The sequence below is a fragment of the Gymnodraco acuticeps genome, unplaced genomic scaffold, assembly GCF_902827175.1.
Source record: "Gymnodraco acuticeps unplaced genomic scaffold, fGymAcu1.1, whole genome shotgun sequence".
Taxonomy (NCBI): domain Eukaryota; kingdom Metazoa; phylum Chordata; class Actinopteri; order Perciformes; family Bathydraconidae; genus Gymnodraco; species Gymnodraco acuticeps.
This window is the reverse complement of record NW_022989867.1, coordinates 3,320,958-3,393,046: the sequence shown is the minus strand read 5'-3', so window position 1 is coordinate 3,393,046 and position 72,089 is coordinate 3,320,958. Positions and strand designations below refer to the sequence as shown.

Here is a 72,089-nt window from a genome sequence, read left to right as displayed (position 1 = left end):
TTGTTTGTCATAACCCCGCTGTTCTTTTACACACTGAGCATGTTCAGTTGTTTGCACTGAGCATTTCACATAGCATAAACCATTCGGCATGAGTACGTATGTAATTCATTTAGATTTAAAAGGATAGAACAAAAAAATGATATCAACCATAAGGGTGAGTAAGGGAAATGAAGACAGGAGAGAGGGGCCATCACTGAATCAGTTTCCTCTGTTTCTGTGGAGCTGATGTTTGTTGACCCCTCTCCTTCTCCTTTATCACTCCACACTGCCTCCATCCCTCCTCCCAGCAGGATTAACATCTCCCTCATTGATTCTCTTTTCATTTGTAGGAGCTAACAAGTGAGGAACTTCTTTTGCAGGGAACATGTTTTAAATTAAACATAACGCCACATCCAGGCCCACAGGGAATGAAGTGAAGGAAGAGAGGCAACAGCTGCATTTAAAGCGTGTTCCTCCTCTCCTTCTCTGCTGTGAATCTGTCCTCCGATAAAAGCATCCACTAATTTACTGAGACTGAGGCGCGATGGCTAATTCGCCTCCTTTTAAATGCTAATGCTCACAGTGCTGATATCTATCTAACATCCTCAGGACTATGTATGGAGTGCAGTGTGTGTTCTGGCTTATGTGAAGGAAAGTCTACGGAGTGTGTGTGTCTAAGTAAATGAGTGTGTGTGTGTGTGTGTGTGTCTAAGTAAATGAGTGTGTGTGTGTATGTGAGAAAGTGTGAGTGTAAATGTGTGTGTGTGTGTGTGTGTGAATGACTTAGAGCTGCGCCACAAGGGGGAGATGAGACGTGATGATGTGAACACACACATCCAAGAAAAAGACAGAGGAGGGGACAAGAGAAGGGGGAGAGGAGGTGGAAGGTGGAGGACGAATTGGTGAGTGAGTGTGAAAGGGGGGGAGCATCAAGAGAATTTTCATGTGTTCAGTTTTTTTGTGAAAGCACTTGTTTTATAAATAATGTTTTTATTATAATATTTATTATTATAATTTGTATTAGGGAGGGGTGTGGTGCAGTGGATTGTGTGTTGGTGTTGGGATCAGGGGAGCACAGGTTCAAACCCCACTGCAGTCAGCATGTCGTTGTGTCCCTGAGACTCTTCACCCCAAACTGCTCCTGTGGGGATTGTCCACAGTACTGAGTATGTAAGTCGCTTTGGATAAAAGCGTCTAACAAGTAACATGTAATGTACTTGTTAATAATAATAATAATTATTATTATATGAAATGCTGATCTATAGGCCAAAATATATTTTTTTAACACATTAGGAAAGCCTTGCATACTGAGGGTTATTCAGCACCAAAGGCCAAGTGGATGAAAACTCATTCCACATAAACAGGATGTGGTTCTTGTTGTACTCCTTACACCTCTCTCCCTCTCGCTGTAGTTCTTACATCTTGGCCTTATGGTCCATTAATCATCTCTAACACCCAGAGAAATGTCCCATTTGATAATGTGTTCTCTCTCAAGTAGTCTAAAGACAGCTCAATGCAACATTGGCACCTTGCAGCTAATTATATCTTCAGTCCACAGCTCTGGTTTTAGCACTTAGCTTTAGCACTATAGAAGGCCTATCACCCCCCCACCCCCTCAGGACACTCTGTCGCTCCCCGCCGCTATCACCCCCCATCACAGAGGATTAGGTGCTAACTAACCCTCCTTTAATTAACTCGTGATTAGGTATTAATATCTGGCGCAGGTTCCAAGCTCGCAGTTATTGCCTTAATAAGTGGATTAGCGTTAGCCTCTCGCTGCTCCTCTCCCTCTCTCCACTCTCTCACCCTCCTCTCACATCCATCCCCCTCGGCTTTCTCTGGCAACTGTTCAAAAGCTGACTTTCCTGCTAACAAGTGTGGTCAGATTGGATGTGATGTTGTTATTGACACAATTATGCACACACAATTTCATTGATGAATTGATTTAGATATAATCTCATTTTATTTCAAACCTTTATTTAACCAGGTAGGTCTCATTGAGATCATTGATCTCTTTTTCAAGGGAGACCTACAGAAATACAATCTGGATAACATCACCCCAAAGAGAAGGTCCTGTGTTAGAGTGCTTTGTTCTCCTGCTAACTAAAGTTGCATTCTACTAAACCTCCTCCTCATTGTGATGCAACCGCTAGCAAAGGATAAAAGCATGTTGAAAGTAAAGATTTAAAAAACATTTTGTAAAGAAAAAAAATGCATAGTGACATGTTGTTTCAGAATTATTTGTTCAGTGTGCTTGGATAATTAAGAGGTGAAATTGAAGTTCACGTCTTTCAGACTATGAAACACAGGAGTTGCACAGGTGGTTGGTACATGTTCTGCGGAGCAAAAAGGAACATCTGTTCTGTAATAATGACCTTGAGGGCAATATTTCTGTTTCAAAGCATCACAAAAAGAGATAACATTTTCAGCAGCTCACTGCTGGGCTTCTTTAGACCGTTTAAAGACAGAGGCGGGCAAATGTCTTTAAAGAAAGAAACGTGTAATATTTAGCAGGTGTTAGAAAGGATTTACAGGAGGAAATTAAAAATATTTCCAGCTGCATCACTTAGCAAGTCCAAGGAGCAGCTTTCAGAGAGCACACTCCACTTTAATGAGAAGCACACAATGCAGAAGCATTAGAGACCACAACAGTGTGTGTGTTTATTTAAGCATTTACAGCTGGCCTGCAGCGGATAACAAAGATCTTTATACAGTATGTGACCTGATGGCATCACATGGAAGTAATGCGGTGGGAATACGTTAGAGTGATCGCAGCATATGAGACTGTTATTAATTGTTGTGTTTTTTATGATTAGATGGTTGTCATTAAAGTTGGTTATGATTGTTTCACATTTTGAGTAAAACATTGATTCAAAGCATTTAGAAAATGGTGTCCCTGTGAGCCAATCCAGCTGACACATCAGATAACAAAGAATGCCAGAGTCACTGACAACACGTTTTTAAATAATGTTATCATCCAAATTAAATATATTTATTTATTCTAACAGGCTAAACATTAAGATTCAACCACTGCTGAGTCTTTGGTGTCAAATATTGAATGAGTCTGCCGCCGGCTCTCAGCTGTGGGACGACAGGACATGTCCAGTCTGCAGCACACAACATGTCTGTCAAAGCTTAGATATGAAGGGATGTCTGTGTGTGGAGTGAACGAATCAGACTGTATGTTTATGATCCTGTCTGGTTAGTTCTAAACTAAATCCTTACTAAAGGGTCACTTACATTGGATAGTAACCTCTTCTTCCAGACTGAGATATCAATAGAAAGTAAGGATTGTCGTGTTGAATTTGAACAGATTGAGTCCGAAATTTCCGAAATCTTTACCCTGGCTTTATTTTGTCTGTTAGATGTCCGATTGAGATCATGTTTAATCTACTCCTTCTCTGGGGCAAGCGAGTGTGTGTGTGTTTAAAACGTTTTAATAACAGATGGTGAAAAACCAAAAGAAAACAAACTTTCATATGCCAAAACAAAAGTTACGGACAATGTCCGGACCTGATTTCCTAAAATGAACTCCCATGATGTTTCCACGTCCATGTTTACGTTTCAATAAGAATTTATAATATCTGTAGAACTAACTTTGCATCATCTATAAGTTAGCACAGTGGTTCTCAAACGTTTTTCAATAATGTACCACCTTTGAAAAAACAATTCAGCAAAGTACCCCCTGATCAGCGCAAACACAATGGTTAGGGAAAAAATGCCTATATAAAGAGGTACGGTACAGCGCTGCACCATCAGTGTCTGATTTATCAAAACAACAACCTTGTAACTGAGAAACACTTAAATCCTACATTTCAAATGTTTACAATCCATCACTAAATTCATGGCAAACCAATTTTAACATCATGCAATAACACTGAGACGACATTAGTTGCATTGAACTGATCTTTTTAATAAGTTGTACTTACAATGTAGTGAAACATGGGCTTGTGCTTCACTGAGGATCTTTGTCATTCTGACAGGGAGGCAAACTGCAGTTATTACACTTCACGTTTTGAAATATGTGTAACTCTGTTAATATAAAACCCACACTGCTCAAACTTCCTTACTTTCCCTAAAATTGGTATATTTATTTATTTATTTTGGGGCGTGGGGAATGAAGAGAAAACACTATATGAGCATTTTATGAGCATGGGATTTTGACCCCTCATATAAACATATGCATAATGCTGCTATACTTTGCGGCCACACGCCATTGCCAAGCAACGCTTATTGTTTAGGTCCTTTGAAAAGCAGGCAGTCACATAATTAACTAGAACTAGCTAGATCTGATAATCTGACATAAACGTGAGTGAAGTCTATCCGGACGCGCGAGAGAGATCCGATCAGCTGCTGCTGACGGAGAACACGCAGCTCTGCATGATCACAGCTCCGCCGCTGTGACGGACCGTTGAGCCGAGCAAAATACACTGAGAGTTAGACCTAACACACTTAGCTAGTTTATCTACCCTGGAACTAGCTAAACTAGTTATAAACATATGTATTCTTTACTGTCGGGTCACTTATTACAGGTTCAGCGAGCTGCACGAGCCTGACGGGCTGTCAGGAGAGGGAGAGGAAAAGAGAGCACCCCGTTTATTGTTCCCATTTTATTATCCAGAGTTTCTGTAAACCTTTGAATAAAGTAGTACATCTACTATTAGTAGTTTGTTTAAATGCATTAATGGTTTTTTTTCATTAACATAAAATAAATCTCACGTACCCCTTGCAGTACTCCAACATACCCCTAGGGGTCCGCGTACCCCCATTTGAGCTAAAATGGTTAACATGGTATACTTTACGTATATCTGTTAACGTCATGAAGATCACTTTGTCAGAGCCATGACATTACCTTTTATCCAGTCTTTTTTTTGTGGAAAATATTTTGTATACTGTTTGTTGAGCAGCCTTTTCATTTGTGTGCCAACACATTAATGAACCACTGAGGTGTCAAAGATATGCATGAGCATGCATGCTCCGTAGCAAAGAAGAAGAAAACCCCCTCTACCCTGCTCTTAATTAGGCTGTTCTATCTTCAACACTAAATCTATATTTTCACCTCCACACAACTCCTCACTCAAATGTCTTTATATCACTCCTTTTTTATTTTTATTTCAGTCCCTCTCTGTCTCTCTTGTCTTGAATAAATGCCAGCTCCCCTACCTGAAAGCCTTTTGCTCTGATTTACGAGGGAGTTGGAGCGTTCAGATTATAAATCTCTCTCCCCTGTGACACTGCTGCTGGTATTCATCCCCCATTTTTTATTTTGTCTATTTTTTTGTATACAGAGGGCTTTGGACCGGGGCCAAGGAAAGGCACTCTGGGATTATCACGAGGTTTAACAGGAATGAAGTGTGAATTACTGCCGGGCCAACCTCCGCCATGTCATTTTGTTTTCTATTCGGACCTGTCGGGCCACTTATCACATAATAAAGGTGTTAAAAGTACCATCAGAAAACCTTAAAGTCAGTCAGTATGAGTGAGTCAAGACTCACCTCTCAGATAGAGAGAACAAATAATATTGTGTTAGCAGTTGAACTTTGAAGTGTGGTTAAACACGAGTAAGTTATTTTTCCACGTTTCTGTTGCCGTTTACAAATACTATGTAATCTATGGTGATATATGATATTTTCTATATATGTCCGGCAGTGGCTCAGCCGGCACTCGGCAGGGGCTTGGACGGGGAGCCGTAGGGTAGCTGGTTCAAGTCCCCGAACAGACTTAAAATATTGTACTTGAAGAGGTAGTTCACCTTCTGGGTCCACATGAGCAAGGCACATGTTTTTATTATTGCATTATAGAACATTTGAATGGAGTTTAATTTTTTACTTTGGTTGTCCCGAAAGATGCGTGGAACATTGCACATGCATCACCAAGCGAGCTTCCTCTTGACATTTTGGGATATACAGTAGACTTAATTTAGGTTCTAGAGAGCACATAAAGCATGTTTAATTTCCTTATGCAATGTTAGTCGCATCAGATGGAGTTTTTTGTATCATCAGGATTGGAATACCTACGGAGCCCCTAAAGGGAGATGAAAAAAAAAAAAAAAAAAAGAGAGAGAAAAGAAAGTCGGGAAAACGGGTTAGTTTCTCGTGTGAAACTAACTAAACCCTAACCCGACTATTTTTTGGAGAAAGTTACCGCTGCGCCAAGGAGGAAGTGAAGCACACAGGAGGAGACAAGTCAGACAACCATTTCATTGCAGACTGTTATGTTTACGTGGGGAAATGACAGTGCATATTTGAGGGGGGGGGGGGGTGCAAGTGAATCGTCAACGGGGGGGGGGTGTCCACCCCACACACACCTCTACACACACACACACACACCTCACAGACAGTCACAGACATTAATTCATAGATCTAAAATAATGTATACGCTGTCATTTCCCCACGTAAACATAACAGTCTGCAATGAAATGGTTGTCTGACTTGTCTCCTCCTGTGTGCTCCACTTCCTCCTTGGCGTGAGCACGAGGAACTAACCCGTTATCCCGACTTGTTTTTTTCTCGTCCCTATAGGGGCTCCGTAAATACCTGAATATTTAAGAGTAGACGGTTAGTGTTCTAGACCTTGACCCATCAAACTTGAATAATTTCTCATAAATACTTTTGTCTTGTTTATGTCGTTCTTTCTTTCTCCTCAATGTTCCGGGCACAGCTCAGGTCAGAGTTCTCTCTTTGAGAATTCCTTAAACCCAGGTGGATTTGGTCATGGTTGCTGTGACAACAACACAGTGAGCTCAGATCAGTAGAAGGTCTTCAGGTTTAGACCTTCTACATCTCAAAAATCTAAATGTATTACTGGGGACGCAGACATATGCAGGACACACCCTTTAAACTGAGTTGTTTCTCCCAAGTTAACCATAATGCCACGCAGTTAGATGTGTTTATCATTGTCTATCACTTGTATCACTTTAACAATCTTGACAAGACATGTTGTATTATTGTAATTCAAAACTTAAATAAATAATGCCTTTACTAAAAGGAGGGGAGGCAACTATTTTAAATAACTTTAGGCCAATCTCTAAATTGTCAGTTCTGGCAAAGGTGCTCGAACTCCGTGAGTGAACAGGTAAAGGAGTTTTTATGTACAAATGATATTCTGTCTAAACATCAGTCAGGCTTCAGAAAGCAACACAGCACCATCACTGCCATAATGAAAGTGGTGAATGACATTACGAGTATTTTAGACAATAAGCAGAGTTGTGCAGCTCTATTTATTGACCTATCTAAAGCTTTTGATACCGTCGATCATCGCATCTTAAAGCAGAGGCTACTCAGTATCGGCATATCCAGCCATGCAGTGGGGTGGTTTGTGAACTACCTCTCTGAAAGGTCCCAATGTGTTCACTTTGATGGGCTGTCTTCTGAGTGGTTAAACATTACTAATGGTGTTCCTCAAGGTTCTGTTTTAGGTCCACTTTTATTCTCCATATATATCAACAGTTTAGGTGAAAATGTGAATGAAGCTACTTTACATTTTTATGCGGATGATACCGTGATGTACTGTGCAGGTCCCTCCATTAAGGAGGCTGGTGTTAAATTACAGGCTGTTTTTAACATTATTCAGACTCAGCTCTCTGAGCTTAAGCTTCTTTTAAATGTTGATAAAACCAAGGTAATGCTATTTTCAAAAGCTAAAAAGACAGAGCCAGAGCCTGTTTTGGATATTGTAACTGCGCAAGGAATAATACTCAAAGTGGTTGCCTGTTACAAATACCTAGGTATCTGGCTTGATGACTGTCTCACTTTTAAACTTCATGTCAATAACCTGCTTAAAAAGCTGAGGGTTAGGCTAGGTTTCTTTTTCAGAAACAAGTCCTGTTTCTCTTTTGAAGTCAGGAAAAGGCTAGTCACTGTGACCTTTTTACCTGTGCTGGACTATGGTGATCTGGTCTATATGCAGGGCTGCACATAACTGGTGCGCAGGTGCGCATGTGCACCTCCGCCAATAAATGAGCACCGGGTGGGTGCTGCACTGGTAGCTCTGGGAGGGAAAAAAACATTTTTGACCGTTGGGGCTCATCCTAATTTTCGGCCTTGATGTAACAATATTCATAATTAAGTAACTGTAACACCCTTTTCATCCCGGTTACACGTTTCATTTGCCCTGTACGATGGGCGCTGTAAGTGATGAAAATGGGGGATGTTGGCTTATCTGGCACCCGCAGCTCACAGCCAAAGTGCGAGGGAGAGAGGGAGGGTGCACCGGTACCGGCGCTGTTGTTATTAGAATCTGGTGCTAGCTAAGAAGAAGATGTTTCTACAATGATGTGGAGGGAGAGTCCTCTCCAGTCAGACTGAGAGGCTGATAAGTTAACTACAGCTCAGTGAGGTAAAGGACTCTCAGTGTTTAGATAGTTCACTCTAGTCTAAGTTCAAACGGTTTGGTCACAATTTATGTAAACACATATTTCCAAGGCACTCCTTTATAATTATTGGGATAAACAGGTTTGAAATCATTTCAATGTATACTATGGGACAGTAACCACAAATATCCTTTAAAACTGGAGAGAAAAATGCATAAATAAATAAATGTTAAGGTAAAATATGAATGAACAACAACAATAAAATAAGTTACATTCATTTGTTATTGGCTATGGTAGGTTATTGGTTATGTTCACATACTTATTTGAATACATCCACTTGTCTAAGATGACAACAGAGACTTTCGACCCAAAACCAGCTGTTGACTTCTGGATGCAAGCATCTAATCGCAGACTCAACCAGAGAGAAAGAAGTAGGCCTACATCATCAGCTAATGTCACGATCTGTCTGTGTTGTGTTTTGTCTTGTCTTTTCTGTCTTTGGTTTCATGTTTTATTTTGAAAAGTCTTCACCTCCTGTCTTGCCTGTTGCTTTCTGTCTGTTTTCCCTCCTACCTGATTACCCGATTGTGTTCACCTGGTGCCCCTGTGTTTTCTCCTCCCTCCTCACCTGTGTCTTGTTTGTGTGATTAGTCTTGTGTGTATTTAAGTTCTGGTTTTTCTGTCTGTCATTGTTAGTTCAATGTTTGTCTGTGACTGTGTTCACGGGGTAGTGTTCTGTTTGTCCGTGTTAACCTTGAAATAAAGGTATATTCAGTGCAATCTGCATTTGGGTCCTGCCTGCTTCGCTCAGCCCTTAACAGCTACCATGTCTGACAGAGAGGAAGACAGTGAGGAGAACAGTCAGGAGGGAAGTGATGACAGCTTGTAGGATTACTGGTAGTGCTAATGTTGTCTTGTGTTCACCTCTGTGTGTGTGTTCTGTGCTCACCTCTGCATGTGTGCTCAGTGCAAATAAAGTCAAGACCCCCTCAAAAGTTACGGTTTATTTCATTTTAACGATGAGCACCAAGCATCTCCAGGTGCTCCTTTGAGAACCAGGGGAAAAAAGTGATGTGCACCCCTGAGTATATGAATGCACCTGCCCATTGCCTGAACAAGTTAGATGCCACCTATCACAGCGCACTGAGATTTGTCACTAACTGTAAGCACTTACTCATCACTGTACCCTGTATGCCAAGGCAGGTCTGCCATCGCTTACTGTAAAGAGGCTCAGTCATTGGTACACGTTTATTTATAAAGCTTTGTTGGGTAAACTCCCGTATTATATCTGCTCTCTGATAACACAGAGAGTTGCAAGCAGCTATTGTCTGAGATCGCATGATGTAGTATTGTTAGATGTGCCAATAGCAAGGACTGTCTCAGGTAAGACAGCTTTTATGTGCGCAGCGCCATTTGCTTGGAACAATCTTCAGCAAGAATTTAAACTGAGCAATCTCATTCCTCTGCATGTTTTTAAAGCTAGGCTAAATGAAATGCTCTTTGATACTATGGGTATTTGTAAATGTTGATAAGTATGTAAATGTAGCTTGTAAATATGTTGTATGATATCCTCTATTGTTTTATGTTGTTTCATGTGGAACCTATTGCTGCAGGTCTCCCTTGAAAAAGAGATCTATGATCTCAAGGGACAATCTGGATAAATAAAGGTTTGAAATGAAATGAAATAATTGCAAGTTGTGTATGGACTAGTGTTCAATTTGTGAATGTTGCTGTATTTCAGTTAGCTTTTTACTAAGAAGAGTAGGACTGTATTTAATTGCTGATATGATGGCAACCTAGTTATTAAAAAATGTTTGAACAACCAGTGTGAAGTAGGCCATGCAATAGTTCGACCCTGCCTTGAGTTTGATTGATTATCTCTTAGAAAAGATGGATTTTATGGGCAGGTTGACTCCAGGTTTCAATACAGGAAACATTTCCTGGTCAGTGTACATGCATAGAGTCACAGTCGGATGTCATGTGGTGTCATCCACACAGAGGCATATTTACTTTCCTTAGATTAATTTTCCACAGTGGACATGGTCGACATGCCATGTTCTACTTGACAAACACTGGTTTAATGGGCTGAGAGGCCCTGCTGGGGGGTCACTATTCTACTTGAATGGAAACATGAAACTATAGAACAAATGTGTTGATAATGCATATGTTATTATATAAAGGCCTTTCATAAGTATTTTTATCTTTTAGTTTGAGAAATAAGCGTACAAGTACATTTTAGCTAAATGTCAACATCAGTGAGTGAAAGTGATCCAACCTCACGTGAAAACTTCAGAGGAATCCCTGCATATCCCATATCCCTGCAAATTAATGCTTATTAACACATTATTCTGGTAATTAAATGTATTAGGTCTGCCTCCCCACAGACGACGTATTGACAATAACCAGAGGTGGGAGAAGTACTTAGATCTTGTACTTGAGTGAAAGTAGAAGTACCAGAGTGTAGGAATACTCTGTTACAGTAAAAGTCCTGCATTCAAAATGTTACTCAAGTAAAAGTAGAAAAGTATTATCATCAAAATATAGTTAAAGTACCAAAAGTAAAAGTAATGTCCGGTAATAATTAGGGATGCTCCGATCGATTGGCTGCCGGTCATTATCGGCCGATATTCACTCTTAATAGTTTGATCGGTGCTCTCTATAAAGGCCGATCAGGAGAGCTGGATCTGATCGATATGGACATAAACGCGAGTGAAGTGTAACCGGACGCCAGAGAGAGATCAGAGATCAGATCAGCTGCTGAGTCTGACGGAGACACGCAGCTCTGCATAATCACCTGAAGCCCCGCCCACTGTTTAGCGAGCTGCAGGAGCTGCATGAGAAACTGACGGGCTGTCAGGAGAGAGAGAGAGGGAGAGGGGAAAAGAGAGCATCCGTTTCTCCCGTGTTATTATTCAAAGTTAATGTAAACTTTTGAATAATGTACTTTATCTACTATACATAGTTTGTTTGAATGTAATAATAATGTTGTTTGTGGAAGCGCATCATTTATTGTAAAATGAATCTGAACTTTCGATCTGTTACGATTATAAACTGAAGCAATATCAAAATGACTCCCATTAACTGTTGAGTTTGAAACATCAGCATATCCGGTCATAATCCGGTAATCACCTGCTAACGGAAACTCTGTTACACAATTCTTCTTATTATTCACACACACACACACACACACCCACACACACACACACACACACACGTGTTTTTGGATGTCAACACAGACTCTACACATACTGTTCCAAGTAGCTAGAGAAGGAATAGAGAACGGAAAATAAAAGACACCAAAGATAAGGAGGGCAAGAACGAAATAGGGGACAGGGAAAAAGAAAAGGGAGACAGGAAATGAGAGTAGGGAAGTGTAAGTTGGAGAAGAAAAGAAAAATAAAACAAATGTGAAAAGTAAAGAAAGTAATAGAAAATAATGAGAAAAGGAAAAGCAGAGAGGAACTGACGAGTAAGAAAAGGTGAGAATATAAGGAGAGGAGAGGTGCAGAGATAAAGGGACAGGGTAATAAGGGAGAGAGAAAAACAACAAAACATGAAGAAAGAAGGGTTGATTATGAAAATTAAACAAGGGGAAAACAACTGGAGCATGGCTGTCACAGAGGGGGAAAGTATACTTGAGTCAAAGGGGGAATAAGGGAAGGAAAGGCAGAGGTAAGTGGGTGGATGTTAATATAATGTATTAACCAATGAACTTTTCAAAACATTAAAAGCAATTTATAATACAATGAGCTCAGTCTAAAAGATGTTTGCAGGCACAAACCTGGAACATTGCACATGCCGAGCCCCTGAATAACGGGGAAAAGGTCCTGGAAACACCATGCAGCACTGAGAGGAAGAGCTCGTACCATCAGGAGAATGGGATCCTTAATGAGGATCTTAACAGTATATTTATATCAATGGCGTATTCTTCTTAAATGAGGCACTTGATATGGCTTCAAGAAACACGTAATTATCTCAGTTGGTCCGCTTTCACAGTTTGGATTGTTAACCGCCTCTTATTTGTGTCATGATTCAAAATTATAAAATTCCATACTCTTACCTTTTCATTTTGATAGAAGGATGTGTGAACATGTACACTTTGCCCTGATATCCTCTCAAGTGTGTCTGTGGACTGTGTGTGTGTGTGTGGGGGGGGGGCATTTATCAACCCTCTCAGTGGCTGTAGGAAAAGCAATGCTCGCTGGGAGTCGAGCTGACAGCAGTTTTCCTCGGATCGATCTGCAGCGCTGCTCCAGTTTATGACAAAAGAGTTCACGACACGGCAGTCACAAAGTCAATAGCGTGATAAATACTCCCTCCACTCGCTGCTGCCCGCCACTTTACCAGGCATTTGGCCTGACAGTTATTACTGCCGCGGTAAATCCACTGACCAGAGGGGAAGGAGGCTGGATTTATGGACCCAGGTAAACCAAGTTTACTTAATTTAAAGTATATATAAACTTGGAGAGTTGCCCTATTGCAGAAACCACGGCTGTAGTTTTTCCCCTGGGAAACTTGAAAAAGAAAACAGTTTAATGAACATATGCTCCAAAATACTGAGCTATGCATTCATGTATTTATACAAATAAAGGAATTATGAAGACAGCTATTAATACACCCAAATAGATTTGTAATATATCCTCCTTTTTCTTCTGTGGCAATCTAATCAGAATAACGATTAGTGAATTAAAATCAGGGATTAAAATACACGCTGTCACACACACGTGTTTGTTGTTGCCTGGACCGACTTACCCCAAACTTTCCATCACATGCTTGTCGCATTAACATGAAAAGATCCCTCTGGTTCAATTTCCCACAAATGAGAAAATATTAGGAAATGTTTTGTACTTAGCCATATATCCTTGCTTTAGTGCTAATCCAACATGTAAATCCCTTTACAGTTAAAAGTAGCCTTATCCTCGTATATGGATGGGATCACAGTAATCAACACAGCCGATTATGCGGATTACATTTACACTGGTACATATGAATATTTTCAATTATTCTGGTCCAAATAATACGAGATTCATATTTGTTTCAATAATGACTTACAAACAGGACATCTATTGCATGTTGAGTGGCAAGTCATGGTGTTTCAGCATGACTGGTAATCCTGTTAGAGATTGGGAAACACATGAAAAGATCTCATTAAAGATTTTACTTATTGCGGGATCATCAATAAAACGTTGGCATGGACACCCCGGCACTTTGCATCCCATCACGCAAAGTGTTCTCTCTCTCTTGCAGGCTGTGACCCACATTGGTACTAACCTAGCACAGTTAAACTCAATTTAAATACTGATGCTTAGCCAACCAAGATGGATATACAGCAATATCTCTCCCATCTTTTTAAAGCAGCCAGGTGGAAATAAACAAATGACTGGGATTGTTCTTCCCAAACTATATAAATGTTTTAATTATGTACAAACAGATATGTTCAGGTGAACAATCAATGATCTACACACTGATAAATACTATCTACCAAATAGTTGCCAACCTATAGAGCTAATTTCTAGGTCCCATAGCAAGTACTGGCAAGTACTCTCATCAACCCAAATAAATAAAGCAATATGTATGCATTCTTTTAGTTATAGCAAGCAAATTTACTTTTAAAGTACTTTTTTTTTGTCTCACATCAAATCAGATGAAAATGCACATCTGCTATATTCCATGCATCAAGGGGTAATATTTTTTACATCCACTTTCTTGACTTCTGCAACAAACCAGTATCACCCCCCAAACAAAGTTATAAAACTGGCAAGATACTTTTTGCTCCTAATCATATTGAAGGACATCTCATTTCTCTAAATGCACACCGAGCATCGAGCATCGAGGAGGCTCTCTGGAGGAGCTCTAACCCAGGAGACACTGATGGGTCCTCCACGGCTCCTCCGCGGATGCATTTCCGGGAACAGTGATGTTTCAAAGAGTCGTGACCATAGAAGTCGTGACGCACGTCCGGACTTATCTCAGCCAATGACAGCTCTGCATGCATCCCCTGGATATTATTTTAGTAACTGCTTGAACGGCAACGCGATGTTTCCAGAGAGAACAGCTGAGAGGTCCGTGCAGAAAGCAGAGCAGTGTGTATAATATATATATCACTCAGTTTAACAGGCCTACTCTCTTTATTTGCTTTAGTTTAGTAGATATCAAACAAAGAGTCCATATTTTTCTAAGACCATTTAGTGCTTCACAAAATAAAATACACAACGGCTGCAGCCTGATTATGCTTTAGGAGCTGTAGGTGCGTGTGGTACAGTGTGTAGGTGTGTGTGTGGTACAGTGTGTGTGTGTGTGTGTGTGTGTGTGTGTGTGTGTGTGTGTGTGTGTGTGTGTGTGTGTGTGTGTGTGTGTGGGTGGTACAGTGTGTAGGTGTGTGTGTGGTACAGTGTGTGTGTGTGTGTGTGTGTGTGTGTGTGTGTGGTACAGTGTGTAGGTGTGTGTGTGGTACAGTGTGTGTGTGTGTGTGTGTGTGTGTGTGTGTGTGTGTGTGTGTGTGTGTGTGTGTGTGTGTGTGTGTGCGTAGATGCGACGGACAGACAGGTGTCAGTTGGTTTGGTGTCCTATGCTTACTTTTAATATTTAAATTTCAATTCCCCATTTCAGCGACCAGAGGGGGGGGGGGGATATATCCAGTCTCTGATTGTGTTACGTTATTGTGAGAGTGCTCTGTTTGATTCTGAAATTGTATATATTTATATAAATATATATGTGTGTGTGTGTCCGCATCTGTATCCTGTTATTGTCTCATTATACCGCACTGTGAATGAATCAAAGTAAATATAGAAGTGGTCATGAACACATCTGTCCATCAGACAGAGGGCTGCTGTGCCTCCTGTCATCATTAATGGACGTCTCTTTAAAATGACCGCTCAGAGGAGAGGAGTTCTCATTTCTCTAACCGCCTGCTGCTTCCCCTCCTCTCTCCTCGGTTCCCCTCCTCGACTCCTCCGCTCGCATCTCCTGTGGGCGGGACTAAGACGTGAGGATAGGAGTCAAGGAGGGGAATTAGAGAAATGAGAAACCTTCATGGTGAAGTTCAAACAGAGCATCAGAATGGCGAAGAAAGGTGATTTCAGTGACTTTGAACGTGACATGGTGGTGCCAGACGGGCTGGTCTGAGTATTTCACAAACTGCTGATCTTCTGGGGTTTTCACGCACAACCATCTATATTGTTTACAGGGAATGGTCCGAAAGGGAGAAAATGCCTTGTCAGAGGAGAATGGCCAGACTGGTTCAAGATGATAGAAAGGGAACAGTATCTAAAACAACCACTGGTTACAACTAAGGTATGCAGAAAACCCTCTCTGAACACACAACACGTGGAACCCTGAAGCAGACGGGCTACAGCAGCAGAAGACCCCACCCGGTGCCCCTCCTGTCAGATAAGAACAGGAAACTGAGGCTACTATTCGCACAGGCTCACTAAAACTGGACAATAGAAGATTGTAAAAATGTTGCCTGGTCTGATGAGTCTCGATTTCTGCTGCGACATTCGGACGGTAAGCATGGATCCATCCTGCCTTGTACCAACGGCTGGGGGTGGGGTTGTAATTACATTGCATTACATGTCACTTGTTAGACGCTTTTATCCAAAGCGACTTACATACTCAATACTGTAGGCAATCTCCACAGGAGCAATTTGGGGTGAAGAGTCTCAGGGACACAACGACATGCTGACTGCAGTGGGGTTTGAACCTGTGCTCCCCTGACCCCAACACCAACGCACAACCCACTGCACCACACGCCTCCCTCGGTAATGGTGTGAGGGATATTTTATTTGCATACTCTGAGCCCCTCAGTACTAATTGAGCATGGTTTAAAGACCACAGCCTTCCTGAGTTTTGTTGCTGACCATGTCCATCCCTTTATGACCACAGTGTTCACATCTTCTGATTCTCCTTCCAGCAGGATAACGTGTCTCAAAGCTCAAATCATCTCCAACTGGTTTCTTGAACATGACGATGAGTTCACTGAACTCAAATGGCCTCCACCGTCACCACATCTCCTATAGAGCACCTTTGGGATGTGGTGGAACCAGAGATTCACATCATGGATGTGCAGCTGACAAACCTGCAGCAGCTGTGTGAACAGGGCTCTGTTCTTGGTCCCCTCCTCTTCTCCCTGTACACAAACTCGCTCGGATCAGTCATTAGCCCGCATGGTTTTTCTTACCACTGCTACGCTGACGACACCCAATTAATTCTGTCCTTTCCCCGCTCAGAGACCCAGGTCGTCGCACGCATCTCTGCTTGTCTAGCTGACATCTCTGAGTGGATGTCTGCTCACCACCTCAAGCTCAACCTTGACAAGACTGAGCTGCTCTTCCTTCCGGGAAAAGATTGTCCAACTCTTGACCTGACAATCAACATCGGCACCTCAGTTGTTTCCCCGACTCAGACTGCAAGGAATCTGGGTGTGACCCTAGATAACAGCCTGTCCTTCATTGCAAACATCGCTGCTACAACCCGTTGCTGCAGATACACGCTTTACAACATCAGGAAGATACGTCCCCAGCTGACTCAGAAAGCGACTCAGGTTCTGGTCCAGGCTCTCGTCATCTCACGCCTAGACTACTGCAACTCCCTCCTGGCTGGTCTACCTGCATGTGCCATCCGACCTCTGCAGCTCATCCAGAATGCAGCGGCTCGTCTGGTCTTCAACCTTCCTAAATTCTCCCACACCACTCCGCTCCTCCGCTCCCTTCACTGGCTTCCGGTAACTGCTAGAATCCACTTCAAGACACTGGTACTTGCTTACCATGCTGCAAATGGATCTGGCCCTTCCTACATCCAGGACATGCTTAAACCGTACACCCCAGCGCGTGCACTACGCTCTGCATCAGCCAAACGACTCGTTGCGCCCTCGCTGCGAGGGGGACCCAAGTTCCCATCGGCGAAAACACGTGGGTTTGCTGTCCTGGCTCCAAGATGGTGGAATGAGCTCCCCATTGACATCAGGACGGCAGATAGCTTGCACATCTTCCGGCGCAAACTGAAAACTCATCTCTTTCGACTCCACTTCGAGCGTTAGAACTATTAACGAAGCACTTTTATACTAATAAAGGACTGGCTTACCTAAAGCCAGTTGAGTAGCACTTGAAATGTTTGGCTCTATGAAACCTGATGTACTTATATGATTCTGTTTTCTTCAAGGTTGTGTCTTCCTGGTCGAATGTACTTATTGTAAGTCGCTTTGGATAAAAGCGTCAGCTAAATGCAATGTAATGTGATGCTATCATGTCAATACGGACCAGAATCTCTCAGGAATGTTTCCAGCACCTTGTTGAGTTTATGCCACGAAGAATTGAAGCAGTTCTGAAGGCAGACGGGGGATCAAGTCTGGTACCAGCAAGGTGGGCATAATAAAGTGGCCGGTGAATGTATGTTCTCTGCCACATGTTAAACTTAGTGTTTATCTGCATTTGTGCATTTGCAAAACTATTGGTTTGGTGTTCACTAGTAAATAAAGTTGTTTCAGAGGGGATCCACAATGATCCTTTATTTAAAATAATTCACTCTCATACAGAAATGTTGAGCACACCAAAGTCATATGACTTTGTTCTCAAGGGTTTTGAGCCCAAATGGTTGAGATATACTGGATTAGCATGTTAGTCCGGCTAGTAGGAATAAAGGCAGCTAAGATGAAAATGACTAAAGAAAAAATAAGTTTGCACCACTGATGGAGAGTGAAGCAGCAGTGTCCTTATTGTCCTTATTGTCCTCTGCACTTTTTATTTTACTTTCATTTGATCTTGTTCTAATTTCATTTTTAATGAATGATATATCTACATTTGCAAAAGTATCTTCAGAATGTGAAGCTCTTATAACCTTCTGCTTATATGCTGCCTGTTAACCCTTTAACTGTCAAACCCTGAATCTCACTGTATACATGAGTTACAGTAGGTTTGTGTGTGTGTGTGCGCATTTGGGTCTCTGTGTGTGTGTATTTGTGTTTATTTATGGGGACATGCTCTTTTGTTGGCTTCCCCATGGCAATTACGACTCCTACCTCTGGATGATGGAGGGATGGGCACAGACAAACAGGGGCAGAGAAAAAAGAGGGATAAAAGACGGGAGCGCGAAGAGAAAGCAGAGAGCTGAGAGATGAAGGAAGTTTGACTGGAGGCAATACAGCAAGCTATAATTAATTACCACAGACAGGTACGTATTAAAAACAATATTCCATCTCAGTAGAGTCTTGGAGGTCTTTGCACCAATAAAAGGAGGTATTTATCAGATGAGGCCCTGTCCAAGTAAAGCTTCATGAAAGGGGACGCTGCCTTGTGTGGTTAATTTATATCAGAATCCCTGCATAAACTGGGAGGCAGTAAAAAGTCCCAATTAGCCATCTGCGATTGTCTGGAGGAGGTTTGATGTATGGGCTATCAATACAGCACAACTGCAGGCAGGGCTGTAATAACAAACTGTAATCCAGGGTGCACATGGCGAATAAGCACCCATTGACTCTGTGTGTGATTTTACAGACCGTTAGGGAGAGCTATTTCAATATAGGCACAGCCACGTAAGAGCGCTGGAGACTAAGCGACAGATGACGTAGGCACAGAGTTTATCTGCTGTAAAGTTCGACATAAATGCTTGGAGCTTTTATCGTCTGCTTGTCAACGGGTTCACTGCAAACTTTTTGAGGTTAAAGGGAGAACATCAAGCTGTGTCTGAAGAGTGTTTATTATACAGCTCTAAAAATGATCAACCATCTCCAAAAGGTGTCTTTAATGCTTTCAGTTAACTCAGAGCATCACCTCAAGAAGAGAAAATAAAACATGTATTCAAATCCAGCATGTCAGGTGTATGTCATGGAGAGGGAGGGACAGACAGAGAGGGGTGGGGGGTAGAAGACTTCTAGAAATAAGAGAAATGACAGCACTGATGGAATGAGGGGATGTGCTGGATTGGAAGAGGATAGGAGGAGGGGAAAGGGAGGAAGAACATGTTATGACAAAAGACTCTACTGAGGAAGTATGATGAGGGCCCCCAACAACCACTGTCTACCCCCACAGGTTCCTACTCTCACTTTAACTGCATTTAATCCAAAACTAATTAAATCATGGGTGGACCCGGGGCCGAGAATCCACTGTGGACCCCTGTTTACTCCCCTTTCTCTCTTTCTCTCTGTGCATTTTGTTAGGTGTTAATCAACTTGTTAAAAAATATCAACCAAGTAAGAACAGTAGTGTTTAACTCAAGATTATACATGATTAACCTTAAGGTTCATTGCAATCAACAAAATTACCTCACGTGCACCTCCAGCCTGCTTTTCTAATCTAGCCTCAACCGTTTCTAACCTCTGTCCTAAACTCCACAGCACTGGTATACTCATCTGAAAGTTGGAGTTAGGATTCCTAGTACAGTATCTTTATAAAGACATGTTCATAATGGACAGTGGACAAAAACAGTTGTAGTGTGTAACTGTGGTGATATTCTAATGGTTTGTCAATGAATCCCACAAAAGGACTTAACCTGTTAAGCCCGAGAGACCCCGGTACCGGGGCACTCCCGCAAAATTGTGTCTTAGGGCATGTTCATTTAACAAACTATGAATGTTTTATATAAAAAAAAAACATAATGCTAACGCTGAGCCTCTGAATTAGCAACGAGCGAAAAATGCTAACAGATGACTGCACCGAAACTCACTCATAAAACCTTATTATTTATCTTTGCTGCACATCTCAACCCATCGTTTCACATCGTGAGGTCACACAGAATCGAAGGGTACCCTCATCATCACTCAATGATACGAACTTATAAACGCGACTTTAGAAACAAAAACAGACATCAAAACATGTGGCGCTAGGTAGCTAAAAACGCTAACATGGCTCACCCTGGTCGTTGTCTGGTCAAAAGTGGTCTTCAATGGCATTAAAACGATAAAAACGCTGCTGAAGTTAATCCATAGGTTAATCCAATGTGTCTGTGTCCCTTTGAAATGATTTCTGATAATCCATAAGCAATAAACCTGCTTTCCCGTTTCCAGATGTCAGAGTGAGAGATACATACATCAGCTACATACATCAGCTTCACTTCTCAGCAGGAGGTCACTGCTTAAAAACTGTTGCACTGAGTGACACATCCCTTTAACAGCATGAACACACTGCCCCTTATTTCCTTTTCTACCTCACACACTGTCACGCTGCCAAATATACTCACTGGAGCACAAAATGACGATTATTACGATGGTGAAAATAGTCCCCAAGCAGAGAGTAGGACAGGAAAGTGTACTATGCTCAATGTTAACAAACTGATATCATCATTCAAATCATGAATCATCAAATAATATGTTCATACTAGTGACAAACAGCAGGCCTTTAGGCCTTCTTGTTTGCTGTCAGAGCTCCTGGACTTTGGAACAACCTGAGGGGATCAGGGCTGCAGCATCTCTCTGCTCTTTTAAGTCACTTAAAGGTCTCCTATTATCATATGTTTAGGCATATATTATGATGTATATATATATATATAAAAAACATGTCTCTGAAGTGTTTTGCTCAAAATACCGATCACACATTGTAGCATGCCTCATACCCCTCTATTTCAGCCCTGTTACTAAAGTGCTGATTCTGGGTCTGGCCCTTTAAATGTAACCGAGCTGCCACACCCCTTTGGAGCTGCTGCTGGCCACGCCCCTCTGGAGCGTCCCCATGCAAGCAGTGAGCTCTGTGAAGAGAAGGCTGTCTACCAGCAGAAACTCAGCTAAACGCTGCCGTGATTAAACGCCATATTATGTTCCAAACCACATCTAGGATTATTTCTGAAACAGTATGGAGCTCAAACGCTTTCTCTCTTGGGGGTTTACCACAAGAACAGTACCTTTTATATCCTGCTTCTTTACACATAAGAGGCTTCTCAATTCTTAAATTTCCCCTCCTCGACTCCCCTCCTCGAGACTTAGTCCCGCCCACAGGAGATGCGAGCGGAGTACAGAGGAGGGGAACCGAGGAGAGAGGAGGGGAAGCAGCAGACGTTTAAAGAAATGAGAACTCCTCTCCTCTGAGCGGTCATATTAAAGCGACGTCCGTTCATTATTACGTGGCAACAGCTGCATCAGCTGTCGAGTGTTTTGTCATAGCACTGTATTTTATAAACTCTGTTAGATCAGCTGAACATTGTTCCCCCACATATTTACTTTGAATTCATTGAGAGTGCGGTATGATGAGACAATAACAGGCTACAGATGCGGGGACACACACACAAATATATTTATATAAATATATACAATTTAAAGTATGAGAGCACTCTCATAATAACGTAACACAATCAGAGACTGGATATATCCCCCACCTCTCTCTCTCTGGTCGCTGAAATGGGGAATTGAAATTACGGGCCAAAAGTTGTATTTACAAGTAGCCTATTAAAAGTAAGCAGAGGACACCAAACCAATTGAGACCCGTCTGTCCGCCGCATCTACGCACTGTACCACACACACACACCTACACACTGTACCACACACACCTACAGCTCCTAAAGCATAATCAGGCTACAGCCGTTGTGTATTTTATTATGTGAAGCACTAAATGGTCTTAGAAAAATATGGACTCTTTGTTTGTAGATATCTACTAAACTAAAGCAAATAAAGAGAGTAGGCCTGTTATACTGAGTGATATATGTAAATGACGTAACGAAGTTGCCTTAATTAAAAGGAGTAACACGGTTAATGTCATAGTTCAATTGGATAAATGAATACTTTATTTCATGTTATTTATAATCGTTAAATATGGCATGATTTAATACAGTTTGTTTTACATCTTGGGCCGATATGCGTATGTGTTTCTTGTGCCTAGGAACTAATGTTTGTTCATGTGCTGGTACTGCGTGTTTTGCTGTTACACTGTACAACTCCATGTGGGTTGACGTCTTTTTGAAGCTCTGCTGAGGTCTGTGATAAAGTTTAGTGTGACGGGAGGTCTGTGACGAAGTTATGCAGAAAAGGAACTAAATTAATCTCCTTTCACGACAAGCGGCCAACGAGGTATTTGTTTTGTGTTTTCATTTTCTTGTTTTCATTCATATGTGTAGCACAATATGCTAATGTATTTGGCAATGTATGCGTGTCATTTCGGTGTTGTAGTTCTCACGGCGTAACGGAAGAGGGAAGACTACAGGATGAAAACTCCCAAGAAATAAACGCCCGTTTTAAAGAACCGACCTGTGTCTGTGTCGTGAAAAGAGCTACAGTGAGAACTCGCCTGCTCAGCGCGGGTGGGAAAGACAACGAGACTGGAGCGAGAGACGACGCTGCGTTCAAGGACCATCCAGCACATCAGAGAAGCAACGCCAGCGGTGCACTGTCGGCATGACGACCGCAAGCTACGGTGATTAGACTGTGTCAAAGTCGCAACATTTCAGGATAAAGCCAGGAAGTGCTCTACCACATCCTTCAAGTTAAAGGTGGTGTGAGAAGTGGTTAATCTGGAAATTGCAAATAAGGACTCAGGTCTATCATCTATGCTAAGCCTATGCTGGTGATGAAGCTAATGTGTTGGTGTTCATGAATGGTACATGTCAAAGGGTTTAAAGACGGAAATTAATCATATAAGAAAGTAAAGAAATTATAAGTTAATATTAAAGAAAGAAGATATTATTTATAAGTTCAAGTTAAAAAAGAAGAACGTTTTCACATTTTATGAAAGGTATTACACTTAAAGGACAATTTACTTGAGCTTTAAAGGGTAATTCCACTGACAAAAACATTTTCTTTGTAAAGTATAAGTGATGTAATGCCTTTCTAAGCATATTTCACTACATTTAAGGTTTATTAGTAACAAGCTAAATCTTATTCTTGTTGTTGTTATTTTGTTGTAAAGCTGAGGTCAAGTTAAACTTGTTAATGAGTGCATACATTTGATAACCTCACTGATTACTTATGTATACATTCAGAGATCCAATTCAAGCTTAGTAGTTACACATGCTCTATTACAGTCGGTTATAAGTTATTAAGTAATCTCAAAATGTCAGAAGCAGGGACTGAGACCTGCCACAAAAATGCCAAATCATCTGCTCAACTTGAAACAACAGAAACAGAGTTGGCAGAAGAAGTGGAAGAGCTACGAAGAAGTGAAAAAAATCGAACACTAACAGAAAAAGGAAAAGAACTCCAAGCTGAAAAGTTGAAAAGTGTACAACGTCACTACAGAATCGTCTATGAGAAATGGAGGTACCATGTGAGAATAGGCAAAGAAATACTGAATGATGACGCCTCCAAGGATGAATTGAGAGAGTTTATTGCAAATATAAAAAGCTCTTGCTCAGATGTAAAAGCCTTGTATGAAGAGTTACGTCTCATACATACTCCTGAACCGAACCTGCGACGCAGAGTTGATACATGCATATCACTCTCAGGATTCATTATTCGAAAGGCAGAGAGACAGCTTGAAGAGAATACAGCAGACTTAAAGGAAGAATCTTGGCCCGAAGTTGGATCTGTTCTAAACTCAACTGACTCTTCATTATCTCCACTGTCTTGTCGATCAAAGTGTAGCTATGCTCATTCTAGTCTTCTCAAAAGATTTGAAGCTGCAGCTGAAGCCGCTGCATCTCAGGAAGTCCTAGCAGTTTTAGGTGAACAAGAAAAGGAAGCAACAGAACTTCAAAGGCTGGAGACTGAAGATAAAAAACAGATGGCACAATTTGAGTTCGAAAGGCAAGCCAGACTTCAGGCAATGCAAGAAAAGCGCAGAAAGCTTGAACGCCTAGAAGAGGTTAAAAAGCTGAAAGCCGCAAGAGCTCGAGTCAAGGTGTACAATCGAATGGAAGAAAATTATGAAGCAATCGACTCACTGTATGATGTTGAACCAGCTAGAGAAACCCAAGCTCTGTACTCCACAACTCCACCATTCGTTTATCAGTCTCAGCCAGTAACAGCACAAGTCATCAATGCTTCAAGTCCTCCGTTCATACCTCAACCTCTACAACCTGCAAGTCAAGCTTATAGTCTCCACAGTCCACAGCAAGTACCACAAGCTCTACCAACCTCAATGCCCTTAGCTCAGATGCAGAATAGTGCTGACTTGGTTAAAATACTAGCAGAAGCAATAAGTGCAAATCACCTTCCAACACCAGAGCCTGCATTATTCACAGGAGATCCTTTGAAATTCAAAGACTGGCAACTATCCTTTGAAACTTTAATAGACAGGAAAAACATTCCAAAGAATGAAAAACTGTATTACCTTAGAAAGTACATAGGAGGTGCTGCAAAGAAAGCAGTAGAAGGATTCTTCCTGTTAGGCACCGAAGCAGCATATGACTCTGCCTGGCAGCTGTTAAAAAAACGTTTTGGAGACCCATTTATTATTGGGAAGTCCTTCAGAGACAAGCTACATGGATGGCCAAAGATAAGCTCTAAAGATGGCAGCGAACTAAGAGAATTTGCAGACTTCCTTAAGAGCTGTGAGGCTGCAATGCCCCACATTAAGACATTAGAAGTACTGAATGACTGCAACGAGAGTCAACAAATATTGATGAAACTGCCAGATTGGTTGGTATCCGGCTGGAACCGAAAAGCAATGGAGGCCAGACATGCAAATGGTGGTTACCCACCATTCAAAGTGTTTGTAGATTTCATATCAAAGGAAGCAGATCTCGCATGTGATCCCATATCCTCGATACAAGCTATCAGGAGTGTCGAAAGTGAAAAAACAAAGAATCCAAGAAGCCAAACTATTCAAGCAAAGACACTGTCCACAAACACAACACAAAGTAGCATCCCAACATGCATCCTTTGCAAAGGTGTAGAAAGTTTGTAGAAAAGACAGTTGAAGATCGCATCAAGTTTGTGTATGCAGAAAGGCTATGCTTTGGATGTTTGAATACTGGTCATCAGTCAAAGGCGTGCAATGACAAAAGCACATGTGAAAAGTGTCAGAGGAGACATCCAACGTGTTTGCATGACGACAAGTTCAAAGGCAAAATGTCAACTACCTTTAATGGAGACGACATCTCAAAGGACAAAACAGACACCAAAGAAATCGCTGCAACCACCAACAGAGTCATACAAGAAGGCCCAAGCACACTAACGTCCGCAATCATACCAGTCTGGGTCTCATCCACAAAACAGCCAGAACAAGAAGTTCTTGTCTACGCACTCTTGGACACACAGAGTGACACGACTTTCATTCTAGATGAAGTGGCCCAAAATCTTGACACAAACAAAGAAAATGTTCGTTTGCGGCTATCTACAATGTCAACAAAGTCAACAGTCATACCCTGTCAGAAACTGACAGAACTTCAAGTGAGGGGATACGACCTGGAAAAAATGATTCCTTTGCCACCTCTTTTCACAAGAGAGTTCATTCCAGTTGACAGGTCACACATTCCTACCTCAGAGACAGCTCTAAAATGGCCACATTTGGAACAGTTGGCAGACAAGATTCCACCACCATTGGATTGCGAAGTAGGTCTTTTAATCGGATATAACTGTCAGCAAGCCCTTCTTCCAAGAGAGATCCTATCCGGTAAAGACAATTATCCATATGCACAGCGGACGGATCTTGGCTGGAGTATCGTCGGTTGCTCGAATCCAGCAAAGGATTACTGTGACACAATAGGAACTAGTCACAGAATCGTAGTGCGACAAGTAACACCTGCTGTCCAGCCAGCAATTCAGCTGAAGAGAGAAGTACACTTTGTGTGCAAAACTCAAGTCAAAGAGATCCATCCAACAGACATACTCAAGGTTCTCGAGTCGGATTTCACTGAACACACTACAGATGATAACCAAGTGTCTCAGGAGGACCTTCTCTTCTTGTCTAAAGTGAAGGAAGGTATCCGCCAAAGAGAAGACGGCCACTATGAACTCCCTCTTCCCTTCAAATCGGATAACCCTCATCTCCCTGACAATAAACGATCTGCAGTTCACAGACTGATCTCATTGGAAAGACGACTAAGGAGAAATGAACAGTATTACAAGGATTACGTTCATTTCATGAATGACATAATAACCAGAGGCGATGCTGAGAAGGTTCCAGAGTCTGAACTCAACAACCAAATATCATGGTACATTCCGCACCACGGAGTCTACCACCCCCACAAACCCGGAAAAATCCGTGTGGTTTTTGATTGTTCAGCACGTTTCCAAGAAACCTCTCTAAACGATCATCTCTTGACTGGTCCCGACCTGACAAACACGCTCATTGGAGTGTTATGTAGATTTAGAAAGGGTCCGGTAGCCATAATGTGCGATGTTGAACGGATGTTCCACCAATTTCATGTCACAAAGGAACACCAAAACTACCTAAGGTTTCTCTGGTGGGACAAAGGCGACCTGGACTCAAAACCTTCAGTATATAGGATGAGAGTGCACCTGTTTGGAGCAGCGTCATCCCCTGGCTGCTCCAACTTTGGATTCAAACATCTGGCATCCCAGGGTCATGGGAAGTTCAGTGAAGAGTCCATCAAGTTTATACAGAGAAGCTTCTATGTGGACGATGGCCTAATAAGTGTAAGGTCACCGGCTGAAGCCATCTGTCTTGTTGAAGAGTCAAGAGCCTTGTGCAGAACAGGAAATCTTCGTCTTCACAAGTTCGTATCCAACGACAAAGAGGTGATTGCCGCAATACCACCTGAAGAACTTGCCAAAAACAAGGATCTAGACTTAACTCTTGGAGAACTTCATATTGAGCGAGCACTTGGAGTTCAGTGGTGTGTTGAAGCAGATGAATTCCAATTCAGAGTTGTGGTTAAGGAAAATCCACTGACAAGGAGGGGAGTTCTCTCAACCGTTGCCTCTGTCTTTGATCCTCTTGGATTTGTGGCCCCCTTTGTGCTCCTCGGAAAACAAATCCTTCAGACTCTATGTCGGGACAGAGTGAGCTGGGACGAAGCTCTCCCTGCTCATATCCTGCCACAATGGGAGTCATGGCTTAGAGGTTTATCTCACTTGGCAACCCTAAAAATTCCAAGATGTTATCTTCCATCAAGCTTTGGCGAGGTCAAACAATATGAACTGCACAACTTTTCAGATGCAAGTACCAACGGCTACGGTGCATGCTCTTACCTCAGAGCTATAAGCAAAACAGGTCAGATCAATTGCTCACTCATCATGGGGAAGGCAAGAGTAGCCCCTACCAAACTAACGACTATCCCAAGACTTGAGTTGTCGTCAGCTGTGACTTCAGTACGCAATGGTGATGTCATCAAACGCGAGCTGGAGATTGAAAACCTGCAAGAATATTACTGGACTGACTCAAAGGTAGTCCTTGGTTACTTGAACAACGATGCCAAGAGGTTCCACACGTTTGTTGCCAACCGTATCCAGCGCATAAGATCTAGCACCAACCCTGAACAATGGCGACATGTCAGCTCTGAAAATAACCCAGCCGACTACGCCTCAAGGGGGCTGAGCGCAGTTCAGCTCAAAGAGTCTAACTGGCTAAAAGGACCTGACTTTCTTTTCCAGCTGAACCTTCCATGTGAAGAGAAGGTGAGAGCAGTGGAAACAGACGATCCTGAACTTCGCAAAGTTCATGTTCACACAGTCAAAACTAAGGAAGAAAATTCACTGTTGAACCGCTTCTCTAAGTTTTCTGACTGGTCCAGGACAGTGAGAGCTGTCGCAAGACTCAAGAGATTTGTCAGAGAATCCAGGAGACTTCAGCCAAGAACTAATGAAGCAACTAACCTTGCAGAAAGAAGAGAAGCAGAAATCTTTATTATCAAGCTGGTGCAAGAAGAGGCCTTCACCGAAGAAATTAAAACAGTTCAGCTTCAAAAGGGAAGCACCTTGAACAAGCACAACAAGCTACACCTGTTGAATGCCTTCCTGGACAAGAACAATGTTCTTAGGGTGGGAGGACGGCTATCTCAATCAGCCTTACATCATGACATAAAACATCCTGCAATACTTCCGAAGAAAGCTCATGTGTCCGCCTTGCTCGTCAAACATCATCATGAGCGTGTACATCACCAAGGAAGAGGCATGACAATGAATGAGGTACGTGCGAATGGAATATGGATCCTGGGATGTGGAAATGTAGTTTCATCACACATCTACAAGTGTGTAAAATGTAGGAAATACAGAAGAACCACAGAGACTCAACAAATGGCCGATCTGCCAGAAGACAGAACCGAGACATCCCCTCCGTTTACTTACTGCGGTATAGATTGTTTTGGTCCCTTTATTGTGAAGGAAGGAAGAAAGGAGGTAAAACGATATGGATTGTTGTTTACCTGCCTATGCTCCAGAGCGGTGCATATAGAGACGCTAGACGATTTGACGACAGATGCCTTCATGAATGCACTTCGAACAATGGTAGCAATCAGAGGACCTGTGCGCCAATTACGATGCGACCAAGGAACAAACTTCATTGGTGCCAGGAGGGAGTTTTCTGAGTTGCTCAAAGGAATGGATCAGGAACGTCAACGAGCAATTGGTTGCGAATTTGTAATGAATGTTCCTTCAGCAAGCCATATGGGAGGAGTCTGGGAACGCCAAATCAGAACGATTCGAAGCATTCTGACAGTCATGTTAGACAAGTCTGCAAGCAGACTAGACACCACAACTCTGAGAACATTCCTTTACGAAACAATGGCAATAATTAACAGCAGGCCGTTAAGTGTTGAACACCTCCACGATCCTACTGGTCCAGAGCCTCTCACTCCCAACCACATAATAACCATGAAGTCATCAGTTATTCTGCCCCCTCCTGGAGAGTTCTGTAAAGAAGACCTCTATCTGCGCAAGAGATGGAGAAGAGTGCAGTTCTTAGCCAATGAGTTCTGGCGAAGATGGAAACGAGAATACTTGCTAAACCTCCAACAGCGGCAGAAATGGCCAAAGGCATCACAAAATTCACAAGTAGATGACATTGTCATTCTGCGAGACGACAACCTACCAAGAAATGAGTGGAAGCTCGCCAGAGTTGTAGAAACTCACCCTGGAACAGACGGCTTGGTGCGAAAGCTAAAGTTACTAGTCAGTAACACTACACTTGATAAAGGAAAACCACACACTAGACTAGTCTACCTCGAAAGACCTATTCATAAGGTAGTCACCTTACTTCAGGCCACTTAAGTCCCGTACATGAGAGTATAGTCATACACACTGAAAACACTTGACTGTTTCTTTGCATTTTGTTTGAACTAAATCCCACATTTGAGTTAATGAGTGATTTGGTGGGAGTGTAAATGACGTAACGAAGTTGCCTTAATTAAAAGGAGTAACACGGTTAATGTCATAGTTCAATTGGATAAATGAATACTTTATTTCATGTTATTTATAATCGTTAAATATGGCATGATTTAATACAGTTTGTTTTACATCTTGGGCCGATATGCGTATGTGTTTCTTGTGCCTAGGAACTAATGTTTGTTCATGTGCTGGTACTGCGTGTTTTGCTGTTACACTGTACAACTCCATGTGGGTTGACGTCTTTTTGAAGCTCTGCTGAGGTCTGTGATAAAGTTTAGTGTGACGGGAGGTCTGTGACGAAGTTATGCAGAAAAGGAACTAAATTAATCTCCTTTCACGACAAGCGGCCAACGAGGTATTTGTTTTGTGTTTTCATTTTCTTGTTTTCATTCATATGTGTAGCACAATATGCTAATGTGTTTGGCTATGTATGCGTGTCATTTCGGTGTTGTAGTTCTCACGGCGTAACGGAAGAGGGAAGACTACAGGATGAAAACTCCCAAGAAATAAACGCCCGTTTTAAAGAACCGACCTGTGTCTGTGTCGTGAAAAGAGCTACAATATATATTTTACACACTGCTCTGCTTTCGGCACGGACCTCACAGCTGTTCTCTCTGGAAACATCGCAACGCGATGAAAGCAGTTTCATTATTTTATTTTATTATAAAATAATATCCAGGGGATGCATGCAGAGCTGTCATTGGCTGAGATAAGTCCGGCCGTGCGTCACGCCTCCACCGTTCCCGGAAATGCATCCGCGGAGCAGCCGTGGAGGATGCATCAGTGTATCCTCGGTTAGAGCTCCTCCAGAGAGCTTCCACGACGCTCGATCCTCGGTGTGCATTTAGAGAAATGAGATGTCCTTCAAAATGGCGCGCTGAAATTCATTTCCGGGTCACTACCGGAGGACCAAGGAGTCGAGGAGGGGAAATTTGAGTATTGAGAAGCCTCTATACTCTCTCCAGTACAGCGTTAGCTCTGAGTGTTAGCGATGCTTGCTAATACAATTACAAATAAATATTGGGAGGGATGAAACCCTCTTTAATGGTCACACATGCAGAGCACACAGCACACAGTGACATGTGTTCTCTGCTTTAACCCATCCTAGTACTAGGAGCAGTGAGCAGCTATTGCACAGCGCCCGGGAGCATGGGAGTGAGGGGGGAAGGGGGGTGTCCGGTGCCTTGCTCAAGGGCACCACGGCAGGGCAGGAGGAGAACTGGGACCTCTCCAAGTAGCAGTCCACACTCATATACACATATTTAGGTCTGGTCGGGGACTTGAACCGGCGACCCTACGTCTCACAGTCCAAGCCCCTACTGACTGAGCCACTGCCGGAATGTAAACGCAGACCATATGTTACGTCCCGGCTCATGGAAAGTGGAAGGTAACATTTAACCAGTTGTATTTGGTAAATAAGAAGGAGTTTTAATAAAGTGAATACAATTTAAAGTTGGCCACAATCAAAACAAAAGCCACAAAGGCACTCTTTAAGTAAAAGTTGTATTACATGTTACACAAACCAAACAAACAAACAAACAAAAGAACCCTCACCTCTAGGGTGGAAGATACATGTGGCTAACAAAAAATAGATTGTTGTAAAACACAGCCTGGGAACAAATTAATTAGTTAATATTGTTCCTCAGTATAAAGCGAGTTTACACAATTAAACACACTTTAGGACAACTTGTTAACCACCGTTAACAACACTAACATAGAATGTTTCAGAGAGGATATCGAGAGACGTCTGACACAGATTCAGACCTCTCTCGACGAACACGGTGCACTAACCTGTGTATCCTTGTGACTATTATTATGTTGTTGTTTTGTTTCCCATTGTAAAGCGTCCTTGGGTCTCTTGAAAGGCGCTATAAAAATAAAAATGATTATTATTAAGAGTTCAACGTGAAGCCAGCCCACTTGTTAGTAATGTCATCATGACGCAGCAAATCTGGATCAGCTCCGTTGTTCCCCCGTTTTTAGAGATGTGGGTAAGGAGGAAAAGAGAAAGGGTTGTATTTTCTGACACTTTATGAGTCTCCTGACATACCGGGGGCACATATTTATATATAAAAGTCATCAAAAAGTGCCTTTTGCATAATAGGGGACCTTTAACTCTACTTTTATTCTTATTTTATTTTTCATTTATTCTCATTCTATGTATTTAAGTTGTATTATCTGCTATGTTGTTGACTTTGTTTTTTTTCACTTGCTGTCCGTTTATTTGTATGTTAAAGCGCTTTGTAAACTATGTTTTAAAAGGTGCTATATAAATAAAGTGTATTATTATTATTATTTAGGGCCAACAATGAGGATATGGAAGGGAAGAAATGGTTTGAACCTTGTAGAGATGGAAGAGGAGGACGGCAAGAGGAAAGCAGTTGGGGAGAGATACAAGAGTATTACAGGTACACTGGAGAGGGAGGAGTGAAGCAAAGAGAATAATTGGTTTAAAGTATGGAGTTTTGTTCCCATTTCTCCAGGGCCAAATGAAGGGGAGGGAGCAGCGTTCCAGAGGGAGTCAGCGGGGAAACAAAGGGGCCAGAAAACACCATCACTCGACCCACAGACACAACACACACACACACACACACACACACACACACACACACACACACACACACACACACACACACACACATACACTCATCACACACACACCGATCTGTATACATTCTGCTGCAAATGTCATGCACCCCCCCCCCCACCCACCCACTGGTACACATACTGAGTCCCAGGTTAATTTGGTGGCAGCTCATCCTCATCATCATCATCCTCATCATCATCACACAGATGGCCATGGGAGAACTTAATTCTTCCTCTATTGACTCAGTTTGCATCGCCAGTCCCTGCCGTAATGACTGATCCATCACCAAACCTCCTGCAGGCTGAGAGAGAGAGGTTCACTCTGCAGAGAGAGAGAGAGAGACAGAGGGGAGGTCCTGACTGATGCGTTTCAATGCACCTGCATCAGTTTAGGCTAGTTGTATGTGTTCCACGCCATATTTGCATATATTTATATTATATTTTTGTTCTTTTATTTTGAAATCTGAAGTAAGGACAATACTCAAAGCAACATTTCAAAGAGGTGCAGCTAAAGAAAGGAAAAACTATGTTTATACATGTAAGTTTCAAATTGTTTTCCTAATAACCATCACTTGAGTTTATTAACTAAATCCACTCAAGTGATCTAATGGTAAGGTGAGCAAGTTTAGACTTCAATTACATCCTGACTCTTGAAATGAGTTTATCATTTTAACACAAGGTTGATTTACCACTTTTTTGAGGAGCTTTCAGCAGAAGAACTCGGTATCAGTGCTCTACTTGAGAACCTGAAGAAAATTGTGACACAAAAAGCTGACGTCAGAGCCATCAGTGAGTGTCCGTCGACCAATCACTGTCCGCCCTTTCGCTCCTGCCTACTCAGCATGTCCTATCCCCATCCTTACATGTTGTAATATTAGTTTAAGTAATTATTTACTAATTATTAATAATGTATACGTTTTGGGCACAAGTTCATATTTGACTTGTGTTTATGTGCAGACAGTCACAATATGCATTTACGTGGCACGAGTTCCCCAGATAGAAATTGGCCTTTAATTTCATTATTACAGATTTGTGCATGTAAACATTGTATCCTGGTTTCAGAAATCTGGATAACCCCTTTTCCTACTTTAGAGAAACCTTAATACATAAGTCCCATTTGGGGAAGATTCATTGTTGCTGATTTAGTATTCAATTGAAGAGTTGACTGCATTTTTTTCCTATTGGGTATTATTAATTATTATTTGGTTATATTAAATGTTATCAGGGAACCAGTAGAGCCGCCCTCAAAGACCCCTGGACTCATTGAAGAACCCTTTGAGGGGCACATGTTGAGCAGCAGGAAGCAGAGGAGGTAACCTGCTGCCAGAGAAGCCTGCTCTCTGCTTAACTCTGTGAACTCCGACAAGTCCGGACTGCTCCAGCCAATTCCCCCAACATAACGCTCTCTAACAGCTGGCCATATCCACTTTTCCTTGCAGACTTCCCGTGTTCACCCCTCCCTTCTTCCTCTATTCACTTCTTTTCTCCCCCTTTTTCTTAAAGATGTGTGGAAGATGAAAGGCTGCGGCCCTCGCCCTCGCCTTATCACTGTCTTTAGAGCTTGTGAAAGCTTGGCAGCACCTTAGCTTTTTAGAGAGAGAGGAGAAAGAAAGAGAGAAGAGAAATAGCGTTGGGGATTATAGTTCTGAGGACAAACCTGACTATTCACACTTGGCATTAGCAAGACAGCCCGGGTACAAGAAGGATATTTTTTATTCCCTTCAATTTAACTTTAATTACTCAAATCTCGGCGAGGGCACACAAGAAAAGCCCAGGCATTTGTGTCTGGGAGATTAGCAGACTGCCCTGCCAAGTCCTCGCCGGCGCTGCATCGTTAGATAGAATTCAAATTCAAATCCAGGCTAAAGACAGTGCAGCTGTCACCCCCCTGGCCTGAAAACCCCCTGGATCAGGAACGAGCTGTCCTCCCTCCTCCCTGCTTTCCCCAAGAGAAACATAATCCTTCCTCCCTCTCTTCCCATCTCTTGCCCCCTCTCTGATGACTGTGACAGCTAAAATAAAGCCATTAAAGCCTCCCTTAAATAATTAGTAATTAAAAATAAAAAAGTGGCTTGTTTTGTATTTCTTTGGCATCTTCTCAAGGGGCGGGAACTCCCCTGATCTTTTTTGAAGTGTAGGATTTCTGCATGGACATATCGGTTGTACAAACACTTCCATGCTCTTCCCAGCTCTCAGGGAAACTTGCTGGGCTTTCCTTTACTTCGTTAGTTTGATGACATGCGTACATTCTGCTTCTTGGTGGCAAATGACACCGTGTTCATTGGAGGCTGTTTAATCTTGTCAGCGAAGGACTCAACGGGAGAGTGTTTCACACGACGTTCAAATCCCCACTAGTTGTTCGTCTTTCACCCGCAATTGACTTTGCGAACACCTGCAATGTCTTCGATAAGTAGCTCGTCTTATCTCCTTTGGGAGAGCAGACCCCATTATCACGGGTTCGGGGGCAGATACCCCCGTCGTGCCGCGGGCTCCAAATGATAATCCATGCTGCCACACCGCTGAAATCCTGGTAAAGTGATCCTAAATTGACAAAACCCTGGGATCCTCTGGACTAGGTTAAGCCTCATCTTTTAGCGCGCAGTAGCTCGGGATAAGGGTTCGTCAGCCTTGTGCCACTCCGAGAACGCCATCACTAACGCCGTCCTTTTGGTTATCTTCGTCTTTAATCCTTGCAGACACAGCAATGTAAGAAGGGGCAAAGAGTTCATCATCCCTTTCGATTTAAAGTCTTTAGGTAATTTCTTCATAAAGTCTTGTGGTTTGGTCTGCAAAAACACTGCATCCAGCCATAATATAAGAGCAAACAGCATTAAGCTACTGCTGCAACTGGTTATTCCACTGGAGTCCATGAGCCAGTAATTGATTGGCGTGATGGAATTAAGGGGAGACATTCCGTGCTGAAGGGGGACCTGGCACGGCCGATACATTAAATATCTGGCACGGCCCAGACAGCCAGGCATCTGATTATGATTTCAAAGCACTCGGACCTGGACTTGATTAAAAACAATGTAGCCCAGCAAGGCCCCCATTGGCATCCACAGAGATGCCAGTAAGGGGAGCCACAGTGAGGAACGGCAGCCCTGGATGATGTCATAGCAGCCTATCACATGTTCATTTCTCCAAACATATAGCTTACACATAATGGATACAACATTAATACTCATATGAACATTAAGTGTCAGATCTTACCACCCTGTTAACTATGTTTTGTGTTCTATCATTTCCAATTGTTCCCATCTTTCATCAAAGATATGAACTTTGTTTCTGATTCTAATGGTTATTTTCTCCATTCCATTAATTTCATTGACTTCTTCCATTGTGAGTTAATACAATATTTTAAACAATTATTTGTAATTTCTTTGTTTAATAATTGCTATTTGTATCATGGGTAGGAATTCTGTTTTTGTATTCCCTCTGGTGTTTTCCCAAGTAATAAAGTTAGTGGTTTATGTTTAGACAAATGACAAAAATATTTGACATTTCTCTTATAGCTGTTTCTCAGAACCCACACCAAACATTACAAGACCAACATATGACTATGGTTTGCCTTATGTTCATCGCAAAAAGTCTAAACCTCATTGAGGAATTTACTTGCTGCCTTCCTTACTAAGTTCTAACCAGATGCAAGAGCCAAGTTAATAACCCCTCTCTCCCTCCCTTTCATCCTTCCCTTCCTCTTTCCCATCATCCCTCCTCACACCCCTACCTCATCATCATCTCATCCTATCTCCCAGTTGGCTTCGGCCTAAGGGTGGGGATAGCGATTAATATCTGCCTAACTTGTTACCTAATTCATTATGGAATAGCAGTTAATTTGATTTGATATTATTTTAATACAATTCTGTAATATATTAGATTGTTTCAGGCTATCAGAATCATTTTCCAATTATTACAGTTATTCAAGCAAGTCCAGCTTTTCCTCCCTTTGTGGCGAGTGACAGTTGGTCTGACTGTGAATACATTAGTGGCTACAGCTCCATCCTGCCCATTAAAGGCAGACTAAAATATATGTGAGTACATTATTACAACCATAATGTTATTAGTAACATAGATTCACACTGCCCAAATTGAGTGCAGTGGGACTGGTTCGGCAAGGTGTCTTAAATGTGTCTGTTTGAGAGCTTGTAAGGAAAGATGAGTATAATACATTTATTTCTGAGCTAACGGCCGCATACAAATGTTTCTGCTCTCTGTTAATTAGTAACACGCTTCAACAACCCTGGCCTTTCCAAGGCATCAAGGCACAGTGGGCTTTGGCTCAGACAGATCTAAGCAACCCTCCCCCACCCCACCGTACACACATGCATACCTCACTGCCTCCTGCCAGCCTTTGAAAGCTGTCGTACAACAGAGAGATACGGACTCATCGTCACATTTTAAACACCAGTCCCACAGCTACAAGGAAGGTGTTTTAAAGGGGAACATCCCCTTATAAATCAGTGTTATGGTTTTTGTTCCTCACCTGTTCCTCAGGAGCCAAACTGGCGTGACTTGAACCTGTAGACACACACGGCTGAGGCCCAGGAGTGGTCATCCACCATTCAGATTGTCAGTGGTTCCATCACCATTGATTTCCTGTAGTCACCCTAAGCTGCTCCTGATATCATGTTACTAAGTGTGTTTCAATGGGTTGATGTTGACTTGTTTAAGTGTGCATTTAGGGGTCGAATAAGCAGGAAAGGGGCGATAAAATGTAGTCCATTTACTGTTTATCTTTCCTACATATGACTCTTCATTGACAAAAAAATCTCCTCAATTATTTGGTTACCTCAATGTATGCAAACCACTCTGCTTTGAACGTTTGCTTTATCTCTCTGTGCCAATGGAGTTCACTTTTTTAACGCCCTACTTTTTATCTCTTATTGCATTCGCATAACCGCCCCCTTCTTCTTTCTCCCTGCAGTCACAGCGTTATCATGATTTATAGAAGAGTCCATTTTGTTTTCAGTTCCAAGACGCTCAAATCAAAGTACGTTTGCAGTACTTTATCTTGGTTTATTGGAAGCCACTGCATACTCCCCTCCTGGTCAGCTAAATGTATTTAAGTGTATATTTAGATAAAAAAAACCTCTGAGGCACAGATTTCATTGTTTTCTGTGTCAGTGATAAATCTCTCTTTTTTGTATTTCCTCTGAACAAGTAAGAAAACAAGGAAGCCACTTACAGTAAGAGAAAGTACTCTACCTTGCTTTCAAAGTATAACATCTGCAGCACATTCAGCATTGTGGTTTGACATTTAATTAACATGATAACAAATATTTTGGTCATTATTTCAAGTTTTCCCCCGGGGTATTTGCCCACAAGCCTGGAATGTTCCCATCAATTACCGACGCTCCCTCTCCTCCACTGTGAGGACACAGGGAGAAACACTGCAAAACTTGTCCTGCCACTGTAAAACACAACGTTCAAGGGGTATACATGCGAACTTTAAGCAAGGTGACGACAAGGCATGCTTATGTTGACTTTGCTTCCATAATAACACACAAGGTCTGCTTTTCCTCACTTGTTCACACCTATCTCATTAAAATACATTCTCCTCAATGTTCATAGCAGTCAGAGGAAAAGGAGAAAATACCAAATACACAGAAAACATGTAAAACCACCTTTTTTCTAAATCAAGTAACAATACTGTACCTTGCTGTCTGTCTGGCAGACAAGAAAGCCTTTAAGATGCACCCTGCTGTTTTTTAAGAGAAAGCATTTGTACAGGCGGATGTCGTTTTATGATTTATGCTGCGAGAACACAGTATAATAGAACAATGGCCAGAGTCCTTCCATAGAACAAAGAGGGCGGCAGGAGAGCTGCTGAATCGTGAGATGCTGTCACTTATTGCAGGTAATATGAATGGAGAGAGGCCAAATTAGATTTTCAGGTTACAATACATTTGGGAAGTGTTTGTTGGTCGTCACTGGAAAATAAACAAACCTTGATTAAAGGTAAAGTTTTCAGAGAAAATGTGTTGATATTACAACTCAACACCAAAATAACAAAGACAACTAAAGATGTACTGTCCAAATGATCTCTATGCCTTTCTCTATGCATCCATGGGCTTTCCCCTGTCCAGACAAGCCCAAATGCCCCCTGTTATTGACTGGCGCGAATAGTGTTAATTAATATATGTATTTATTTGAACAAGGACCATGCATATGAACACATTAATCTCAGAAAAGAGAAGAGATGATTTATGCCCGATTTTATAGCTAATTTCCATCTGCAGTCCTTGTGACTCTATGAACACTGGATTTTCTTTCTGCACCCACAGAGCAGACAGCTAGCAGATGGTGAGGAGATCTTTTTTCAGATTATAATCGCTGACTGTACCTTTAATGTCAATAAACGCCTCACATACAAAGGAAAGGGTCCTGTCTGAAATATTACCATCCATTTGTTTAACCAGACAGCGCGGGTGGGAAACATCACATCCTCCACCCTGATCCTCAACACCGGAGCCCCTCAGGGCTGCGTGCTCAGCCCTCTCCTCTACTCCCTGTTCACACACGACTGCGTGGCCATACATAGCTCCAACACCATCGTGAAGTTTGCTGACGACACGACCGCCATCGGCCAGATCACCGACGGCGACGAGACGGCGTACAGAGAGGAGGTCTTGGTGCCAGGCAGGGGCGGACTGGGGGGAAAAAGTGGCCCGGGGATTAATTGACAGACAGGCCCACTTAATGCGCGGCATGTATCGGCCGGCCGGCGACGAAAGTATGTAACTTAACAAAAAACCCTATGCATTTTATGTTATTTTGGACAATTATTCATATAGTAATCACATTACCTGAGCGCTTGAGTTGTCTAGAGCAAAATAGTTACGGCATATATTTAGTGATTTTAATGTTAACAGATCATTGATGCAATAACATTTTGACCCAATTTGCCTGACTTGACACATGGAATAAAACATGGGCGTAGGAAGCATCTTCAATGTGGGTGAGACAATTTAACAGGGGGTGTGGGCAGGTGGTGGACCTCACCTCCTCTAGGGGGGTCCGGGGGGAGATTTTTTTTTAAATGTTGAAGTTAAATGCATCAATCTGGTGCACTTTGAGAGCAAAATTAGGGACTAAATCTATGGCAGTCAGTAGGGGCTTGGACTGTGAGCCGTAGGGTCGCCGGTTCAAGTCCCCGACCAGACCTATTTGGAGTGTGGACTTCTACTTGGAGAGGTCCCAGTTCACCTCCTGCCGTGGTGCCCTTGAGCAAGGCACCAGACATCCCCCTTCCCCCCTCACTCCCATTGCTCCACGGGCACTGTACAATAGCTGCCCACTGCTCCTAGTACTAGTACTAGATGGGTTAAAAGCAGATAACACATTTCACTGTGTGTGCTGTGTGCTCTGCATGTGTGACCATTAAAGAGGGTTTCTTCTTCTTCTTCTTCTTCTTCTTCTTCTTCTTCTTCTTCTTCTTCTTCTTCTTCTTCTTCTTCTTCTTCTTCTTCTTCTTCTTCTTCTTCTTCTTCTTCTTCTTCACCCATATAAAACAGAACTGTAAACAGATTTACTTTTTCTTTCAACATTTATTTGAACAGCAAGTGGAGGCAAAAGTGACCGCACCCAAAACAATAAACCTGCTAGCTAACAAGCCTAAACTCAGTAACAGAATGTGGGCAACACGTTCTTCTCCACAGCCACGCGACCTCTGAGTCAGACGTCACTTCCCCCTTTTCTATCCTACGGGTACAGCCGTACAGCCGTACAGCCACTCCCCCTGAACCCTGTTGTAACAACATAATAAACTTTTTGGGGATGCAGCTTGGGATGTGAGGACATGGCTTAGAACGGGCGTGTCGCCTTCTGTCCTGCCAGTGTTGGCAGGACATGAATTAAAATGTCGAACTCGGACTTCATTTTAAGGACATTTCGGCCAGGGGTGTAGATCTATATTTGTTTAAGCACCGGATTGGCAAAACAGGAGAGTGTGTGCACCAGTCTGCTTTGATCTATGTATTCATGTCTGTGACTCTCACAGTATCTGCTGCCCACAGCTGTTTTATAGAAGGAACACCTCCTTCACTTCATGAAATCTCTGCAGCACCAGGAGGCAGCGGGAGGGTTAACTCAGCCTCTGAGAAGAGGAGCGCGCAGTGCCTTTCACACACCGCCTTCACTGTGTTTACCTTCAGAATCATTAGAAAGGCTAAAGAGCGGTGTGGCTGATGTGTTTTAACCACACACACCTCTACACACACACACGATTTAAACGCAGACTTTTGTTCCTCCATGTTACGTTGTTATTGTTTCACTGAGCGGACCTGCAAAAAAATGTCAAACGCTCCCCTTTTTGGTCCATCTGCGCGGTTTTGTGCGGTGATGATTCGGCTTTACCTTTAGTAATGAATATTAAATGTTGTGAGGAAATCTTTCCACCAATAATTCCAATAAGTAATCCAAAATGTATTCACTTCAGGTTTACGAAAGTAACTGTAATCAGATTACTCGTTTTTCAAATGTAACGCGAGCTGAATACAGTTACTTGATTTTTGTATTGTATTTTTGTACCGTTACATGTATTCCGTTACAACCCAACCCTGGCCACATCCCACTGGGCTGGGCTGGGCCGGAACACTTTCAAATGTGGGCCGGTAGGATTTAGGCAAAAAAAAAAGATTTTTTTTTTTTATAAACTTTTTTTTTTTTTTTTTGGCCCTCCGGCCCACACACAGCACCGGCCCACCGGGGAAACTCCCGGTACTCCCAATGGCCAGTCCGCCCCTGGTGCCAGGATAACAACCTCCATCTCAACGTCAGCAAAACCAAGGAGCTGATTGTGGATAACAGGAAGCAGCAGAGAGAGGGACACGCCTCCAAGGTTCAAGGTTCTTTATTTTGTCATACGAACATAGCTACAGTGTAGTTATGCCGATGAAAATCTGGCTTCTCCAACAGTGCAACACAATAACAGAGATAAACAGAAAAATATAGTGCAAGTAAATAGTAAATAGTAAATACAAAAACGGTTTAAAAAAGTGAAATAGTGCAATAAGAGTCTATATGCAAGTTATTGGAGTATGATATATTAGATAAATAGATAAATCATTTCTAAGTAGCAGCCAGATGAATATTATGGATGTTGTTTCAACAGTTTAGGGGCCTCATTTATAAAGCCTTGCGTAGGATTCACGTGGGAAGGTTGCTTACGTAGGACAAAGCAAATAAATACGCACAGACATTTTCCGATTCATAAAACACTGCGTACCGGCGTAGGACTTGCGTGCGGCACATCCTACGACGGTTTCCCTTTTTTAAATCACAATCCACTCGAATTGCGGCGCAACTTTTGCGGACTTCCCGTCACGCCCAAAGAAACGCCCATTCATTCATTCATTCTGACTGACTTTATGAAGAAGATCGCAGGAAATGACGACAGAACAGCTAAAAAAGACATCTCACACCGTGTCAGATTCTGGTTATTTTGGGGAGGTGCAGATAAATCATATTGTTTGGTGGATGCCGTTTGAACCAGAGTAGCAGCATGGAGGTCGGATCGTCACCAAAATAAATAAATAAATGGCCCGAAAAAGGTTCATGACAAAAACAATACACATAGCCTTCCTCAGGCAGTGTGTTTGTGCCGGGGACAGGAGACCCCCCCTTGATGAGAGACTGTAAGAAGTGATCGGGGAATCCCCCCGGTGTGGAGTCATGACGACTGGATCTGAATTATTTGTTTGTATTTGGTGGTTTGTGTCCCAGCTGTCATTTGGTGGTTTGTGTTCCCCCCCCAGCCCAGCAGCAACTCTATATCCATAATCCACCAGTTAATGGAAATAAAACGAATGTGTTGTGTTATATTAGCTGTACAATTGACCACATATGGTGTTCTTAGTTTCCATACCTCCTGTGTTTTACGAACGACTTATCAAGTCTTAGCAAACGGCATAAAACATGATTAAACGTGATAGTATATACAACCATGCTCGTATCTACAACCTATAGAAATGCAACACGGCGTCAGTTTAAAGGAATTCTGTCCTCCTGTTTACCGCATCATTTATGAGAATACATTTCTTAACAAGAGAACATCATCGAGGGGTGATCAATAACATTTCCGTATTTATTTATTTCTCCAAGTTGTGTTTTTGTGTGCACTGAGGAGTCTCAAACAGGCGTTTGTTAAATCATTTTAAGATTGGCTTTAATCAATGTTTGAAAATGAATTCTTCATATGATAAATGAGAGGTAACATTTTATTTATGGTATTATTTCCACATATTTCTCTCCATTATTCCTTCTGCCAACTGTGTCGCAGTTTCTCGTCTCTCCCGTTTTTGTGCTTAGTGCGTACGCATGGGTTAGAGTTTGCGTGGAGGACCGCACATTTTCCCATCAAGTTAGTATTTTATAAATCACAAACATTGCGTAGAAACTGGCGTACGCCATCTTTTGAGCGTACGCACCATTTATAAATGAGGCCCCCAGGTGTTTAACCTGCTTTTCAGGCCTCAGGCTCGAAAATGACATTCCCAGAACAAATGACTATAACTTCCCTTCTAAAAGGGGTAAATTAATAATCTTTTTTGTCAAAGCAAGGATAAACCTGTGAGTTGGATGTAGAAAAGTCAGAATCAATATAGATTTTTTTATTTTAAAGTAAATTCAGATTTAACATAGTAAAACAATGTAAATTATAGTGTCCGTCCAAAAAGAAAACATTACTTATGGTGAAAACTACGGAGCCCTGGAGGGTTCATAGAGAGAAAAATAAATAAAACGAGGCCACGTTTTGTTAATTTGTGCGCACGAGATGTAATTCGTGGCCTCAATTTAAATAAAACAAGGCCACGCTTTATTAATTCACGATATACTTTCTCGTTCACATCAGATACTTTCTTATGGTAAAACACATCGAACTGCCCGATTATTACGCCATATTATTAGTTTTATGAAGAATATGTCCGGTCGCCAGGGCGTGTGTGGGTGTGTGTGTGTGTCAGTGTTGTAGTCAAGTCACCAATTCACGAGTCCAAGTCACTCTCGAGTAGGGTTGGGTATCGTTTGAATTTCCACGATTCTGATTCCGATTCCGATTCTACTTTTCGATTCCGGTTCTTAACGGTTCTCAATTCTGATTCTTTGAGGGGCAGGGTAAAAAAATGATACATGCTTCTTCCACCAAAAAAATTACATTTACTCGAGACATTTACACAGGTTAGTTTACAGTAATAGTCACATTAATCAGTCTGTTTATATTCACTGCTATGTAACTGTAACCTGAGAACCACTGAAGCTACAACAGTGCAACAGTCCAACGTTTAAAGGAAACCCCCCCCCCCCCATTTAAAAACAGTTCTTGTTGAGAAAAACAAGCATATCTGCCTTCTCAGGCATACGGGGAAGAAATGTTTGAACATTTTAAAGTAAAATGCTTCAATCTGGTGCACTTTAAGCAGAATTACTAGAGACTAGATCTAGGGGGTACAACTCTAAACACCCATATGAAAAAGATCGGTTTACATTTTAATAATTAAATAAGTATGTGAACATAACCAATAACCTACCATAACCAATAACAAATACATGTAACTTATTTTATTTTTGTTGTTCATTCATATCTTATTTTACTATTTTATTTATGCATATTTTTGTATCTCTCCAGTTTAAAACGATATGTCTGGTTTACTGTCCTATAGTATACATTGGAATGATTTCAACATTTACATTTCGATTCCAACGGCATCATTTTGACATGTGAATTTCGGTTCCGCTTTTCGATGCCTGAGGAAATGTTTCTCGCCGCTCTCCGTAGCCTACTGTATGACTGCGGCGGGAAATGTAGCGTTGTACCTTGTACCCATAGATATATATATATATCTATGGTTGTACCTACACTTCCTACAGCGTAACCTGAGACCAGGGCCGGCCCGTCGCACTGGCGTTATAGATGTTCGCCTAGGGCGCCAGATCTGGGGAGGCACTGCGCTGACAGCTCTGGGAGGAAAAAAAAACGTTTGACCGTTGGTGCTCATCCTAATTTTCGGCCTTGATGTAACAACATTCATAATTAAGTAAATGTAACACCCTTTTCATCCCGGTTACACTTTTCATTTGCCCTGTACGATGGGCGCTGTAAGTGATGAAAATGGGGGATGTTGGCTTATCTGGCGCCCGCAGCTCACAGCCAAAGTGAGAGTGAACGTGGGAGCGAGCGAGGGAGAAAGGGATAAAGGGAGGGTACGCGCTGTTGTTATTAGCATCTGGTGCTAGCTGCTCTAACGGAAGAAGAAGATGTTTCTACAATGATGTGGAGGGAGAGTCCTCTCCAGTCAAACTGAGAGGCTGATAACTACAGCTCAGTGAGGTAAAGGACTCTGAGTGTTTAGATAGTTCACTTTAGTCTAAGTTATCTCAGTGGGTCTCAAACGGTTTGATCACAATTTATGTAAACACATATTTCCAAGGCACTCCTTTATAATTATTGGGATAAAACAGGTTTGAAATCATTCCAATGTATACTATAGGACAGTAAACCAGACATATCGTTTTAAACTGGAGAGATACAAAAATATGCATAAATAAAATAGTAAAATAAGATATGAATGAACAACAAAAATAAAATACGTTACATGTATTTGTTATTGGCTATGGTAGGTTATTGGTTATGTTCACATACTTATTTAATTATTAAAATGTAAACCGATCTTTTTCATATGGGTGTTTAGAGTTGTACCCCCTAGATCTAGTCTCTAGTCATTCTGCTTAAAGTGCACCAGATTGAAGCATTTTACTTTAAAATGTTCAAACATTTCTTCCCAGTATGCCTGAGAATATGCTTGTTTTTCTCAACAAGAACTGTTTTAAAATGGGGGGGGGTTTCCTTTAAAAGTTGGACTGTTGCACTGTTGTAGCTTCAGTGGTTCTCAGGTTACAGTTAGCAGTGAATATAAACAGACTGATTAATGTGAATATTACTGTAAACTAACCTGTGTAAAAGTTTCTCGAATAAATGTAATTTTTTTGGTGGAAGAAGCAATTTATAATTTTTTTACCCTGCCCCTCAAAGAATCGGAATTGAGAACCGTTAAGAACCGGAATCGAAAAGTAGAATCGGAATCGGAATCAGAATCGTGGAAATTTAAACGATACCCAACCCTACTCTCGAGTCACCACTCTTCGAGTCCGAGTCACCAAGGGAGAGTCGTAGTCGAGTCCGAGTCATTATTACCTGTGTTCGAGTCCGAGTCCAAGTCCGAGTCACCCAAGGAGTGTCCGAGTCGAGTCCGAGTCATCATTACCTATGTCCGAGTCCAAGTCCGAGTCACCTAAGAAGAGTCCAAGTCAAGTACGAGTCACAAGTCTTCATGTATTAATCTTCGTGGATATATGTGTTGAAATGTAGCTGCTCCTCTACATTGCTTTTATCCTGTCATGTTATACTAACCTGTCTATTGAACTGCTGTGAAGCGAGTTTGGCTACAATTCTTGTAGTAGGTGCTATACAAATATAAAGCTTATTACCAATATTAATATTATTATTGTAAATGACCTTTAATATGTCTAACTATATTTAAATGAGTTACCTTTTAGAGAAGTGATTATATTTGTATGCCAATATTTTCCTATGGTAAAGTTTTCGTTTTGCACTTTTATTTTGATAGTAATAAGATCGGGACTCTTATTTTGAAGGAACTTTTACCGGTAAAATCGATTTACTGATAAAGATTTAGCCCCAGAAAGCACATGGCTACTTAGCATGCAAAATGACATCATTCTGCATGTTAAGTAGCCATGTGCTTTCGTGTTATCAGCTGAATCTTTATTTATTGATTAGATCACGATGATAGTGTTCAAGACAGCCTATATGTCTGAACTCGATCCTTAGAGTCATGTGTTACGGAGCCTTCTCTTCAATATTGTTTCCACATAACGAGCATTTTGCGCTGCTCTTTTCCAATGTGGAAGCAGAATGTGTGAAAGCATACAGCACGATGCGGGGTGTGTCTCTAGACATCTTTAGACTGGAATAGCGGGGCCCAGTACGTGAACTCGCCTCACAGGTGAACACGCCAGGATAGAGGACATCAGACTCCAGAGAAAACTTGCTCGAGTCCAAGTCAGAGCGTCATTGTACAATTCGAGTCATCGTGGGGGGGAAAATGCACGAGTCCGAGTCCAAGTCATCGTGCGCGAGATTTCACGAGTCCAAATCCGAGTCGCGGCAATCAGTGCGCGAGTCCGAGTCGAGTCATGGAGTACTCCATCTGTGGACTACAGCACTACATCGAGATTAAGATTAAACACATTTCTTTCACTTGGGAATACACATAACTATAGAGAACCAGATGTGTGTAAATGCATGTTCATGGTAATTAAAAAAAAAAATGCCGGTGTCGGACACGGCCGAGGCTATATACAGGACCGTCCTGTACACAGCTCTCTGAAATGGCTATATACAGGACGGTCCTGTAAACAGCTCTCTGAAATGGCTATATACAGGACCGTCCTGTAAACAGCTCTCTGAAATGGCTATATACAGGACGGTCCTGTGGATAAGATATCTGAAATGGCTATATACAGGACCGTCCTGCAGCTAACGTCAAATGACTATATACAGACCGGGCTATTATAGCATGCTTAAGCAAGTTTCGCGGGTGGTAATGTAGGGATAGGATTCACAGATAAATATTCTCACGACAACATTATTTTCAATGAGTTTCCCCTCAATATAAAATTGTGGCAATTAAATCTCTTTCCATGCCAATTGCTTAGCTTTTTATGCTGATTTCAGTCTTTTTTTTGGCTTATCTTTTTATGTTGTTTCAATCATTTTCTACTTTATATTTTCCAATGCACAATGTTTTACTTGTAAAGGATATCACTGCATACTTTAAAGACTACTCGGTTTTATTAAAACTGAAGGTTTTTTTTAAAGAATACGCCGACATTTCGTTGACGTGTAGTGATTTTGCATTGAAAGCAACACAAATCATTTATCGGCTACGCCGGCATTTCTATTTTAGAAATCGGAGAAACCGTATTTTGAATTGTATGTAGTATGCTGTACATTTTTGTTATGTATCCTGCTGTAAACGTTAATTGTACACCAATTATATCCATATTTCTGTAGACTACATAAAAAGCGACTCGATTTTTCTGCCGATAAAGACGTGAAAATCCCATGAAATGTCAGGTTTCATTTCTAAAATTGGTGAAGGTCACCCTCTGGTTTCAAACTAGGGCTGCAACAAACGACTAATTTGATAATCGATTAATCTATCGATTAATGAAACGATTAATCGATTATTCGGATCGTTAAGGTTTTAACTGTACTACTACTTATATCGATACTGCTTATCGATCCGGTCCTTTTAACGATAGTATTAACGGTTCTTTTGACAAGAAATAGGGTAAACTAACTAAACAAATTGTGAACAAAACTAACATTGCTTTTTATTTTAATGAAATGCATAATATTTCACATCAAAAGAAACAACACTGTTTTAACAAATCATATTAAATAATGTGATGACAGAACTGTAAACAGAATAGCTGAAACTTTAACAAAATAAATAACTGTTTCCTCTAATCATTAACCCATGTTTGTATAATGTAGTTAACTCCGTGTGTTGCTGCTAGCATACATAACACCTGACGTGGAAACGTTACTCGTGGACGGAGCTACAGAGCTGCTAGAAAGACAGTGGAACCCGGTGCATTCCTCCGTGTGAATGTGGAGCACTTTTGATACATGTTTAGACAAATTGCTCGTGTTACCGCCCTTACATGCTAAACTGTTATTGCACTTTTGGTAACGAGCATTGTCCACATCGAGACGGGTAAAGTTTAACCACACCTCGGAGCGCGTTCTCTCCGCCATCTCCTCCGTGTGTGTGTGTTGCTGCATGTAGCAGCTGCGTGTGTGTAAACTGCCCCGCCCCCTCGCAAGCAGGCGGGGGAGAGATCTCTCGTCTGAATTGGGAAGATCGAAAATACATTATAGACGCATTTTATAGTCATATTGCATATTAGAAACGGAGTTGGTGACACTAAGACTGCGATATAATGTTTGTAGCAATAATACATATGACATATGTTTTAAATGTCTCCTGTACGGTCCTGTATATAGCCATTTCAGAGACCTTATATACAGGACCGTCCTGTATATAACCACTCCCGTCGGACACACACAAACACACCGAACACACACACAGAGCGGAGCTGTGCACAAACACACGTGTACATCATGTGAGTTTTTGCTTTACGCTGTGCGCACTCCCGCGAGGTGCAGTGGGCATGCATAACACGGCGCTCCAGTTCACGAGCGCGCCCCCCCCCCCCCCCCCCCCCCCCCCCCCCACCCCCTAATGGATTTTGACGGAAATGTGTTTGTTTGTAGCCTTTATTTAACCAGGTGAAAGCCCCTTGAGATCAAAAGATCTCTTTTTCAAGGGTGACCTGCAGGACATTAGTTACACATGTAACATAGAAATGTTAAGATCCAGCGAAAAAGTCTAGCACCAGCTGTAAACAGATGTACTTTTTCTTTATGTATCTTACTAAGTTGTTTGTTGCTCTTTCCTGGCTGCTAGTTCAGTGAGTTTTGGTCGCACAGTGTCGCTTCTGAAGTGCCGCTCCGGCAGCAATACACCCATGCATCCATCCATCCATCTTCTCCCGCTTATCCGTGGTCGGGTCGCGGGGGTAGCAGTTCCAGCAGAGAGCCCCAAACTTTATTTTCTTTTCCCCATGCATTCCAGTAGTTATTGCTCCACTGACTAGCCCTTACATAAATCTAGTGTTGTATTGTTATTTCTAATTGATATAACGTGCAGGCACTATGACTTCTTTTGATTTGGATCAAAAATGGAAATATGGCGTTTTAGAGTGCATGGCAGCAAGGCACCGTGCACGATGTAAGCCAAGAAGCTAGCTAGCTAGCCGCTAGTTGTGAAACACTTTAACATCAATTTAGCTGACTTCACGGGTCAATATTCACGGTAGGTATATGATATTACCTCATACCAACGATGTTTCATATTTGTAGACCTCGTCAATACATTAATTAATCTAGATAGAACTACTTACCACATGCATGGGGGTCGTCTCCCTCGTGTGCTGCGGTCTTCCTCCGTGGTGTGCCTCGCGATAGATTACGACGTCATGCGTCTCAAACTAGCAGGTGTCATTAAACCAATGCATTCCATTCACGTCAGGTCAAACTAAGTGAATCTTGCTAATTTAAAAGCCATGCTTTTTAGCTGGTATAATTAAATCCAATTATGTTTCACCCCTTGCATCAACGTAAACAAATCATGTTAATTTAAAATCACATAGTTATATGTTGGTTATATTAGATATAAATATGTTCAGTTCAAAACATATATATTTTTCATTAAACAAACTCAAAATAGATAGACTGGAGTAACTCAGACCTATAATAGTTTTTTTGAGTGTACAGCCAAACTTGACAGGCTCTTCTCTGTCATTGTAGACCGCAAATACCTCATTCCTTCCGTCTACTTGGATCCGAAATGCTTCTCGTTTTGCGCTGTCACCCCGTTCAAATGAAATCGCCGCCAATCATATTTCCAAGCTCGCGCCAGGGCCGGCGCAGGGGTTACAAGGCTCGCGTCTTGTGCTGCATTCACTTGCACTTGGACATTAGAGATTTTCTCTCATAAATGTCAGATGAGCCACTACTTTTATTTCAAAACAAAGCTGCCAACTGGGGTGGCAAGGCATTTTTCTGAGGTGGCAGCTGCCACCCCGTAGAACCGCCACTGGTGTAGAGGTGTGTGTGGTTAAACGTAGCAGCCTCGATCTCTATTCAGCTGTTCTAATGAAAGTGAAGTAAACAGTAAAAGGCACAGCTCTTTGCAGCTGGTGCTGCTCTTCTCAGATTATGCTGAGTTACACGTTACTGCCTCCAGTGACATGTACGACGAAGCCAGTTCAACAGACCCTGGATATATGTTTGATCTGTCTCGCAGACGACCACTGGGCTCACAGGGAGGGGGGGGGGTGGGTGGGTGCAGGAGCTCCAACAAGCCATTTAGGACAGAGAGTGAATACACATGCTATACAGAGATGCTGTATGAGAAACCAATGTGAGTTTGGAAAATTGCACAATATAAATCTATTTTAGTATACCTCAACAATGGAATTATGATCAGTAGAAATGGCCATGACATGGGACCTTTAATATGTATCGCAGTGCAGCATGGTAGAGTGGGTCAAGTTTGGCCAAAACAGTGGGACAGGCAAATCTATAAATTGTATCACCGTAGTCCAGCTGGGACAGGAATAAGCCAGAGACCAACCTTTTACGGGAAGAAGTTGAAAAACAACATTTAAGTCTGTAAAAGAAGCCAAGAGTGAATTTCAATTTCGTAGTTAGAACTTCAATGTGGTGTTTAAAGTTTAGACTTCTGTCCAACCAAAAGCCCAGATATGTGTATGTATCGACAAACTCAACGGAGACGCCATCAAGGGTGTCAATGAAGAGGCAAGAGGACGCTGACTTGGGAGCAAAAAGCATTGCTTTGGTTTTCTTACTGTTCAATAGCAGTTTCGAATCAAGAAGCGCAAAATCTGATTTTAAATTGGAAACGGCCGTATCCAGAGAAGGAGCACATGAGTATACAATAGTGCAATACAATCATCAGCATACATATGATCGGTCGAAAATTGCATCTGATTACAAATATTGTTTACATATAATAAAAAGAGCAAGGGCCCCAAAATAGAGCCCTGTGGAACTCCCTTCTCCAAGGTGACAGGGTCAGAGGCAGTACTACCCAACCTGACGCATTGAGTACGGTCGGTTAGATAACTCCGAAACTAGCAAATGGCGTTATGACCGAAACGAGACACCAACATAACATTAGACATAATGTGGTGATCTTCAGTGTCAAATGCTTTGGCTAGGTCAATAAACAATGCAACACAAACATATTTTGTATCCAAAGCAGCCTTAATATTGTCTAAGACTTTCAGACTGGCAGTCACAGTACTGTGCTTTGATCTGAATCCAGATTGCATAGGGTTAAGGATGTTGTGTGAATACAAAAAAGTTTTAGCTGAGTAGAAACTAGGGACTCAAGAATCTTTGATAACACAGAAAGATTTGAGATAGGACGATAGTTATTCAACTCAGTGGGATCTCCAGCTTTCAAGAGGGGCGATACAAGATCTTGCTTCGGTAGTGTGTAAGTGGACAGCGAGAGATTAAAAATATCAGTAACTGGTTTTGCTATAATCTGAGCTGCAATTTTTTTAAAGAAAGGGTCAGGCCCGGCAGAGTATCCTGACCTTCTACAGGTGCACCATAGAGAGTATCCTGACTGGCAGCATCACGGCCTGGTACGGCAGCTGCACAGAACATCACCAGGACGGAGCTGCTCTCCTGGCAGGCGGTACCCACCGCGGCATCAGGACTAAAACCACCAGACTCAGGGACAGTTTATCCCACAGGCCATAAGCTTTAAACACCTGAGCTTGCACAATTTTCTGACTATTTTATTCTTATAAACCTGTGACCTAAGTGTTTAATTCCTTGCATACACCATAGCTGTGTATATGATATGACAATACATATTTGAATCTTGAATTGAATTGAATCTTGAAAGGTTTTCGGTCAGTGTGTCTCACGAGAGGTTTCGCAAATCTAAGGTTACTATGAAGCACCACCAAAGGCAGAGGTTGGAGAAGCTTCTTTATGATGAACACATGAAGTAATTCTGATACCTGCGCACTCTCTGGAACTGTTTCAGGCATGACAGTAAGGCAATATAATATATAATATAAGCTCTTGATGTAAAAAGCCGGAAATGACACAACACTCACACTCACACAAGGAAGAGTAGGGGTTGTTGTTTTCAAATTCAGCACACTGCTTTGGTCATCACAACTTTTAAGTGTAAACTCTATCTGACTTCCATGGATGTCCTTTTAACTGCTTTCCACCAAGGCAACCAGGGGCACTGTGTGTGCTTCCTCGCAGTCGTGCATTAAAACCTTTCCTCTTATGTTCTGGGAGATTGAAAGTGTCCAGCGTTTTATTCAAATTACACGCTGCCTCACCAGGTGCCTCTTTTCTCTATCTCCATCCCAACGCCCCCCACTCCTTCACATTATTTTTGAAGACAACTGCAGGCTAGAGGATAAGAATCCCGGTTGCGGTGCTTGCCAGCACTTCCTCCTCGGCCCTGATTTGAATAAAGAGCTTTGAAATTAAGTGGACAGGCCCCGTCAGAAAAGCAGCGGTGCGCCTTTAAGAAAGCCACCGAGCCCGGGTAAATTATTTTGATTGACGGTAGCAGGACATTTTTTTACTAGCTGGCTGATTTAATTGCGAGTGCCAGGGGGCATCTTCAGGGGCCAGGTACCGGCACACACGTTTGATCTCCTCTAGCTGTCTCCCGATGGTACCAGCCACCCGGGCACCGAGGGCCAGAGGCCAGACGAACAAAGGCAACTCTGAGTCTGTGAGCCGCTCTCCCCTCGCCTCCTCTGAAATATATATATTAAAAAAAAGAAGCTGTGGAATGGGCAGCCAAACGTGTGAAAATGGATTTCCAAGCTCATTTGATGTTAAGTCTTTAGTGTCTAGAGTGGTATAATTATTGATAAAGAGAAGAGAGGGGTAGAGGTAGGGACAGGGTAAGGTGGAGACAGAGGGGTGGAGGAGAAAGAAGGGAGATAGAGCAAGAGAGTAAAGCAAAGAGATTGAGTGCATCATCTGACCAAAAAGCATTTTCTTTTCATTTCCGGATGGAGGAGAGGTGTGGACTGGGGTTTCAAACGGGAGGGAGGATTAGGGAGGGGGGCTTAATGAGAAAAGGATCCCTAGTCAACGGACAGGCCCTGTCAAAAGGGAGAAGCCAATACTCACTCCCAAAAGCCAAGCCGAGCCCCAGCCAGCAAACACACATACAAATGTAAACACACCTCCGGACCCAACCCTTTCCCTTAAATCCCATCAACCAAAGCCCCACCGACCCTGTATAACCTGAGCCATTATCTGCAGCAGCTGTCTGTCTCGCAGCGTTCTCAGAGCAGAGGAACCAGCTCCAGAGCCAGGTCTTATCTGTCCACTTCTCAATATGAACTTAAAGAGTATAACTGTAGCTCAGCATCAAGTCCTGGGTCCACATTCCTCTGGTCTTACACTCAATCCTGTTGTTGCTCAGTCTGTGCTGTTACTTGCCCGCTGGTGCGATTTATTGCCAAATATTACTCATTAATGAACATATAACATTACATTTTTTACATTTGCTGTAGCTATACCAACACTGAAACGCAATTACAATGAATTTAGCATAGACTGCTAGCTAAATGGTAGTGTTTAACCTCAGTCCCATCTGCTTCAAAGTACCAAATAAAGTAATAATGTTTTAATAATACAACAGTCAAAAGACTGTAAAACCTTTTAAGTGGATCCACAACTGGTTTGGCAAACAGATACAACACAATACATTATATAATAAACAACATAAACAAAAACATAATTTTTATCACAACTGATTCAAATAATTCACAAGCAGTAGGGAAACAGCTAAATGTGTTAAAGTCAATGTTATTATGTGTTCTTCAATATGTATTCATTTTGAATAAGTTAATGGACCAGCACCAGAGGCGTTCCCATACACACAGGCGTTGGAGCTGTTCTTCATGAAATCCCAGAAGGATGAAGTGCTCTGACAAACAGTGCCATCTTTGCGCAAAATGATTATACAGGAATGCAAAGTCAATAAATAAACATGTTGTTAAAAAAAAAAAAAAAAAAAGAGAGAGAGAGAGAGAGAGAGAGAGAGAGAGAGAGAGAGAGAGAGAGAGAGAGAGAGAGAGAGAGAGAGAGAGAGAGAGAGAGAGAGAGAGATAGAGAGGAGAGATATAGAGAGGAGAGAGAGCTCCTGTCCTCAGAACTCTTATTAATCCCGGTACCAGACAATTTGTTATTTGTTCTTACTCAAGAACCGAGTTTTGCTTCCCCCTACCGTGCCACTGTGCTTTGCTTTTTGCTTCGAAATTATGGAACCTACGAACCAGATTTTGGTACCCACCCTAGCTGTGAGTAACATTATTAGTAAACGTGCTGTGAGCCTGTCCTCTGCTGCTCAAGGGACGATGACAGGGATGTGACAGTTTCAGGGGATGACTAAATATTCCTTAAAACCCCATTGCTTGCTGCAGTACACACGACTCATCTCCCTCTATCATGTTTGATCTGGATCCGAAGTTCTGAACATGAGCCCGCTCAACCTTCTGACTCTGAAGTTCTGAACCAATCCATCCCTCCATCTTCTCACCGCGTATCCGTGGTCGGGGTCCGCGGGTGGGTTAGACAGTTCCTGCAGAGAGCCCCAAACTTTCTTTTCCCTGGCCACATCCAACCAGCTCTGACTGGGGGATCCCAAGGTGCTCCCAGGCCAGCGAAGAGATATAATCCCTCCACCTGGTCCTAGGTCTACCCCTTGGTCTCTTCCCAGCTGGACATGCGTGGAACACCTCCCTAGGGAGGAGCCCAGGTGACATCCTTTACTAGGTGCCTGAACCACCTCAACTGGCTCCTTTCGATGCGAAGGAGGAGCGGTTCAACTCCGAGTCCCTCCCGGATGGACTGAACTTCTCACCTTATCCCTAAGGGAGACACCAGCCACCCTGCGGAGAGAAAACCCATCTCGGCCGCTTGTATCCGCGATCTCGTTCTTTCGGTCATGACCCATCCTTCATGACCATAGATGAGGGTAGGGAACGAAAATGGCCCGGTAGACAGAGAGCTTTGCCTTTTGGCTTCAGCTCTCTTTTCGTCACAAACGGTGCGGTTAAAGCGACTGCAGTTACCGCACCGCTGCTCCGATTCTCCGGCCCATCTCACGCTCCATTGTTCCCTCACTCGAGAACAAGACCCCGAGATACTTGAACTCCTTCACTTGGGGTAAGGACTCATTCCCTACTTGGAGTGGACAGTCCATCGGTTTCCTGCTGAGAACCATGGCCAGTGAGTCCTGAAGGTCGCAGACCGATGAAGCCATTAGACCACATCATCTGCAAAAAGCAGTGGTGCAATCCTTAGTCCACCGAACTGAAGACCCCCTCCCCCACGACTACGCCCTGAAATCTGATCCATGTATATTACAAACAGGATTGGTGACAAAGCGCAGCCTTGGTGGAGGCCAACCCTCACCGGAAATGGGTCCGACTACTGCCGAGGACCCGGACACAGCTCTCGCTTTGGGAGTACAGAGATTGGATGGCCCTGAGTAGAGACCCCCTCACCCCATACTCCCGCAGCACCTCCCATAGTAACTCCCTGGGAACTCGGTCATACGCCTTCTCCAAGTCTACAAAACACATGTAGACCGGATAAGCGTACTCCCAGGCCACCTCCAGGATCCTAGCGAGAGTAAAAAGCTGATCCATCGTTCCACGACCAGGACGGAATCCGCATTGTTCCTCCTCAATCTGAGGTTCGACAATCGGCCTGACCCTCCTTTCTAGTACCTTAGAGTAAACTTTCCCGGGGAGGCTGAGTAGTGTGATGCCTCTGTAATTGGCACACACCCTCTAATCCCCTTTTGAAAAGGAGAACCACCACCCCGGACTGCCACTCCTTCGGTACTGTTTCCGACTTCCACGCAATGTTGATGAGACGTGTCAACCATGACAGTCCCTCAACACCCAGAGCCTTCAGCATTTCTGGGTGGATCTCATCCACCCCCGGGGCTTTGCCACTGTGAAGTTGTTTGACGACCTCAGTGACCTCCCCCCGGGAGATTGGTGTTGATCCCCCGTCATACTCCAGCTCTGCCTCTAACATAGAGGGCGGAGTTGTCGGGTTCAGGAGTTCCTCAAAGTGTTCCTTCCAACGCCCCTAACACTCCATCAGTTGAGGTCAACAACGTCCCATCCTTACTGTACACAGCTTGGATGGTTTCCCGCTTCCCCCTCCTGAGGTGTCGGACAGTTTTCCAGAAAACAACTTTGGTGCCGCCCGAAAGTCCTTTTTCCATGTCTTCTCCGAACTTCTCCCACACCCGCTAATTTGCCTCGGCCACAGCTGAGGCTGCTGCCCTTCGGGCCTGTCGGTACCTTGCAGCTGCCTCGGGAGTCCCCCGGGCATAACTATTCCCTGAAGGCCTCCTTCTCCATTTGGACGGCTTCCCTGACCACCGGTGTCCACCAGGAGGTTCGAGGGTTACCGCCCCTTGAGGCACCTAAGACCTTGAGACCACAGCTCCCAGCCGCGGCTTCGGCAATAGAGGCTTTGAACACCGACCACTCAGGTTCAATGTCCCCAAACCTCCACAGGAATGCCCGAAAAGCTCCGCCGGAGGTGTGAGTTGAAGGCCTCCTGAACTTGGGCCTCCTCCAGACATTCCCAGTTCACCCGAACTACACGTTTGGGCTTACCAGGTCTATCCAGAGGCTTCCCCCGCCACTCGATCCAACTCACCCACCAGATGGTGATCAGTTGACAACTCCGCCCCTCTCTTTACCCGAGTATCCAAAACATACGGCCTCAGGTCCGATGATTATACGATAACGAAATCGATCATGGACCTTCTGCCTGTGCTCTGGTCCCACGTACACTCATGAGCATCCTTATGTTCGAACATGGTGTTTGCTATGGCCAATCCATGACTAGCAACAGAAGTCCAGTAACAAACCACCACTCCGGTTCAGATCAGGGGGGCCGTTTCTCCCCAATCACGCCCCTCCAAGTGTCTCCATCATTGCCCACATGTGCGTTGAAGTCTCCCAGCAAGATTAAGAGTCCCCTTCAGGAGCCCCATACAGGACTCTTTCCAGGGTCTCAAGAAGGCTGTATACTCTGAAACTGCTGTTTCGTGCATAAGCACACACAACAGTCAGAGTTTTCCCCCCCATAACCCGCAGGCGTAGGGAGGCGACCCTCTCGTCCACTGGGGTGAACTCCAACAACGAAGCACCCCACCGGGGGACTTGTGAGGGTTCTTTGAAATCAGGCTGAGAGACACTCTGGGCAATCAAGGAGCCAACTATTCAAGTTTAAGGTTGAATAAATAATTTGTTAGGAGGACATAACTTAACTAAGTAAACTAAAATCAGAGCTGACTAAAATATAACTTAAGTTCAAAGTAGTTTAAAATTATTTAAAATACAATTACAACCACTTAAAACAATAAAAATGATTTAAAAAAGAAATTGAATTTGTGCCACAAATTAGTTTACATCCGTACATTTCCTTAAAAAAAACGCATCACGTCCGGTGTAAACCTTAAAGAGCCTGTGACAGCCTGCCAACAACTGTTGTGCAATGAAATATTGGGCTACTAGTAATCTCGAACCGTCAGTTTAAAAAAGAAAAAGCGATACAGTTCTGTTAAATATCAATAATTTCGAACATCGCGGGGAAATTCCTTCGACTCATTATGAAGTTTTGGGGAAAAGCCGGAAGTGACGTCAATGCGAGAACGCTTCACTGTGCGGCGAGAGAGCCAAACACGGACAAAGTGTGTTGTCATGCGTAGAAAAATGGTGAATTACTGAGTTTAGGCACGTTAATAACATTTTAATGAAGTTGACTACAGTATATTCATATTTGTCAGTGCTTTCATGTCAATTCGGCGAACATATACATAAATGATCGTGGTGAAGATGATGATTACATTAGGATTACAAATCGGTAGTGAGAGCTGCTGAATTTCCTCCCGTAGGAATTGTGATATAAAAACAAATCGATTATTTTTGTAGTTGTAAACTCAAGTGGATGAAACTACATGTATTAGTGCTTTCATGTCAATTCGGCGAAACATATGATACATTAAATGATCGTGAGGATGATGATTAAAAATCGTTTGTTTGTGCCGGTCTGCATTTCCTGATGAGAAAACAAACCGATGCTTTTTTGTAGTTGTAGTACACCAACATGGATTAAACGTGTGGTTTTTTCACCACAATGTTGGGGAAATTAATGGATAAAATGCACGGATTATTATTATTATTATTCCCACTCCGATCGGGACACTAGGTCCACCGTTTCCCCGCAGCGAGGCTCCCCCCGTTGACAGTTTACGTGGGCTGGGTGCAGTGGCGGACTGGCCATCGGGATTCGTCCCGATGGCCAGGTTACCGAAGTGGGCCGGTTCGGATAAGTCACTAGCACATCCCCCATAGGCGGCGCGTGTGAGGCTCAGGTTTGGGAAGGCTAAATAACTTTTTTTACCTGACGCTTGCCCGCCTCCGGCGTCTATAGAAAAGAGATCAACTCAGTGTGTGGAGTTTAAATCTCTCAAGTCATATTACAGGATAAAGGAAATACAGTTTTTTAAACTGCCGTATGCAGAGAAGACGCCGACGTGTCGCACTTATCATTCATATTACATCATCAATCAGATCATCGATCATATAGTATCATAATATATCATATATTTCCATATCTGAGTCAGCTTCTCCAGCCGTATCTGGCCATGCAACACTTACAGTGTCACATACTGTATGCAGAAGTATTATTTTAAGCAACACATTATGTTGACGAAACACTCGAGTCAAATGTAATTAAAGTCAGATCTACTCGATCGTGTCTTAGACGTGAACGCGCTCTCAGCTGGTGAGAGAAACCCTGGCTTGATTTACCGAGTTGATAACCATGCATCGTACCGCTTAGCGAGATCTCGTTTGTTAGTTTGTTGTTGTTAGTTTGTTTACTACTCAAACATATCCAGGGTCTGTTGAACTGGCTTCGTAGTACAGGGCACAGGTGGCTGGCAGCGCTAATGTCAAAGACTCAGACATTGCATTATATTTGTATTTTACCAGGATGCAGTGACACAAATATTTACATATTTACATTTACTATCTACAGCACCCGCCGCCCCTGACATCCCCCCACTCCCCCCGTTGACAATTTACTAGCGGTACCGAAGTGGGCCGGTCGAGAGTCTCGGGATGATTTTTAGTCCCAGTCCACCACTGGCTACATGACCGTATGATCGCCCATATTGACGCACCTAATTCCTAAAATTCTAACAGATACAACATAAAGCGATCCTTCAGCCTCATATGAGCTCTCAGACACGTTTCAAAATTAAACTGTCATCGCTGTCTGAGCTTGCTGCTGTGTGCGCCATCGTGCGTTTACATGCAGATGCTGGGATCCTGAACGGTGGCAGCTGGAGCGCTGTGCCCGCAATGACGTCACACGTAATTTTGGCGGGACTTGAAGAATCCCCGAGAAGATCCAGAAAATGGTCAACATTGAAGGGCAGATTAATGGTTATCAAAGTACAAATATCCAAAATCAGTTCAGTAACGGTTTTTCCAAGGGGACAATATTTACTCAAATTGATGGGTTTGGATGATGGGGGAAACTCGTGTCACAGGCTCTTTAAGTCAAAGGCCATTCCTCCTCCAGGAGTAGTATTTTCAACTCAAGATGGCTGCACGGACGGCTGCATTGGAATCACAGACTTCCTGTCTGGCAGGAAGCAGCACATGAAGGTGAGTAAACCCCCCTCTCAAGGCGTTCCCCCCTGTTCTTCTACCTTCACAGCTGCACCTCCAGTCACCAGTGTGCCAAGCTGCTGAGGTTGCTGACACCACAACCCCCCCCACCCTGCATGCCTCAGCCAGGGGCGGCGCCAGGGGGGATGCCAACGAACCCTCTAAGCACCCCCAAGAAATATGTTTTTTTTTTTTTTCGAAAATTATTATTATTTTTATTAAATTAAATCAGAAAAATTATTGATTACATCAATGCAAATGTGAAACAAATAAATGTTTGACCAAAAACATAAAGCCAACACAGGTGATATGATTAGGCCAATGGCCAGCACCCATTTGATTTTTGACCTACCCATAGGCTAAATTACTGTGTGACACTTGAGTGACTTCCTGTTAGCTGGAGCCCCAAATGATTTGCTAACAGCAAAGTGACAAATGGATCGTTTTTTAGTCCTTAAACGTCCACGTGTGGACACTCAATCAAAACCACCTGAAAGCGAGAGGGATTCTGCACATAATAGGCCTCGTGAGTACAAGTAGCTTACTTCCAGAGGTGTGGACTCGAGTCACATGACTTGGACTCGAGTCAGACTCGAGTCACACATTTTATGACTTGAGACTCGACTTGACAACATCACAAAAGACTTGCGACTCGACTTGACGACTTGAAACACCAATGACTCGGGACTTGACTTGGACTTGAGCCTTCTGACTTGAGGTGACTTGCTACTTTAATTCAGAGGTCTCCAACACGCCGATCGGAGCTGCGCTAGAAGAGCAGACTCCCGTCGGGAAAGCAGAATCTTCAGCCGCTCCTACTCTTGCTGAGAATCCTTGCAGGCAGGGGGGCGGGTCCTTTATTTAGCTGGCCCACCATGCGGCCAATCATATGCGAGGAAACACTAGGATCATACCATTATGTGAAATAAGGGTGGGGGGCACAGCATGTGTAGTGGTACAGGCCAGCTGCACAGAGCGACGGGGAGACGGATTTAAATGCAAGCGCGTCGGAAAAAGTCAAGAAATGAGCGAAAACCGAAAAAAGAAGCAGCATCTGGCTGCTTTTCAATGATATTGGAGAAAGCAAAGCTGAGGACAGGATTTGTAAAATGAAAATAACCTTCAGAGCAGGGTTTTAAGGCCTTAAAAAGGTCTTAAATATGATTCAGAAGGTCTTAAAAATGATCGGATTTGAAAGGTACTTCTATGCTTGCGATAGCGTCTAAATGTGTTGGTTTGGGGGAAATGTCCGGGCTGCAAAGTAACCAGTACGGTAATAGCCTTTCAGTTCCCCCAACAATTTGTATTGAATTAAATCAACATGGAACCAGTAATCACTAACTTTGTTTCCCCGGCCCCTTATTGGAGAACACCCAGCTATTAACCTAGCAACCAAGCTTCAGCTCATGTAGCCTATCTTCGAATCTACTTACAAATAAATATGGGGAAGTGTAAGTTCAACCGTATTTGGTTGGAAAACATCTAATTTAGTGCTTGGTTGAAACCAGTGGGAGGGAACGTGTTTGAAGCCGCCTGCACCTTTTGCAAAATAAATTAGCGTTTGTTTTTGCTAATGTAGCGTTAGCTAGTGGAGTGTTAGCTAGTGCAGCAGCTCCCGCAACAACACCGGGGGACCTCCGGGCGAAGTTTGGGTCTACGTCAACCCTAAAAGCGGAGGTGCTGTAGACGCTAAATAACGTAGCTAAACACCAATCATACAACAGCAACGATGAAATAGTGTAGCCAAGGCAGCAGAGCTCTGAATATAGCTCACTCTCTCTCAGAGACACACACACACACACACACACACACACACACACAACACACCACACACACACTAGGGCTGCTCGATTATGGCAATAATCAAGATTATGTTGGTCAATAATTAATATCACGATTATTAAATATGATTATTCATTGACTTTGAAAACATCCATTTATTGAACTTTAAAACAATAATAATTTGAAACAGTATATTTGTAACTGTTGCTACCCTGAAGTATAATATTCAACTGACTGAAAAACGAATACAAAAATTAATTAAATAATGATACATTCTAAAAAATTCATTAGATCAAATATGTTGTGGTGCACTGTCACAACCTAGCAAAGCAAATAATCGTTTTTTCCAATTATGTTGTTTTCGTAATTGTGGCAGGCCAAAATCGTAATTGCGATTAAAATATGATTAATGCACAGCCCTAACACACAGACGCACAACACTACACACTTTTTGCTCTAACACGCTAACACAGTTTCTGTTACGCTGTTGTGGTTCAGTCCATTATTCTTATGTTGAACATGAATAATTTACTTTGTAAGTGATTATGGGACGTATTTTCTTCTTTATATACATTTTCCTTCATTACCTTTATTGCCGTGAAATAGGTCTTAAATTCTATTCAAAGTGGTCTTAAAAAGGTGTTTTAAAAAGTCTTAATTTGAGTTGGCGAAACCTGCAGGAACCCCTGTACAATAAAAAGTCCTGCATTCAAAATGGTTACAAGTAAAAGTACAAAAGTATTAGCATCAAAATATACTTAAAGTACCACCTGCAGAGGGATCTAGATTCAGGTGTTCTTTTCCCCATAGAGACCGCCTCGCTGCACATTATCCCTTGCATAAAGATAGATTGTGGGTCCCTTATAACATGTTGTACACAGTAGAAATAAACATTCTGGTTACCTCAACATCAGGGATCTTATACATTAAACTCCTTCTGAATCAAACCGTCACGGTAGCCTTACCTTACTGATCCCTCTTAAATTAGAAAAACACACGTTACTTTACCAGCAGAGAGAAAATGGATTATTTAAATTATTAATGTGACTAATAAAGAGCAATTTGATTATTAAGTATTATTCTGTTGATCGATGTCATTACATTTGGTGAAAAACACATAATGACTTGTTTATGACTCGTTTTGTCAAAGTTTAGGACTTGACTTGACTTGAACTTGCCCATCCTGACTTGAGACTTGACTTGGACTTGCAAAACAATGACTTGAGACTTGACTCGGGACTTGAGCGCAAAGACTTGAGACTTGACTCGGACTTGCCAAAACAATGGACTTGGTCCCACCTCTGCTTACTTCTGGGTCTTGTTTCATTCAAGCTCTGCTCTGTGTGTGTGTGGCACGAGCCATTTTGTGGTGCGTGCGCAAGCGAGCGAGGAGAGGAGGAGAGAGCACGCGCACCGGTGGGTATCTACCGGAGATCGTGTGGTTAGCATCTGGTGCTAGCTAGCCAAGCTAACGGATATAAGGAGCTTTTTCAACCAACCAAGGTGGAGGGAGAACTCTCTCCTGTCAGACTGAGAGTCTCAGATAACCTCAGCTCAGGTGAAGTAAAGGACTCTCAGTGTTTAGATAGTTAACTTTAGTCTAGTTATCTCAGTGGGTCTCAAACGGTTTGTTTTAAAAGGGAGTGATTTGTAAAATATCTATAAAGAAATAGAAAATCTGTTTACAGTTCTGTTTCATATGTATGTTGAGAGATGTATCCATCTATCTCTTCATTTTGGCTCTCAAAGTTGCACCAGATTGATGCTTTTAACTTCAATATTTAAAAAAAATCTTCCCGGGGGAGCTTGGTGAGGACCCTCCTAGAGGAGGTGAGGTCCACTCCCCACTCCCCCTGCTTACACCTATATGCCGTGAGCTGATTACCGAGCCTTCATTGTAACAGTCGCGGGTACACTGTGTGTGCGTGTGGGGAGTGTTGCAGTAGAAAATTCAACTGTAGCGCTGGTGCATTAATGGGAAACCCATAATGTTTGAGCACCCTCTATGCAACGTCAAGCTACCCCACAGCACCCCCTAGAGAAATCACTGGCGCCGCCACTGGCCTCAGCTACTGTCAAGGCCGCCTTAATGCATGGGGCTGCCCTGGGCTGAAGCCCAGGGGCCTATCATGAGGCTGTGTGTGTGTGGCACATCCGAAGAGGAGAGGGAGAGAGGGGAGAGAGGCGAGAGAGCGGAGAGAGAGGAGGAGAGGGAGAGAGAGAGAGCGCACGGGTGCGGGATTGTTGTTGTTAGCATCTGGTTAGCTAGCTGAGCTAACGTACATAAGGAGCTGTTTCTACAACAAGTTGGAGGCAGGAGTCCTCTCCTGTCAGACTGAGAGGATCTTATAACGTCAGCTCAGTGATGTAAAGGTGTTTCTCAAAGTGTGGGGCGCGCCCCCACTGGTGGGGTGCAGAGATTGGCGATGAACGGGAGATTATATTTTATTTTTTTTAAATAAATGTTTTAGACCTCAGGCCGGAATCGAAACCTGGGTCCTCGCGGGGGCGGTAGTGGACTGTTACAGCCGGGAGACTCACAACGGCGGGTGTTTGCGGTATATTAAGAGTATAATTAATATGTATAATATCAGTTCAAATAAGTGCTTTCAAACATAGTTAACATTGCAAGTCCCAAAACAAACTATGCAATTTAGACGTTAAGTACCTTGTCAGGCTTAATATTTATCTGTAGATACCCCCCGACAACTTGTTAGTGAATTAATTTAAGTTTCCGCACTCTCGCAGGAATATCTCCGCAATGGAGCGAGCTTAACTTTTTGATTGCATGATATAGCCCAGCGCAGCAGCTTCGTCAAACATGTTGCCACTTGTTTGTACCATTTTTCAGCCGATTTGTAATCTGTTCTAGAAAAACGATGTGTTTTTTAGGATTTCAAGAAGCATAAAAACAAACAATGTATGTATTTTATGAACATTTATCCATGCTGAAAGTAGATTTAAATGTGTTAGGAGTGAGATAGAGAATATTATTTATGCATCCGATGAAGCATTGCATGAAGTCTGTTGATGATCAGAGGCTGTTGTTGGGGCTGCATAAACGTTTTTTTTATTTGTGTTTTGTAGGCAGACCATGCCGGCCTCAGAGAGTTAAACTTGGGCCTGCGACCATAGTTTTACTGTATTTTGTTTTTGAAAATCCACAGCGGAGGTTTGTGTCGTACTACATGCGGTGGTATTTTTGCATAATCTCTCAGTAGCCAACGATCTGTGAGTCTGTTGGCTCGAACATAAACTCCGTAATAATGTAGTCTACATTGCATAAAGAGGTGGTAAAACCTGAGAGCATTTTAAATCGCATTTGAACTTAATGCTTATATAATCTGTAGTTGTATTGTTGATTCATTGCCACTGTGAAGTTGTTTGACGACCTCAGTGACCCTCCCCCCGGGAGAGATTGGTGTTGATCCCCCGTCATACTCCAGCTCTGCCTCTAACATAGAGGGCGGAGTTGTCGGGTTCAGGAAGTTCCTCAAAGTTGTTCCTTCCAACGCCCTAACACTCCATCAGTTGAGGTCAACAACGTCCCATCCTTACTGTACCACAGCTTCACGTGTGAACGAGGCGATGTGAGGAAGGTTAAGTGTCATTATTAGGCTGTTTATGTAGCCTACTGTTGGAGTGGTGAGCAGGCCTATTGTTTTGGGATATTTGTGGAGTCAGGTGGTCCGTGAGTGTTTTTTTATTGGTTTAGTGGTCCTTGGCTATGAAAAGGTTTGAGAAACACTGCGCTAGTGGATTTTCAACGGGGGGGAGCCTCGCTGCAGGGAAATTATACAGATGGCTAGTCTGCCCCTGAAAAATGTCTATGCACACGTTATTATTAATAATATATATTTTTTAAATTGATACAAAATAAATAAATATATTTTTAATTTTCTAATTAATTTGTAATCATCTCACGACCCCCACTTTGGGAACCCCTGGTCTAGTTAATACAAAATATATGATCAAACATAATATTAAAATGAACTCTTCTATTTTGAAAATACAGCTTCCTGTGTTCGAATGAGCTGCTCCGACCCTTGGTCCCGACGGACTCCAAAGGTCCGACATTATACAAATAAATAAACAAATAAAATAAACACAAGGATAATTGTGTCCTATTGCTGAGTAAATAACATTGTGCGGTATTAGAAAATAATACAAAAATTAGAAGGAAAAAAACGATGAACAATACAGATTTCAGTATTCTGAGCCACTACTCTCCCCTAACTGACAGCAACAAAAGTCAGACATAATACAATTAAAATAAAGAAGTAAAAACAATAAGTGTGGCTTGATATAGAGTAAAATGCTGTGAGGAATGGTCTGTGAAGAGCATTTCTCCGCGATCCCCCACTGCGTTTGATAGTGACGCCAAGGATCCTGACATAACGTCACTATAGTACGAGTTGGGAGTGAGAATGTGTTGTTCATCCTTACGATTGAGAATGACCGGAGCGTTTATCCACCGATCTGCTGTGACTCGGATGAAATATCCTCCACCTGTGCATTTAGTATTCACTTCCATGTAGAGACACTGGTTTCTGTAAAATTATACTATTATCATTTAAAATACAATATTTTCTCAGGATGGGAACCGCGGATGAGCCTGCTGGACGTATGACATTTTGAGGGAGAGATTTCAGATTTAGATGTAGATTTATGCATTGTCTTTCAAATGGATTCTTTGAAATGGTTCCTGCAACTGTTAAAGGGCTTGTTGTATTTGAAAATCTCTACCCCCTCTCCTCTGAATACTGTGTTCTCTGCCTCCATGAATCCAAGCACTCCCACTTAATTGATTTTGCATATGGAGGCATCTTTAAACTGGGATAATAATGTCAAGTTAAACCTCTAAACTTTACATAGGGAAATCAAGTGCTCCTTGTAGATGGGAGGCAGGTCAATGATACAATGCAAACTGTAGCACATGATACAATGCAAACTAGAGCCTCTGCAGGCCCAACCGCTCTGTCTTTTGTGAATATTGTACAGTAAATGGGGGTAAACACTCACAATACAATACTGTCATTAACAGCTTTCTCTTTGAAGGGCTACTGAATAAATATTGTGCTCCCACAAAGTCAAGAGTTAAAAAAAAGTCAAAATCAAAGTCCAAGATATTCTGACTTAAAGGGATAGTGGAAATCCGCGAATTTTGGGTTTAACTTATGTATTTTTATTAAAAATAAGCATAATTAACAATTTTTTATTATTTCATGCGCCTAGTTTCATTTTATTTTCAATTTTACTGCCGCCCTCTCAATGAAACGAAATACTTCGGGAATCGTCGGGAATCTTCGGGTGATGATGAGAGCATAGGAAGACGGGCACAAACAATGGCGGACATTCAATAGCATTTGCATGTGAATAGCCGACCTTTATTATGGTGAATAGATGTGTTTTGTATGGCTGTAGTGCGACAGCAAATGCAGAGAATGGCGTATCGACGCATGCGTTTCCAAGAAACCCAGCCATTCGTCGTCAGTGGGTGAAATTTGTTCAGATAACACGGGCAAACTTCACGGAGCCGAAGCTGACGAGTAATTCGGCAGTCGTGTGCTCCCGTCATTCTACTGACGATTGTTTCGAGATTCCTCGGTCTCTAGCTCAATTTGAAAGTGGAATACATAAGAAGTGAGTATTTTATTATGTTTTCTTGTTGATTTAATGCATCATTAGCCTGTACCATTTTGTACAACGCCATTTATCCGGTACACAGTGTCGAATGTGTACACTACAGTCATCATATAGACATGATAGACTAACAGTACTGTGTGAGTACAGCCTACACTTGACAGGCAGCCTGGCTAGCCTAGGATTAGTGATGACATTACATGTGTGGAATCTGTGGAGTCTCAGCTTTAAATCGTATATCTTGTTTGTGCAGTTAAGATAGTAATAAGGGCATTTCTACCGTGTGTTGTGTTGTAAAAAGCGTTAGCATTAGTTAGCATTGTTTCGCTCAATGCTAATTCAAAGGCTTGGTATTACACTTGTGTTTTTTCTAGCTAACAATTGTTCTTATTGTCAGTTAGCGGAGTTTCTTACCTTTAAAAGGGTATGAAACATTAATAGTTTCATTAAATGTTAAGAAGCCCTGAGACATGTGAGAGAAAAAAAACTGTGGGAGGGGTCCACTGGGGGGACCTTCGGGCTTAACTGGTTAACAATGATTAATATTTGTAAAGGCTACAGGTGATCTTAAGATGCGGTGAGACTATGCTTAGGGACCTACCAGTCAAGATTATTTGTGCGTAGGGGTGCATCATCTGGCGCCTGGTCCTGGTCATCCTCGCCATTGCCCATGCCGTGAACCATCACCTCGGGCTCGGGCTCGAACAAATAAGGACGTAATGGTCCATCGTCTGGCTCAATATTGTCACCATCGTCGCTTACTGAACCGGATTCAGATTCAGTTCCTAAAACGACATTTTCGTAGGAAAGCCGAGAGGATGTTTCTGACTCGCTATCATACTGGATACCTCGTACAATCCTTCTTCTTTGTCTGGTATATTTGCCCTTCCACGTTCATTCTGCATAGACGCTATGGTTTGTTATCGTATCGTCTTCTTCCTAAGTTTTCGTCACTTCCGGTTTGGCTGAGTCGAACATTTCGTTTCTAAAAACTTCGGGGAAGCTGCAATAAAGTGCTTCTAACATGCGTAAGGAATTATTATATTTTTTTAATCAGGTGGGATTGTTTTGGTATGTAATTATGCTTGTATATAAGTTAAAACGAAACTATTTGAGGTTCCATTTCCACTATCCCTTTAAAGTGCTACTATGAGACAAGCCCTAAAAAGCGCTGCATCCTTAATTTCCCAAAATGCTAATTCCGTGAGGTGGTCCAGGGTCCAGGCTAAACTAGTACCAACACATCTAACCAGTTCACTTTTACAACATCAACAGTGGAGCCTCGTCCAGTGTATGTTTACATTTGTTCTACAATGTATACAAACCATTTCCCAGCTCACATCTCCCAGGCTGTGTTTGGGCCCAGGTAAGGCAGGTGACTGCCCATTGGTCCCAGACTCTCAGTTGTCAAGACAGGCACATTGAGGCCTTTAACCCTCCTATTGTCTTTGTTCCCCCCCCCCTTACTTGGTGTTCTCGGTCAAATTTGACCGGTCCTGTTTGAACTGCTATTACATTATCAGCAAAACCATTAATCATCACCAAATTTAATTGAACACCCTTTCAAACTGTAAATATTGCATCAGACTACTGGTATACATGAAAAACTGCAGTAAATATACAAAGAATAGACACTGAACATGTATTGCGTGTGTCAGGTGTGATCCATGTGGGGGGATGGGCACATAAGAGCGGGAAATGTGTGAAATTGTTCTCTGTGTGTGTGTGTGTGTGTGTGTGTGTGTGTGTGTGTGTGTGTGTGTGTGTGTGTGTGGTGTGTGTGTGTGTGTGTGTGTGTGTGTGTGTGTGTGTGTGTATGTGTGTGTGTGGTGTGTGTGTGTGTGTGTGTGTGTGCAGGTGTGAATCACATGGGGGGATTGGGCACATAAGGGGGGGGGGACACATCTAGAGTATGTGTGTGTGTGGGTGTTTGTGTGTGTGTTTTATCTGATCCGGATGGTTACTAATTCCTTTTCTTTATGGCGGTCATTTTGACCGGGAACACCATGGGTGTTACAAAGTTGACTAAATCATCCAAAATTCAATGAAAGTGGTGATCAGCCATTTGATATGTTCAAATGTCTACTGTGAAGGATATCATAAAGCCTTAATGCAATTGAATGTAAAACAAAAAAGTTATGATTGATGAAAGTAGTAAATCGGTCATTACCCCTCCTGTTGTCTTCGGGTCAAAATATATGGTAATTGAATATCCTGCTTCTTTGTAAAAATGTTACATTGTTTTTGAGCTGAGAAGATTGATATAAATCTTACATATGAGATTGCAAGGGAGAGCTGGAGTCAGGATGGGTTAACCTGGATTATTAGTAGGCTAAGTAGGATGAAATTGGAAAAGGGATGTCTCTGTCCAACGCTCAAAAACACACCACAAGCACCTCCCAATCAGACAGAATAACACTCATACCTTGACATTGAAATTGACATCCAGGTGCTGTGACTGTTCGCATATTTCTGTCTGCAGTAAATATTAGTTTCATTTCAAACACTATCCAACACAGGCCGACAGCTGTCTTTAACATGGGCCCGATAGAGTGTTCAAAGAGCCATCTTCAGATTGTTTATTTTGTTCTACAAAGTCCAAAACAGACATTTGACGGCATTAAATTAATACATTTCATCAGGGATCATCATCAACAGTCAAAATGCAACAAAACAGACTTCAAAAAAGTTGTTTAAGAGGGAACGTCATACTCTGTTCATTTCAGTACTGAGTATGATTATTTTTTGATGACCTTAATGGATAAATATGTGCTACAACTTTAAGAAGGAAACACGTTCAGAGATGCTGTCCTGAGTTCTAGCAGAAAAAAGGTCCACCGTCTTCCTGCCCTCCACTCCAGAGTCAGGGGCAGGGGGGCAAGAAATAAACAGATTTGAAAAAGCAATCAACAGCCCCCCCACCCTCACCCCGAGCTGATTTGCATCTGATCCTCAGATCATGTTTTATTTATCAGTAATCACAACCAATCAGGGAAGAAATTAATCAATGAAGGCGCAAGGTACTGTAGGAGTGATATCCGCCATCTGGGGGTCGCGCTGATCTCTCCACCCCCCGGCAGGCACACACACACACACACGCATAACATTCACATCCAAGGTCCAACACTGATGGATACAAACATGTATGCACATACACACATTGGCAGGGAGCAGCAAATACATGCGGTGAGAAAAACACACACTCACACATGCGCTGACACACACAGGGCTCAACAACGACGAGAACCAACATTATGCAAACACACATACACACACTGAAGTCCCCTTTCCGCTGGCTTGTCATAGGCCCATATTTAGGTGACTGATATTTTTCTCTCTCCCTACCAATGAGCTCCAAGAAAGTCCATATGGCCCGGATCAAAGGTGTTGCTGGGTGCATGCTTCTGCTTTATTGCCAGCCGCTGCTGTTAATTAGGAAACAAGATCACAGGCAGTATTAAAATCCAATTAAATTGATATGAACAGATTGCCAAGTGATGTTCACTAATGTATAATTGAGCACCATGCAAATTTCTCTGGCTGGCTTTTATTTTGCCTTGTCTCTTCCTCTATCTCACCGGCCCACAATGAGCAACCGAGCCTGAAACTTTTCCTCTCTCTGTCATCACCGACAGAGAGATAAACAAGTTAATGCCCTGAGATGGCTTTCATCACTTAAAGTGATATCCTTCCCATCATGCACAGGGGGGGCTGCGGGGGCTTTGCCACTCTCGGAGGGAGTCAATCCCAGCCTGTCCAGACATGTTCAGTTGAAAAATGTGTGTGTCGTAACTTAATGTCTAATACAATAAACTCAAATATATTAAGGCTGTACCATAAAATGCAACAAACTAAATAAATAACATAAATCACATTTGCACCTATTTCCAAACAATGGTTTCCCAACCTGAGGGTCGGGAACTCACAAGGGGTCACAGGATGGTGCACTCCACATTTATTGTAAAACATTAATCCATCCATCCATCCATCTTCTCCCGCTTATCCGTGGTGGGATCGCGGGGGTAGCAATTCCAGCAGAGAGCCCCAAACGTTCCTTTCCCTGGCGACATCAACCAGCTCTGACTGGGGGATCCCAAGGCGCTCCCAGGCCAGCGAAGAGATATAATCCCTCCACCTGGTCCTAGGTCTACCCCTTGGTCTCTTCCCAGCTGGGACTTGCCTGGAACACCTCCCTAGGGAAGTGCCCAGGTGGCATCCTTACTAGGTGCCCCGAACCACCTCAACTGGCTCCTTTTCGACGCGAAGGAGGAGCGGTTCAACTCCGAGTCCCTCCCGGATGACTGAACTTCTCACCTTATCCCTAAGGGAGACACCAGCCACCCTGCGGAGAAAACCCATCTCGGCCGCTTGTCTCCGCAATCTCGTTCTTTCGGTCATGACCCATCCTTCATCACCATAGGTGAGGGTAGGAACGAAAATGGCCCGGTAGACAGAGAGCTTGCCTTCTGGCTCAGCTCTCTTTTCGTCACAACGGTGCGGTAAAGCGACCTGCAGTACCGCTCCCGCTGCTCTGATTCTCCGGCCCATCTCACGCTCCATTGTTCCCTCACTCGAGAACAAGACCCCGAGATACTTGAACTCCTTCACTTGGGGTAAGGACTCATTCCCTACTTGGAGTGGACAGTCCATCCTGCTGAGAACCATGGCCTCAGATTTGGAGGTGCTGATCCTCATCCCAGCCGCTTCACACTCGGTTGAGAACCGATCCAGTGAGTGCTGAAGGTCGCAGACCGATGAAGCCATCAGAACCACATCATCTGCAAAAAGCTGTGGTGCAATCCTTAGTCCACCGAACTGCAGACCCCCTCCCCCACGACTACGCCTCGAAATCCGATCCATGTATATTACAAACAGGATTGGTGACAAAGCGCAGCCCTGGCGGAGACCAACCCTCACCGGAAATGGGTCTGATTTACTGCCGAGGACCCGGACACAGCTCTCGCTTTGGGAGTACAGAGATTGGATGGCCCTGAGTAGAGACCCCCTCACCCCATACTCCTGCAGCACCTCCCACAGTAACTCCATGGGAACTCGGTCATACGCCTTCTCCAAGTCTACAAAACACATGTAGACCGGATAAGCGTACTCCCAGGCCCCCTCCAGGATCCTTGCGAGAGTAAAAAGCTGATCCGTCGTTCCACGACCAGGACGGAATCCGCATTGTTCCTCCTC

The 72,089-nt window shown here is 42.7% G+C and overlaps 1 protein-coding gene across 1 annotated transcript; it reads left to right on the top strand.

The window, feature by feature from the left end:
• Positions 1-21,919: 21,919 nt before the first annotated feature.
• Positions 21,920-29,960, top strand: LOC117533237. Its single transcript, XM_034196866.1, has 2 exons — positions 21,920-22,277; positions 22,377-29,960. The coding sequence occupies exon 2, from the start codon at positions 25,017-25,019 to the stop codon at positions 29,313-29,315; it is 4,299 nt and encodes a 1,432-aa protein (XP_034052757.1). The 5' UTR covers positions 21,920-22,277; positions 22,377-25,016; the 3' UTR covers positions 29,316-29,960.
• The last annotated feature ends 42,129 nt before the right edge of the window (positions 29,961-72,089 follow it).

Excerpts from the sequence above, each read along its gene's own strand:
- LOC117533237 (XM_034196866.1), top strand. The coding sequence starts at position 25,017 with ATGCATCCTTTGCAAAGGTGTAGAAAGTTTGTAGAAAAGACAGTTGAA.